The 72089-nt window shown below is 39.0% G+C and overlaps 1 protein-coding gene across 1 annotated transcript; it reads right to left on the reverse strand.

Annotated features, from left to right (window-relative positions):
- Positions 1 to 55596: 55596 nt before the first annotated feature.
- HTR1B (5-hydroxytryptamine receptor 1B) lies at positions 55597 to 59741 on the reverse strand. Its single transcript, XM_005896951.3, has one exon. The coding sequence runs from the start codon at positions 59739 to 59741 to the stop codon at positions 58530 to 58532; it is 1212 nt and encodes a 403-aa protein (XP_005897013.1). The 3' UTR covers positions 55597 to 58529.
- Positions 59742 to 72089: the final 12348 nt, after the last annotated feature.

Raw genomic sequence — 72089 nt, forward strand, 5'->3', positions numbered from 1 at the left:
TAAATTTTGTAAATGGCTGACATGTTTCATTTGGCAGACAATACAATATTTGGCCCATGGAATGTTTTCCTTTTCATATTTAGAATTATTTTTCAATGTATAAAAATAGATGGCACAAACCAATTGCAATTTCCAGCTTTTATTGAAAATGTGAAATATCTGGTCATTTTAGGCCCACGTGTGTGCTTAGTCACTCAGTCGGGCCCAACTCTTTGCAACCCCACGGACTCCAGGCAAGAATACTGGAGTGGGTTGCCATTTCCTCCTCCAGGGATCTTCCGAACTCAGGGATCAAAATCGGTCTCTTGCATTGCAGGTGGACTCTGTGTCCTCTGAGCCACCGGGGGAGCCCAATATTAGGCCTACCAACACAGATGGCAACCATCAGGCTTAAGATGGAACTGTTCTTTTCAGCAGAGGTTCTCAAGTTTGGCATGGTTTTCACTTTTATTATCTTCACAACAATGAAAACACAATGAATACAATTTATAATTTTGCCTCAGAAAATTGTCCACCATTATTATTATCTTTCTTAGACTTTTTTCTGTAGGGTTTGCAAATCTGGTCGAACTCTCCATTTAACTGAACTACCCAGGTAAGTAAAATAAGTGGCTCTATTTTTATTTTTTTGGTAACTTCCATACTGTTTTCCAAAGTGACTAAACCAATTTACATTCCCACCAACGGTGCGTAAATTTCCCCTTTTCTCCACATCCTCACCAGTGTTGTTATTTCTTGTCTTCTTGGTAGTAGCCATTCTAAGAGGTATGGTGTGGTAACTCATTGTGATTTCCCTGTTGAACACCTTTTCCTACTTGCTGAGCACCTTTTCACACCTATATTTCCCTGTTGGCACTTTTTTGTACCTGTTTGGATGTCTTCTTTTGAAAAATGGCTATTCTGTTCCTCTGTCCATTTTTCACTTGGATTGTTTCTTTTTATTGTTGGTGTTAAATTATATGATTTCTTTATATATTTTATATACTAACCCTTTTCAGATATATATTTTGCAAATATTTTCTCCCATTAAATAGGTTTATGCATTTCTTTTAATATTTTTTTATTGTGCAGAATGTTTTTCTTTAATATAGTCCCACTATTTGATTTTTGCTTTTATTGCTTGTGCTTTTGGTGTCATATTAAAAAAAATCATTGACAAGACCAACATCATAAAGCATTTTCCTTACTTTTTTTCCTATTTGTATGTCTTATTCGTTTTCTTTCATCAAAGTCTTGTAGTTTTCCGTTTTCAGACTTTTCATTTTTTGCTTAAATTTATTCCTAAGTATTGTATTGATTTTGATGTTTTTATGAATTGTATTGTTTTTATTTTTTCTGATATTTTGTTGCTTGATATGTACTGATTTCAGTTTGTTGATTTTATATCTTGCAGTTTTACTAAATTCCTTGAATAATTTCAATAGTTTTTTAGTGAAATCCTTAGGATTTTAAATAAAAGATCATATCGTATGTATATAAAGATAATTTTACTGTTCCTTTCTGATTTTGATGCCTTTTATTTCTTCTTTTTTGCCAGATTATTCTGGCTAGGAATTCCAGGACTGTATTGAATATAAGTTTGTCAGGAATTCCAGGACTGTATTGAATATAAGTTTGTCTTGTTCCTGATCTTAGAGGAAGAGCTTTAAAACTTTCATGCTGAATATGATGTAGACTATAGGTTTTTCATATGGGCTTTATTATGTTGAGGTATGTTCCTTCTGTGGGCTTCCTGGTAGCTCCGATGGTAAAGAATATACCTGCAATGCAGGAAACTCTGGTTCAATTCCTGGGTCGGGAAGATCTCCTGAAGAAGGGATAGGCTACCCACTCCAATATTCTTTGGCTTTCCTGGTGGCTCAGACAGTAAAGAATCCACCTGCAATATGGAAGATCTGGGTTCCATCCCTGGGTTGGACAGATCCCATGGAAGAGGGCATGGCAACCCACTCCAGTATTCTTACCTGAAGAATCCCCATGGACAGAGAAGCCTGGCAGGATACAGTCCATGGGAACACAAAAAGTCAGACACGATTGAGTGATTAAGCACAGCACATGTTCCTTCTGCAACCAGTTTGTTGAGGGTTTTTATTATAAAAAGATGTTGTATTTTGTTAAATGCTTTTGTGTACCTATTGATAATTATACGGTTTTTACTTTTATTTTTTAATGTGGTATATCACATTTATTGATTTGTAAATGTTGAACCATGCTTGCATTTCAGAGATAAATCCCACTTGATCATGCTGTATGATCCTTTTAATGTCCTCATGAATTTGGTTTGGGTAATATTTTACTAGGAGCTTTGTATCAATAACCTCAGATATGCAGATGACACTACCCTTATGGCAGAAAGTAAAGAGGAACTCAAAAGCCTCTTGATGAAAGTGACAGTGGAGAGTGAAAAAATTGGTTTAAAGCTCAACATTCAGAAAATGAAGATCATGGCATCTGCTCCCATCACTTCATGGGAAATAGATGGGGAAACAGTGGAAACAGTGTCAGACTTTATTTTGGGGGGCTCCAAAATCACTGCAGATGGTGACTGCAGCCATGAAATCAAAAGACGCTTACTCCTTGGAAGGAAAAGTTATGACTAACCTAGATAGCATACTCAAAAGCAGAGACATTACTTTGCCAACAAAGGTTCGTCTGGTCAAGGCTATGGTTTTTCCAGTGGTCATGTATGGATGTGAGAGTTGGACTGTTGAAGAAAGCTGAACACTGAAGAATTGATGCTTTTGAACTGTGGTGTTGGAGAAGACTCTTGAGAGTCCCTTGGACTGCAAGGAGATCCAACCAGTCCATCCTGAAGGAGATCAGCCCTGGGATTTCTTTGGAAGGAATGATGCTAAAGCTGAAACTCCAGTACTTTGGCCACCTCATGCGAAGATTTGACTCATTGGAAAAGACTCTGATGCTGGGAGGGATTGGGGGCAGGAGGAGAAGGGGACAACAGAGGATGAGATGGCAAGATGGCATCACCGACTCAATGCACATTAGTTTGGGTGAACTCCGGGAGTTGGTGATGGACAGGGAGGCCTGGCATGCTGCAATTCATGGGGTCGCAAAGAGTCGGACACGACTGAGCAACTGAACTGAACTGAACTTTGTACCTATATTTATGAGAAACTTCAGTCCTTAATATTCTTTTCTTTTAGTGTCCTTATCTGGCTTTGGTATCATGATACTATTGGCCTTGTAAAATGAGTTTATGGGTGTTCCCTCTTCAGTTTTTTTTGGAAGAATTTGAGAAGAATTGGCATTAATTCTTTAAATATTTGGTAAAACTCACTGCTTCTGGGCTTTTCTTTTGGGGGAGCTTATGATTCTGATTAAATCTGCTTACTAGTAATTGGTCTATTCATATTTTTATATTTCTTTCTGATTCACCCTTGGTAATTTGTACATTTCTAGAAATGTATCTATTTCTTCTAGATTATACAACACTTTGGCCTGTAAGTATTCAGGGTAGAATCTTATGATCCAATATATTTATGTGATATTAGTTGTAATATCTCATCTTTAATTTCTGATTTTCTTTATTAAGGCTTTTTTCCTAGGCTAACTAAATTGTTGTCAATTTTGTATATCTTTTTACAAAAGTTGCTTTTTGTTTCACTGATCTTTATTGTTTTCTTAGCATTTATTTTTTAATTTCATCTCATCTTTATTGTCTTACTTTCATTAACTTTGAGCTTAGATTTTTATTTTTTTTCTCATTCTTTGCATTGTAAATTAGGGTTGTTTGTTTAAGATCTATTCTTTTAATATATGTATTTATAAACTTGTAAACTTTCATCTAAGAATTACTTTTGTAGAATTTCATAGATTTTGATATGTTGTATTTGCATATTAAATTATTTCCAGATATTATTATTTCTTTTTTTATTTCTTCTTTGACTCATTGGTTGTCAGGAACATGTTGTTTAATCCCCATATTTTTTTAAGTTTTCCAGATTTTCTCCTATTGAGTTCTAGTTTCATGCCATGTGGTCAGAAAAAAAAATACTTTGTATGATTTTAATCTTATTAAATTTATTAAGACCTTTTTTGTGACCCATAATATGATCTGTCCCGGAGAATGCTCTGTGTGGACTGGGGGAGATATGTGTTCTGCTGCTATTGGACGGAATGTTCTATATATCTGGTAGGTCCGTTTGCCCTAAAGAATGGTTCGAGTGCAGTTTCTTTGTGACTTTTCTGTCTGGATTATCTATCTATTGCTTCTAAGTGGGATATTGAAATTCCCTACTATTTCTGTGTTTTTATGTCTTCTTTTAGACCTATCAGCATTTGCTTAATATATTATGTGCTCTGATGTTAGGTGCATATGTATTGCGAATTGTATCTTCTTAATGAATTGATCCTTTTATCGTCATATAAAGGCCTTCTTGTCACCTGTTACCTTTCTCAGGTTAAAGTCTACTTTTGTTTGAAATAAGTATAGCTATTTCACTTTTCTGGGTTTCCAGTTGCATGGAATATGTTTTTTATTACTTCACTTTGAACCTATGTGTGTCCTTAAAACTGGAGTGAGTCTCTTATAAGTAGCATGTATTTGAGTCTTATTTTTTTATTCTACATAGCCATTTGCATTTTTTGATTGAAGAATTCAGTCCTTTACATTTCAATTAATTATTGATATGTAAGAACTTAATAACATCAAATTGCTTTCTGGCTGTTTTATAGTTTCATCGTTCCTTTTTTTCTTGACTGCCATATACAGTGATGGAATGGTGATTTTATGGGATAATATGCTCTGATTCCTTTCTCTTTTTTTTCCAAATTTTAAACTTTTTATTTTGTATCGTGGTAAAGCTGACTAACAATATTGGGGTGGTTTCAGGTGAACAGTGAAGGGATTCAGCCATACATACACATGTGTGTGCATGCTCAGTCGCTTCAGTCATGTCCAACTCTTTGTGACTCTATGGACTACAGCCCACCAGTCTTCTCCATCCCTGGAATTCTCCAGGCAAGAATACTGGAGTGGGTTGCCGGCGTGCTGGGTTGCCAGCGTGCCCTCCTCCAGGGGATCTTCCCAGCAGAGGGATCAAACCCCAGCATCTCCTACACTGCAGGCAGATTCTTTACCACTGAGCCACTGGGGAAGCCCACATACACATGTATCCCTTCTCTTTCTCTTTTGTAAATATATTTTAGGCTTTTGCCTTATGGCTACCATGAGGCACACATAAAAAAAAATTTAGGCATAACAGTCTATTTTATGCTTTATAGAAACTTAACCATGATCATATATAAAAACTCAGCCATATTATAACCCCTTTCATGTTGTTATTGACACAATTTTCCTCATTTTATATTTTGTATTTATTAGCAAATTATAGAAGCTATAGTTAACTTTAATATCCTTTTCTTTTAGTCTCCATACTTCAGTTAAGAGGTTAGCACATTATCATATTACAAATCACAGTTTTCTACGACATACTTTATATTTACCCTTAGAGTGTGTTGAATACTTCCATATGTTTTAATCTTATTAATGAGGATCTTTCTATATCAGCTTGAAGAACTTCTTTAAGAGTTTCTCATAAGATAGCTTTCAGTTCAGTCAGTTCAGTCGCTCAGTCGTGTCCGACTCTTTGTGACCCCATGAATCGCCACACACCAGGCCTCCCTGTCCATCACCAACTCCCGGAGTTCACTCAAATGCACATCCGTCCAGTCAGTGATGCCATCCAGCCATCTCATCCTCTGTCGTCCCCTTCTCCTCCTGCCCCCAATCCCTCCCAGCATCAGAGTCTTTTCCAATGAGTCAACTCTTCGCATGAGGTGGCCAAAGTACTGGAGTTTCAGCCTCAGCATCATTCCTTCCAAAGAAATCCCAGGACTGATCTCCTTCAGAATGGACTGGTTGGATCTCCTTGCAGTCCAAGGGACTCTCAAGAGTCTTCTCCAACACCACACTTCAAAAGCATCAGTTCTTCAGTGCTCAGCCTTCTTCACAGTCCAACTCTCACATCCATACATGACCACTGGAAAAACCATAGCCTTGACTAGACAGACCTTTGTTGACAAAGTAATGTCTCTGCTTTTTAGCATGCTATCTAGGTTGGTCATAACTTTCCTTCCAAGGAGTAAGCGTCTTTTAATTTCATGGCTGCAGTCACCATCTGCAGTGATTTTGGAGCCCCCCCAAAATAAAGTCTGACACTGTTTCCACTGTTTCCCCATCTATTTCCCATGAAATGATGGGACCGGATGCCATGATCTTTGTTTTCTGAATGTTGAGCTTTAAGCCAACTTTTTCACTCTTCTCTTTCACTTTCATCAAGAGGCTTTTTAGTTCCTCTTCACTTTCTGCCATAAGGGTGGTGTCATCTGCATATCTGAGGTTATTGATATTTCTCCTGGCAATCTTGATTCCAGCTTGTGCTTCTTCCAGCCCAGCATTTCTCATGATGTACTTTGCATATAAGTTAAATAAGCAGGGTGACAATATACAGTCTTGACGTACTCCTTTTCCTGTTTGGAACCAGTCTGTTATTTCATGTCCAGTTCTAACTGTTGCTTCCTGAACTGCATACAGATTTCTCAAGAGGCAGGTCAGGTGGTCTGGTATTCCCATCTCTTTCAGAATTTAGTGGTAAAGAATTCCCTCAGTTTTTATATGTTTAAATAAGATTTGTTTTCTCCTTTCTATCTGGAGAATAACCTTGCCAGATAGAATTATCCTTGGCTGGTTTTTTTTTTTTCTTTTTTCATTTCAGCAATTTGAATATACCATTCTATTCTCTCAACTAGTAAGGTTTCTGCTGAGAAATTTGCCAAGAGGCTAATAGAGGTGGCTTTGTAGCTTATAAACTGTTATTCTTTTGCTGCTTTTAGGATTTTTTCAGTCTTTGAATTTTGATACTTTCATTACGATATGTCTTGGAGAAGATTATTTTGGTTTGAAACAATGAGATAATCCATTACTTTCATGAACTTCAACATTTCACTATTGATGCTCTCTGTTGTATTCTTTACTTCATTCACTGAATTCTTTAGCTTCAGAATTTCTATTTGGTTATTTCTATTTCTGTCTCTTTATTAAATTTCTCATTTGGTTCTTGTAGTGTTTTCCTGATGTTTCTGAGTTGTGTTTCTGTGTTTTCCTTTACATAGTTGAGTTTGCAAAAAGAAGCTATTTTAAATTCCTTATGGGTTAAATGACAGATCTCCATGTCCTTGGGTTTGGTTACTGGAGGAATATTATGATCTTTTGATGACATCGTATTTCCTTGAATTTTCATGCTCCTTGGAGTTTGGCTTTGATGATGTCATGTGAGAAGCAGCAGTCACCTCCTTTAATCCTTACCAGTTGCTTTCAAGTAAGAGTTACTCTCCATTACTCCTGATATATAGTCCCTGACTTTCTTCTGCAACCTCATACGGATACACCTGCTCCATGCTTCTTGCTCCCTCTTGTGGCATAAACCTTAAACTTGTATGCCTTCTAATGCACCAGGATGGCTGCTGGAAACTTATTTTCTTTTCCTGAAGGTGGTACTACAACTCAAGATTGGGGGCCAGTTTCTCTCGTCCACAGACTTTGTCCTATTTTATGCACGTGTCCCCTGTCCACTTGAGCTCACTCCTACTGCAGCACTGAGGAGTATGCACGAGGGGCTGCTCCTTCTTCTCATTTCCATTTTCATAAAATATAATTTTCCATCCTCTCACTTTCAGTCTTTGTGTGTCTTTAGCTCTGCAGTGGGTCTTCTTCTAAGCAGAATATAGATGGGCTTTTTTAATCAAATGATCCACCCTATGTCTTTTGATTTGAGCATTTATTCCATTGATGTTTAAATGATTATTAATAGGTGTGTACTTATTGCCTTCTGTTTTTTTTTTTCTTTTTTATAGTTCTCTGTAATTTTTTCTTTTAGTTTCTTCCCTTGTGGTTTGATCATTTTTTTCAGTGGTATGCTTGTGTTCCTTTCTTTCTAGGTCTTGTGTACCTACTGAACATTTTTGATTTGTAGTTACCATGGAATTCATATATGTTAACCTATATCTACTTGTTTTAAGCTGGTAGTCATTTAACTTCAAACACATTCTAAAAGATCTACATTTTTTTTAACTTTCTTATATCACATTGTGTGTTTTGATGTTGTATTTTGCAACTTTAGGTTTATCCCTTCAGTGCTTATTTTAGCAATAATTGATTTTAAAGTTTTTGTTTATTAATCTTTGTAGTAGCTTATTTAACCATTTGTTCCTCAGCCCTTAGTATATATTTGTCTTTCCTAGAGGAACTTTTACTTTCCTATAGCTTTTTATCTCCCATTTAAAGAATAATTTTTAACATTTCTTTTATGGTAGGTTTACTATTGATGAACTCTTAGCTTTTGCATGTCTGAGAAGCTTTTTAGCTCTTTAAATTCTAAATGATAATTTTGTTTGGTAAGATATCCTAGGATGCATGATTTTCTATTTCACCACTTTAATTATATGTCACTCTCTTCTGGCCAACAAAGTTTCTACAGAAAAATAACCTTTATTTATTTATTTTTTTATATAATGCTCTGCTTTGCTTTTGCTGCCTTTAGGATTCTTTCTTATCTTTAACTTTTGCCATTTTATGTCTTGGTCTGATGATACCCTCTTTTGGACTCTCCATCCCATAGATATGATATAAAGATAGATAGATAGATATAGAGAAATAAATTTATGTTGTTTAAACCACCTATTTTATGGTATTCTGTTATAGCAACAGGATCTTACTAAGAAATTGTACTATAGAGACATATGTGTTTATTTCACTTCTATATTGATTTATTCTACTTCCCATCTTTATTTGGCTAAAATATTCTCTTTTCATGAGTCTTACATACTTTTCCTGGTCCTAATGACAGAAAGACATCCTGGAATGTGAAGTCAAGTGGGCCTTAGGAAATATCACTATGAACAAAGCTAGTGGAGGTGATGGAATTCCAGTTGAGCTATTTCAAATCCCAAAAGATGATGTTGTGAAAGTGCTGCACTCAATATGCCAGAAAATTTGGAAAACTCAGCAGTGGCCACAGGACTGGAAAAGGTCAGTTTTCATTCCAATCCCAAAGAAAGGCAATGCCAAAGAATGTTCAAACTACTGTACAATTGCACATGCTGGCAAAGTAATGCTCAAAATTCTTCAAGCCAGGTTATGTGAACTGTTAACCTACAGATGTCCAAGTTGGATTTAGAAAAGGCAAAGGAACCAGAAATCAAATTGTCAACATCTGTTGGACCATAGAAAAAGCAAGAGAGTTCCAGAAAAACATCTACTTCTTCTTTATTGACTATGCCAAAGCTTTTGACTGTGTGGACCACAACAAATTCTGGAAAATTCTTCAAGAAATGAGAATACCAGACAACCTTACCTACCTCCTGAGAAATCTATTTGCAGGTCAGGAAGCAACAGTTAGAACTGGACATAGAACAACATACTGGTTCCAAATAGGGAAAGAGTACATCAAGGCTGTATATTGTCACCCTGCCTATTTAACTTATATACAGATTACATCATGAGAAACGTTGGGCTGGAGGAAGCACAAGCTGGAATCAAGATTGCTGAGAGAAATATCAATAATGTCAAATGTGCAGAGAACACTACACTTATGGCAGAAAGTGAATAAGAACTAAAGAGCCTCTTGATGAAAGTGAAAAAGGAGAGTGAAAAAAACTAGCTTAAAACTCAACATTCAGAAAACTAAGATTGTGGCAGCTGGTCCCATCACTTCATGGCAAATAGATGGGGAAGCAATGCAAACAGTGACAGACTTTATTTTGGGGGGCTCCAAAATCATTGCAGATGGTGACTGCAGCCATGAAATTAAAAGACACTTGCTCCTTGGAAGAAAACTTATGCCCAACCTAGACACCTTATTAAAAAAGCGGAGACCTTACTTGCCAACAAACCTCCCTATAGTCAAAGTTATGGTTTTTCCAGTCATCATGTATGGATGTGAGAGTTGGACTGTGAAGAAAGCTGAGCGCCGAAGAATTGATGCTTTTGAACTGTGGTGTTGGAAAAGACTCTTGAGAGTCCCTTGGACAGCAAGGAGATCCAACCAGTTCATCCTAAAGGAAATCAGTCCTGGTTATTCATCGGAAGGACTGATGCTAAAGCTGAAGCTCCAATACTTTGGCCACCTGATGTGAAGAACTGACTCATTTGAAAAGACCCTGATGCTCGAAAGGATTGAAGGTGGGAGGAGAAGGGAGTGACAGAGAATGAAATGGTTGGATGGCATCACTTACTCAATGGAGATGAGTTTGAGTAAACTCCGGGAGTTGATGATGGACAGGGAGGCCTGGCGTGCTGCAGTCCATGGGGTCACAAAGAGTCAGACAGGACTGAGAAACTGAACTGAACTGAACTGAACATGGCAGAAAACATGGTTTTATATACATCTTGAGTATTCTTGCCTTAGTTCAGTTCAGTCGCTCAGACGTGTCCGACTCTTTGTGACCCCATGAACCTTAGCACGCTAGGCCTCTCTGTCCATCGCCAGCTCCCAGAGTTTACCCAAACCCATGTCCATCAAGTCGGTGATGCCATCTAACTATCTCATCCTCTTGCCTTATTACCTGACTCTTTTACTTTCATGTTCAAAATAAAAAAAAACTCACTGCCCCAGTTTTTGGTGCCCACCTCCCGAATGAATCAAAAGTGACCAGAATTTGGGTCAGTTGATAACATGGTAGCAACAGTTACAATATATGTATAAATTTTTTCCAGAGGGAGAAAGGAGAAAGGAGATCTGAAAGGAGGATAAGGACCACTTCCAAAAGAGAAAGTTCAGATAGAGAAAGCAATAGATCATCTATGCATTCATATTACAAGCACTTTTCACTGAGACCAATACGTAAAAGTATTCAATTAATGCTGGTTTTCTTCATTCTTTATTCAGAGATTTTCAGTGATGTCAGATTACCTTAGCAGCTTTCCATATTTTTAAGTGTTTTTGTAAGTTTGTCGATTAAGGATTGCACTCTTAATCCCTCAAACGAATTTAACTTTTGTTGTCCCTTATGTTCCATTCCTCACTTTCTCCAACTGAGAAACTGCAGGTAGTTTCTTTGGCAAAAGTTATACAGGGATTTTCCTCGAAGAATCTGCATAGTGTGCTGGAATTGAGTGTAGTATCTGAGGTCCATATGATTTGTAATCAAGTTCTATTAATTTTCTAACCAGGTAAGTCAGGTTTCTCTATAGTTCAATAGTATCCATTTCACACACTCTTTCAAATATAAAGAGATGACTATGAAAGGACACTGTCCATGGTCAAGTCAAGTGGTATTCAGATGTTTGCAAGAAGCAGCAGGTCCCTAAGGTGAAATACAGCATGGCAGGAAAAACTTGAAAAGTGTACTACAGAAGAAAAGGACAAAGAACTCTATATGCAATACAAACTTTCTTTTGAGGAAATAAATGGGATTTCAAAAATAAACATAACTCCTCCTCTGTTTTTGTCCAATGTAAAGAAATATGAATATAGGCCAAAATTGCCTTGAGAAGACCAAACGGTTGAAATAAAATTATGCTGACTCATCAGCTTCCTTCCCATTTAACTAAGCAAGAATGAGAGACATTGTCAGTGAGGAAAATTTGCTAGTTCTATTATTCTGAAGTTTTATTGTGGTTATCCCATAGAGAAGTCATAGCACTAACAGCTGGAGAATTCAGGACAAGTCACTTATTCTCTTGGGGTCTTATTAAGTCACTAGCCACCGTGGTTGCTGATTTTCAGCACACTCTGAAAGGAGTTCAGGGTGGAGATCAAGAATGAGATATCCTGTTCTCTGGAAAAAAACTAGCAGAACAAGTTTTCAGATAATTAGCTATTTTCAGGAGAAGATTTTCTGTGTCCAAATTACTGCATCTTCTCATATCTAGAAAAGCACTAAATTTATTAACAGAGACATCTAGATGATCCTCATAATTACCAGTGAAATTCTGCAAATATATGTGTTTAATTGCATGTATCCCCCCTTCACCAAAATCACATATATACTGACTTTCCCTGCTAGCTCTTCAGATCAGTTTCTCAGAGTTATCTGAGATGCTGTCCCTTGGGCTTTAGTCCTTATTTTGTCCCAAATAAAACCTAACTCACAATGAGGTTGTGAGTTTTTTGTGCTGTGTTTTTTCTTTTTATTTTTGGTCAACAAGGTAAAGGCAGGAAATCAATATCTATATTATGGTAGTAACGTCCGTAGTATGCATACTTAACAATTGAATTTTAAAATAATTTAAAAATATATAAGAGTTGGGATAAAATTTCTATTTGAATAATCTGTGTTGGTCCCAACAAAACCCAAGTGTTTCAGAAAAGCAAAATATATTTTAAAGATATATAATGTAAAATATATCACTAGACTTCAAATGTTAATTTTTAAAAATAAACATATAAATTGAATTTAATTTATATTTAAAGTCCACTTTGAATTAGAATTATTTTCAAAATTTTTCTTTTGGAATTATCATCTAATAGGTCTTTACATTCAAGACATTTTCACTTTAAATTCTATGTTTTCTTTCTACATGATAAATGAGGTGATTACAGAAGAAAAGAAGTATTTTCATAAAACTCTTTAGAAAATATACCTTTACAAAAACCAAACATCACCTTGATAATGATTCATAGCTTAAATGTATCCACTTAATCTCCATGAAATTAAGGTTCTCATATTTTCATGTTTTGATACTTATCGTTTCTAAACAGAGATGTGGTTTAATTTTGAAGTGAAATAATGTGGTCCATGAATTTTTTAAGTTGTACCAAAGTGAAAATGAAGTTAAGAGTGACCTGAAGTTGCTCAGTTGTGTCCGATTCTTTGTGTCTCCACGGACTGTAGCCTACTACGCTCCTCTGCCCACAGGATTTTCCAGGCAAGAGTACTGGAGTGGGTTGCCATTGCCTTCTCCAGAGGATCTTCCTGACCCAGGGATCGAACCCAGGTCTCCCACACTATAGGCAAATGCTTTACTGTCTGAGCCACCAAGGATGGCAAATAAAAATATTTGCTTCACCTTGCACTGAATTACCAGTGGACAAGCAATGTATGTATTTAGAACACAAGGAAAACAAGCAATATATTATACATATAATGAATTTAATATTTCACAGATGGGAAAATACACCTCTATTTTCCTTTTAAGCACGTATGTTAGTGTACAGTATTAAATGTGTGTGTATATGGATGTGATGAAAAGGGAAATGAGACAGATATGTATTCTGTGCAAGGTTCCAGGAAACTGCTGACCTTATTCTCAACCATCCTTCCTCTAAGCTTTCTTGCTTCTCATCTCATTCATTTTCTTTAAACCCTGCCTTGAAATATGAAAACTATAGTTTTGTAAAATAAATTGTCATAAAAATATGTATTTTATACTTTACGATCTCAGAAACCATTGAGCACCACACAAATACAATACATAAAGTTATAAACATCTAGAAGCAGAAGAATATCTTCTCAGCAATCTGTGAATACCACTTGTATTTTTCACAAATAAAAGAGAAGATGATAGTGATATTTTTACCTGATTTCATGTTTACTATTAGCTAAAGGCAGTGCAATCTTAATCATGCTTTTGAAAGGCAGGTAGACAGTTTATTTTTTAAACTATAAATTTTTACTTTGGTGATTTTTTTAAATTTATTTTTTAATTGAAGGATAATTGCTTTACAGAATTTTGTTATTTGCTGTCAAACCTCAGGATGAATCAGCCATAGGTGTACATATATCCCCTCCCTTTGGAAACTCCCTCTCATCTCCCTCCCCATCTCACCTCTCTAGGTTGATACAGAGCCCCTGTTTGAGTTTCCTGAGACATATAGCAAATTCCTGTTGGCTATCTATTTTACATATGGTAATGTAAGTATCCATATTACTCTTTCCATACATCTCACCCTCTCCTCCCCTCTCCCCATGTCCATAAGTCTGTTCTCTATATCTGTTTCTCCATTGCTGCCCTGTAAGTAAATTCTTCAGAACCATTTTTCTAGATTCTGTATATGTGCATTAGAATACAATATATATCTCTCTTTCTGACTCACTTCACTCTGCATAATAGGTTCTAGGTTCATCCACCTCATTAGAACTGACTCAAAAATGCTCCTTTTAGTGGCTCAGTAATATTCCATTGTGCTTATGTACCACCACTTCTTTATCCATTCATCTGTCGATGGACATCTAGGCTGCTTTCATGTTCTAGCTATTGTAAATAGTGCTGCAATGAACAATGGGATACAATGTGTCTTCTTCAATTTTGGTTTCTTCAAGGTATATGCCTAGGAGTGGGATTGCTGAGTCAGATGGTGGCTTTATTCCTAGTTTTTTAAAGAATCTCCATACTGTCTTCCATAGTAGCTGTATCAATTTACACTCCCACCAACAGAGCAAGAGCTTTCCTTTTTCTCCACACCTTCTCCAGCATTTATTGTTTGCAGACATTTTCATGATGGCCATTCTGACCGGTGTGAGGTAATATCTCATTGTGGGTTTGATTTGTATTTCTCTAATAATGAGAGATGTTGGGCTCATTTCATCTGTTTGTTAGCCATCTGTATGTCCTCTTTGGAGAAATGTCTGTTTAGGTCTTTTCCCCACTTTTTGACTGAGTTGTTTTTTTTTTCTGGTATTGAGTTGTATGAGCTGCTTGTATATTTTGGAAATTAATCCTTTGTCACTTGTTTCATTTACTATTATTTTCCTCATTCTGAGGGTTGTCTTTGCACCTTGCTTATAGTTTCCTTTGCTGTGCAAAAGCTTTTAGGTTTAATCAAGTCCCACATGTTTACTTTTGTTTTGATTTCCGTTACTCTAGGAGGTGGGTCATAGAGGATATTGCTTTGATTTATGCCATTGAGTGTTCTGCCTATATTTTCCTCTAAGAGTTTTATAGTTTCTGGTCTTATGTTTAGGTATTTAATCCATTTTGAGTTTATCTTTGTGCATGGTGTTAGGAAGTGTTCTAATTTCATTCTTTTACATGTAGCTGTCCAGTTTTCCCAGCACCATTTATTGAAGAGGCTGTCTTTGCCCCACTGTATATTCTTACCTCATTTGTCAAAAATTAGGTACCCATAGGTGCATGTTTTTTTGTTTTTGTTTTTTTTTTCTGGGATTTATATCTTGTTCCATTGGTCTATATTTCTGTTTTTGTGCCAGTACCATACTGTCTTGATAACTGTAGCTTTGTACTATAATCTGAAGTCAGGAAGGTTGATTCCTCCAATTCCATTCTTCTTTCTCAAGACTGCTTTGGCTATTCAGGTTCTTTTGTGTTTCCATTTGAATTGTGAAATTCTTTGCTCTAGTTCTGTGAAAAATGCCATTGGTAATTTGATAGGGATCTCACTGAATCTGTAGATTGTGTTTGGTAGTATAGATATTTTCACAATATAGATTCTTCCTTACCCAGGAACATGAAATAGGGCTCCATCTGTTTGTGTCATCTTTCATTTCTTTCATTAGTGTCTTATAATCTTCTGTGTACAGTTCTTTTGTGCCCTTAGGTAAGTTTATTCCTAGATATTTTATTTTTTTGTTGCAATGCTGAATGCAATTGATTCCTTAATTTCTCTTTCTGATTCTTCATTGTTAGCATATAGAAATGCAAGTGATTTCTGTGTATTGATTTTGTATCCTACATCTTTGCTAAATTCGCTGATTAGCTCTAGTAATTTTCTGATACTATCTTTAGGGTTTTGTATGTCATGTCATCTGCAAACAGAGATTTAATTCTTCTTTTCCAATCTGGATTCCTTTTATTTCTTTTTCTTCTCTGATTGCTGTAGCTAGGACGTCCAGAACTATGTTGAATAATAGTGGGGAAAGTGGGCACCCTTTTCTTGATCCTGATCTTAGGGGAAATGCGTTCAGTTTTTCAACATTGAGAATGTTTGCTATAGGCTTATCATATATAGCCTTTACTATGCTGAGGTAGGGTCCTTCTATGACCATTTCTAAAAATTTTTAATCATAAACAGGAGCTGAATTTGTCAAAGGCTTTTCCTGCATCTATTATCATATGGTTTTAATCTTGCAATTTGTTAATATGGTGTATCACACTGATTGATTGCATATATTGAAGAATCCTTGCCTTCCTGGAATAATCCAAACTTTATCATGGTGTATGAGCTTTTTGATTTGCTGCTGAATTCTGTTTGCTAAAATTTTGTTGAGGTGTTTTGCATGTATGTTCATCAGTGATATTGGCCTATAGTTTTCTTTTTTTGAGTTGTCTTTGTCTGGTTTTGGTATCAGAGTGATGGTGGCCTTGTAGAATGAGTTTGGAAGTATTTCTTCCTCTGCAATTTTTTGAAAGAGTTTTAGAAGGATAGTCATTAGCTCTTCTATAAGTATTTGATAGAATTCTCCTGCAAAGCTATCAGGTCCTGGGCTTTTGTTTTTGGGGGCATTTTTGATCACAGCTTCAATTTCAGTGCTTGTAATTGAGTTGTTAATAATTTCTACTTCTTCCTGGTTCAGTCTTGGAAGATTGAACTTTTCTAAGAATCTGTCTATTTCTTCAAGGTTATCCATTATATTGCCATATAGTTGTTCATAATAGTCTCTTATACTCCTTGGTATTTCTGCATTGTCTGTTGTAACCTTTATTTTTTCATTTCTAATTTTGTTGATTTGATTTTTCTCTCTTTTTTTCTTGATGAGTCTGACTAAAAGTTTGCCAATTTTGTTTATCAACTCAAAAAAACAGCTTTTAGTTTTATTAATCTTATACTATTGTTTCTTTCATTTCTTTTTCATTTATTTCTGCTTGAATCTTTATGATTTCTTTACTTCTACTAATTTTGGGGTCTTTTTATTCTTTTTCCAGTTGTTTTAGGTGTAAAGTTTTATTGTCTATTTGATGTTTTTCTTCTTTCTTCAGGTAGGATTGTATTGCTATAAACTTCCCTCTTAGAACTGCTTTTGCTGCATCCCATAGGTTTTGAGTTGTGTTTTCATTGTCATTTGTTTCTAGATTTTCTTTTTATTTCCTTCTTGAGTTTTTCAGTAACCTGTTATTATTTGGAAATGTGTTGTTTAATCTCCATGTGTTTGTGTTTCTTAGAGTTTTTTTTCTTCTTGTAATTGATATCTAGTCTCATAGTGTTGTGGTCAGAGAAGATGCTTCATACAATCTCAATTTTCTTAAATTTACTGAGATTTGATTTGTAACCCAAGATGTGGTCTATCCTGGAGAATGTCCCATGTGCACATGAGAAGGTGTATTCTGCATTTGGATGGAATGTCCTGAAGATATCAATGAGATCCATCTCATCTAATATATCATTTAAAACTTGTCTTTCCTTATTTTCTGTTTTGATGATCTGTCCATTGGTGTGAGTGGGGTGTTAAAGTCTCCTACTATTATTGTGTTACTGTCAATTTCTCCTTTTATGTCTGTTAGTCTTTGTCTTATGTATTGAGGTGCTCCTGTGTTGGGTGCATAGATATTTACAATTGTTATGTCTCCCTCTTGGATTGATCCCTTGATCATTATGTCTTCCTCTTGGATTGATCCCTTGATCATTTGTTATCTCTTGTAATCTTCTTTATTTTAATGTCTATTTTGTCTGATATAAGGATTGCTACTCCAGCTTTCTTTTGCTTCCCATTTGCATGGAATATATTTTTCCATCCTCTCACTTTCAGTCTATATGTGTCTTTAGGTCTGAAGTGGGTTTCTTGTAGACAGCATAAATATGGGTCTTGTTTTTGTATCCATTCAGCCAGTCTGTGTCTTTTGGTTGGAGCCTTTAATCCATTTACATTTAAAGCAATTATTGATATATATGTTTCTATTGCCACTTTCTTAATTGTTTGGGGTTTATTTTGTAGACCTTTTTCCTTCTCTTGTATTTCTTGACTATGCTGCTGCTGCTGCTAAGTTGCTTCAGTCATGTCCGACTCTGTGTGACCCCAGAGACGGCAGCCCACCCATCCCTGTGATTCTCCAGGCAAGAACACTGGAGTGGGTTGCCATTTCCTTCTCCAATGCATGAAAGTGAAAAGTGAAAGTGAAGTCATGCAGTCGTGTCTGACCCTTAGCGACCCCATGGACTGCAGCCTACCAGGCTCCTCCGTCCATGGGATTTTCCAGGCAGGAGTACTGGAGTGGGGTGCCATTAAGTCCATTTAACATTTGTTGTAAAGCTGGTTTGGTGGTACTGAATTCTCTTAACTTTTGCTTGTCTGAAAAGTTTTTTCTTTCTCCATCAGTTTTGAATGAGATCCTTTCTGGGTATAGTAATCTTGGTTGTAGATTTTTCCCTTTCAGTACTTTAAATATATCCTACCATTCCCTTCTGGCCTGCAGAGTTTCTGCTGAAAGATCAGCTGTTAAGTGTATGGGGTTTCCCTTGTATGTTACTTGTTGCTTCTCCCTTGCTGCTTTTTAATATTCTTTCCTTGTGTTTAGTCTTTGTTAGTTTGATTAGTATGTGTCTTCATGTGTTTCTCCTTGGGTTTATCCTATATGGGATTCTTTGTGCCTCTTGGACTGATTGACTCTTTCCTTTTCCATGTTGGGGAAATTTTCAACTATAATCTCTTCAAAAATTTTCTCATGTCCTTTCTTTTTCTCTTCTTCTTCTGGGAACCCTATAATTTGAATGTTGGTGTGTTTGATATTCTCCCAGATGTCTCTGAGACTATCCTCAGTCCTTGTCATTCTTTTCACTTTATTCTGCTCTTTAAAAGTTATTTCCACCACTTTATCTTCCAGCTCACTGATTTGTTCTTCTGCCTCAGACATTCTGCTATTGATTTATTCTAAAGTAGTTTTAATTTCGGTAATTGTGTTGTTTGTCTCTGCATGTTTATTCTTTAATTCTTCTAGGCGTTTGTTAACCAATCCTTGCATTTTCTCCATTTTGTTTTCAAGGTTTTTCATCATCTTTACTATCATTATTCTGAATTTTTTTTGGATAATTTGCCTATTTACTCTTCATTTATTTAGACGTCTGTGTTTCTAGTTTGTTCTTTCGTTAATGTAGTATTTCTCTGCCTTTTCATTATTTTTTTTTCTAGTTATTGTGTTTGAGGTCTCTTTTTCCCAGGCTTCAAGTTTGAATTCTTTCCTCATTTTGGTTTCTGCCCTCCTAAAGTTTGCCCAGTGGTTTGTGTAAACTTCATATAGGGTGAGATTTGTGCTGAGGTTTTGTTTGTTTGTTTTTCCTCTGATATTCAATGCTGAGTGAGGTGGTAATCCTGTCTGCTGATGACTGGGTTTGTATTTTTGTTTTGTTTGTTGTTTAGATGAGGCGTCCTGCACAGGGTGCTACTGGTGGTTGGGTGACGCTGGGTCTTGTATTCAAGTGGTTTCCTTTGTGTGAGTTCTAACTGTTTGGTACCCCTTAGGGTTATTTCTCTGGTAGTTTTAGGGCCTTGGAGACAATGCTCCCACTCCAAATGCTCAGCGCTTGATCTCTGGTCAGGAACGAAGATTCCACACGTGGTTTGTTATGGCATTGGGATGAAAACAAATATACAAAAATGAGAAACCAATGAGAAACCAATGATAAACCCCAGACAAATGGCAGTTACAAAATCAGGCAAATAATAATTAAAATAATGGAATATACACATATATGTATACACCCATAAGCAAAGTCAAAACAGTCCAACAAAAATAAAGTACAATAGATTGACCCAGCAACATAGGAAATCAAAAATTATATTTGTCACTTAAGAACAAAACTAACTAAAGCACAAACTGGAAAACAAAACTAAAGCAAGGTGCCAAGTGGGAAATAAAGCAATGAAAACAAAACTAACAAATATATTGAGGGAAAGGAAAGAAAGAATAGACATGAAAAGTTAAATAGAGGTAGATGAAGATTTATATACATTAAAGATTAACTGCAAGGGGAAAAGGACAATAGGAAAGGCAAACAAAGGAAAAAATATAATTGGTTTTAAAATTAAATGTTAAATTATTTAAGAAAGGAAAAAAAAAAAAGGAAAACTCCCCAGAACTGCAAAAGCCCAACGTAGAGGCAGAGGTTTATAACAACAAAAATGTGACTGAAAAAAAAAAAGAAAAAAAAAAACTCAAAAGCTTAATTAGATTTCATAGTGCCATTAAAATCAACAACTACAACAGGGGCTGGGGGGTGAGAAGGAAAAAAGTCCAAAAGAATCTATAGAACAAGTCAAAACATAAGAATAATAAATGTTTTTCTTGAGTCACTGCTGTTAGAGTCCTTTCCCTCACTGGGACACAGCCCACCTCATCTCCCTAGGATGCCCTCTAACACTGTGCTGACCTCTGGAGCTGCTGTGGGGGCAGCTCAGATTCTAATCTGGTCCTGCTCCTCTGTGTCTTGCCTCCAATGTCCACAGCTTTCAGAACTAGCATGTTTTCTTTTGTGGGAGCTGTCAGTGACCTTTTATATAGTTCATATATATGTATATATTCCATAATACAGAGTCTGCCTAGTTGATCATGTGGATTTAATCTGCAGCTCATACAGCTGGTGGGAGGGTTTTGGGTGTTATTACTTAGCCACACTGTCCCTGGGTTTCAACTGTGGTTTTATTTCCACCTCTGCATGTGGATCATCCACTGGGGTTTGCTCCTGAGGCTGCCGTGGAGGCGGTGCAGCTGATTGGGTCGCAGGGGTTCTGGCAGCACCAGGTACTCAGGGGAGTTGGCGGCTAGGGCAGCAGGAAATATAGTGCTCTAAAAGGGTATGGCAACCAGTATTGACCAGTTTTCTTGCTTGGAGAGTGCCCCCTCCCTGACAGAGAAGCCTAGCAGGCCACAGTCTACAGGGTTGCAAAGAGTTGGACAGTATCAATGCGACCCTGCGTGGGTGCATAGGTGCAAGACTTTTTGCCTGTGGCAGTTCTGCCCCAGTGAGAATTGAGTGTGAAGGTGGGGCAGCTGCTTGGCTTTTGGGGACCCTGGTAGCGCCAACTGTGCAGGGACACAGACTGCCTCCACCCCAGGAGTTATGGCCCTGTCTTGGTTCCAGGGGCAGGGGACCTGTGTCCCTGTCTTGGTTATGTATGGCTGTGGCAAGGACTGTCTGATTCTCATTCCATTTAGGCTGCCACAGATCAGCTGTTTCACTCTCAGCCTTAAATGTTTCTCCTCTGACTCAGACAATTGCCCTGATGTGGGGATCAGACCTCTGCTTCAATCCCCCACCTGCCAAGGGCAGGTCCAGTCACACTAACACTCCTGTTTTCCCCCCTAGTTCCTCAGTCCTACAGTTTTCCATCATTCTATATATTATTTTCCACTGGTCAGGTACTCCTGTCTGCTCTCAGATGGAGTTCTGCATGCACTTCTGTGTCTGAAGCTGTATTCCTGATGTATCCGTGGAGAGAGATGTACCCCACATCCACCTACTCCTCCACCATCTTGTCCTCCCCTCTTGGTGTGACTTATGACACAAGAATAATAGTTTCAGATTCATGTTTATGTTTCCCTTAAAAATCAGAATATCTACTTTTCCAAAGATCATAACAATTTACATTCTGATCTCCCCCATACCAAGAGGCACAACTCTTTACGACGTGAAAATCAATTACATGGATGAATTAAGTTCTTTTAAAAATAGATTTTTTTATACTACTTAAGCACTTGCTAAAAAGTTCAGCAGGGTCCTTGACAGCGTGCATGTTAAGCACTTCAGTGATGTTCCTACTCTGTGTGGGCCTGTGGACTGCAGTCTGCCAGGGTCCTTTGTCCATGGGATTCTCCAGGCAAAAATACTGGAGTGAATTGCCATTTCCTCCTCCAGGGAATCTTCCTGACCCAAGGATCAAACCCACCTCTCTTACATCTCCTTTATTGGCAGGCAAGTGCTTTACCTCTAGTGCCATCTGGGAAGCCCTCCTTGACAGCAGGAGAATATTAAGAAACTTTGACCATCTGAGAGGGCAAATACTGGGCACAACTTTCCTTATGAGCTCTTTGTAACTATCCCATAAAATGTTGTTGTGGTCCATATTTTATATCTGAGGATGCTGTGACAAGTAATAATAATTTGAGCAGTACAGTAAGTGGCACAAACAGTAAGTAATAAACCAGGATTCAATTCAGATTTCTGTTTCTACAAAATTTGCATTTGTTCACAACACAACTGGTTCTCCAGTCTTCACATTTCTATTATTCTGTTTAGAAAGACAGAAAGAGAGCGAACCAGAGAGGGAAGTAGCAATATAAGATTGCCAAATTTTTCATTTGTTGAGTATGGACATTAAAAATAAAATGAGCAATTATCTTCTCTATTTATGCTGAAAATTGTTAGAAAAGCTGCAGGGAAGTAGCAATATAAGATTGCCAAATTTTTCATTTGTTGAATATGGACATTAAAAGTAAAATGAGCAATTATCTTCTCTATTTATGCTGAAAATTGTTAGAAAAACCCAAACTTTGTTTTCTGCAAAATAAAGAGATAAATATAATCTCCTATGGGCTTCCCAAGTGGCTCAGTGGTAAAGAATCCACCTGCCAATGCAGGAGATACAAGTTCAATCGCTGGGTCAGGAGGATCCTCTGGAGAAGGAAATGGTAATCCACTCCAAAATTTTGCCCTGGAAAATCCCATGGACAAAGGCGGTTGGCAGGCTAATAGTCCGTGGGGTTGCAAAAGATTTGGACATAACTTAGAGACTGAACAACAATATAATCACCTGTAATATGCATCAGATCAGATCAGATCAGTCGCTCAGTCATGTCCAACTCTTTGCGACCCCATGAATTGCAGCACGCCAGGCCTCCCTGTCCATCACCAACTCCCGGAGTTCACTCAGACTCACGTCCATCGAGTCAGTGATGCCATCCAGCCATCTCATCCTCTGTCGTCCCCTTCTCCTCCTGCCCCCAATCCCTCCCAGCATCAGTCTTTTCCAATGAGTCAACTCTTCGCATGAGGTGGCCAAAGTACTGGAGTTTCAGCTTTAGCATCATTCCTTCCAAGGAAATCCCAGGGCTGATCTCCTTCAGAATGGACTGGTTGGATCTCCTTGCAGTCCAAGGGACTCTCAAGAGTCTTCTCCAACACCACAGTTCAAAAGCATCAATTCTTCAGCGCTCAGCCTTCTTCACAGTCCAACTCTCCCATCCATACATGACCACAGGAAAAACCATAGCCTTGACTAGACGAACCTTTGTTGACAAAGTAATGTCTCTGCTTTTGAATATGGCTATCTAGGTTGGTCATAACTTTCCTTCCAAGGGGTAAGCATATGCCAAGCTAATTATACCTTCTGATGATAAACAGAAAGGGGAAAGAAGAATGAAAATACATGAAGATGAAGTAGCATTAAAACTTTGAAAGTGAAAGGTGAAAGTGGAAATCACCCAGTTGTGTCCAACTCTTTGCGACCCCATGGACTTTAGAGTCCACAGAACTCTCCAGGCCAGAATACTGGAGTGGGTAGTCATTCCCTTCTCCAGAGGATCTTCCCAACCCAGGGATCAAACTCAGGTCTCCTGCCTTATAGGTGGATTCTTTACCAGCTGAGCCACCACTAACATCAACAAAAGTTCATTTCCTGTAGGTAAGAGGCTTACCTTGAAATAGTACGTTGTTTTCATATAGCACATATAGGAATCAGAGCTAGCAGAACTGTTGGCAGAAGCCCTTCTTCACACAAATTAGTTCAGAAAAACAAAAACTGAGACGTTCCATAAAAACTGCATGGTTTGGTCAGAGGGATTTGCAGGGCCATGTTTGTCATCTCTGTTACAACAAAAATATTTTTAGACTGTAAAGTATTAAAAAGTGTCCTAGCCATTCCCTCCCTTTTAATTACTACAAAATGTGTACTCCTGACTATTCCAATGTCTTATAATAGTAAATAGTTCTTTACATTAAAATTTCCCTATTTTATTTACTGTATGGTTTATGTCTCCTGACTGGGCTCTGGGAGCAAATGAACTATGGTCTAGATGGAACCAGATTGGTTATGAACTGATAGTTTTTGGGACTGGTTAGTAGATGTATGTGGGTTTATTACATTATTATACGTCTGTGTATATTCAAAATTCTTCATAGTTAAAAGATAGTTAAAATCAGCTTTAAAAAATATGTCTGTAATGAAACATATGACTATTCATCCTAACTCATAGAAAAAAAAAAAAAAGAGTGTAAAGAGTTTTCCTCACGTTTTGCCAAGAAGCAAATTAGTGACAAATTTAAAAAAAAAAAAAAATTGCTCTTTAGAATTTCTTACATATCAGAATTGCAGATGAGATATGGTAGATCTAAATACACATAAGTAATAGTTGAATTATTCAGGGACTCAGCATGAAACAAGCTGCACATTCAAATTAGAGTCTTTCAAGAAAATCTTATAAAGAGAATATGTTCAAAGGTGTATGCACTGTGACGATATTAATAGCAGAGCAGTTAACATTGGAGGACCCAAAAATATGAGGACAAATAGATGTTCTTAGAACCTAAAGAAGACAGTTCTATAAAGAAGGCTACCTTGAAAAATCACAGAGCACAGCAGTCTGGGGCAACCTTTCAAAAGAGACCTGACTTCACTCTTCTCCCTCTTTTGAGTCTCCTGCCGAGTCAAACTGGAGACCAGGCAGCAAGGGATCTATTGGCCCATACATGTCAACATCCTCCAGGACAGAGATCAGAGTGGACTAGGGTGGAAAGTAAATATAAGGAGGTCAAGGAGAAGCTATGACAGAGGTACAAAGGTAGATACTCAAAAATACTTACAGTGAATAACACTGCATTACAGAGGAAAAAGAAAGGGTGAGGGAAGGGGAAGAATAAACCACATAAGATAGATTAGGGTGCACAGTAGCAGACTTATAGATTTGAGTACAAAGTATGCATTAGAATAGGTAGACAATATTGTAAATGCATAATCACTAAAACAAAGCAAAATCCTTGTCAAAGACCAGAAATACCCACTTCCAGAAGGAAGAAATATTGTCAAAGGGTCTTTCACAGATGTTGTATTTGCCTAGACACCTACCAGCAATGTAGTAGGATCTCTTTTCCTACACCTTACAGAACTATAGAACTTTTGAACTTGGCTAAGCTAGTAAAGTAATGCTCAGAATCCTCCAAGCCAGGCTTCAGCAATACGTGAACCATGAACTTCCAGATGTTCAAGCTGGTTTTAGAAAAGGCAGAGGAACCAGAGATCAAATTGCCAACATCCGCTGGATCATGGAAAAAGCAAGAGAGTTCCAGAAAAACATCTATTTCTGCTTTATTGACTATGCCAAAGCCTTTGACTGTGTGGATCACAATAAACTGTGGAAAATTCTGAAAGAGATGGGAATACCAGACCACCTGACCTGCCTCTTGAGAAACCTATATGCAGGTCAGGAAGCAACAGTTAAAACTGGACATGGAACAACAGACTGGTTCCAAAAAGGAAAAGGAGTACGTCAGGGCTGTATATTGTCACCCTGCTTATTTGACTTCTATGCAGAGTACATCATGAGAAATGCTGGGCTGGAAGAAGCACAAGTTGGAATCAAGATTGCCAGGAGAAATATCAATAACCTCAGATATGCAGATGACACCACCCTTATGGTAGAAAGTGAAGGGGAACTAAAAAGCCTCTTGATGAAAGTGAAAGAGAAGAGTGGAAAAGTTGGCTTAAAGCTCAACATTCAGAAAACGAAGATCATGGCATCCGGTCCCATCACTTCATGGGAAATAGATGGGGAAACAATGGAAACAGTGTCAAACTTTATTTTGGGGGGCTCCAAAATCACTGTAGATGGTGACTGCAGCCATGAAATTAAAAGACGCTTACTCCTTGGAAGGAAAGTTATGACCAACCTAGATAGCATATTCAAAAGTGGAGACGTTACTTTGCTAACAAAGGTCCATCTAGTCAAGGCTATGGTTTTTCCTGTGGTCATGTATGGATGTGCAAGTTGGACTGTGAAGAAAGCTGAGCGCCAAAGAATTGATGCTTTTAAACTGTGTTGTTGAAGACTCTTGAGAGTCCCTTGGCCTGCAAGGAAGTACAACCAGTCCATTCTAAAGGAGATCAGTCCTGGGTGTTCTTTGGAAGGAATGATGCTAAAGCTGAAACTCCAGTACTTTGGCCACCTCATGCAAAAAGTTGACTCATTGGAAAAGACTGATGCTGGGAGGGATTGGAGGCAGGAGGAGAAGGGGACGACAGAGGATGAGATGGCTGGATGGCATCACCAACTCTATGGAGGTTAGTTTGAGTGAACTCTGGGAGTTGGTGACGGACAGGGAGGCCTGGCATGTTGCAATTCATGGGGTCACAAAGAGTTGGACACAGCTGAGTGACTGAACTGAACTGAACTGAAGATGATAAGTAAAAAATGATATCTTAGTACAGCTGACCCTGTTTTCTTCACTAAATTAAGGTTCAGCTATCTGTTCAGTTCAGTCACTCAGTCATGTCTGACTCTTTGCAACCCATATACTGAAGCCCACTAGGCTTCCCTGTCCATCACCAGCTCCTGGAGCTTGCTCAAACTCATGTCCATCGAGTCAGTGATGCCATCCAATTATCTCATCCCCTGTTGTCCCCTTCTCCTTCCTTCAGTCTTTCCCAGCATCAGGGTCTTTGTCAATGAGTCAGCTCTTTGCATCAGGTGGCCAAAGTATTGGAGTTTCAGCTTCAGCATCAGTCCTTCCAATGAATATTCAGGACTGATTTCCTTAAGGATTGACTGGTTTAGTCTCTTGCAGTCCATGGGACTCTCAAGTCTTCTCCAACACCACAGTTTAAAAGCATCAATTCTTTGGTGCTCAACTTTCTTTATGTTCCAACTCTCACATCCATACATGACTACTGGAAAAACCATAGCTTTGACTAGACGGACCTTTGTCAGCAAAGTAATGTCTCTGCTTTTTTAATATGCTGTCTAGGTTTATCATAGCTTTTCTACCAAGGAGCAAGCGTCTTTTAATTTCATGGCTACAGTCATCATCTGCAATGATTTCAGAGCACAAGAAGATAAATGCTGTAACTGTTTCCATTGTTTCCCCATCTATTTGGCATGAAGTGATGGGACCAGATGCCATGATCTTAGTTTTCTGAATGTTGAGTTTTAAGCCAGCTTTTTCACTCTCTCCTTTCACTTTCTCCAAAAGGCTCTTCAGTTCCTCTTTGTTTTCTTCCATAAGGGTGGTATCATCTGCATATCTGAGGTTATTGATTCCAGCTTGTGCTTCATCCAGTCTGGAATTTTGCATTATGTACTCTTCATATAAGTTAAATGAACAGGGTGACTACATAGAGCCTTGACATAGTCCTTCCCCAATTTGCAACCAGTCTGTTGTTACATGTCCAGTTCTAACTGTTGCTTCTTGACCTGCCTACAGATTTGTCAGGAGGCAGGTAAGGTGGACTGGTATTCACATCTCTTTAAGAATGTTCCACAGTTTGTTGTGATCCATCAAAGTGGATCCACACTACTGATTGGCATAGTCAATAAAGCAGAAGTAGATGTTTTTCTGGAACACTTTTGCTTTTTCTATGATTCAGCAGATGTTGGAGATTTGATCTCTGGTTCCTCTGCCTTTTCTAAACCCAGTTTCAACACTTGGAAGTTCTTGATTCACATACTGTTGAAGCCTGGCTTGGAGAATTTTGAGCACTACTTTGCTAGCATGTAAGATGGATGCAATTGTCCAGTAGTTTGAACATTCTTTGGCATTGCCTTTCTTTGGGATTGGAATGAAAACTGACCTTTTTCATTCCTGAAGCCACTGCTGAGTTCTCCAAATTTTCTAGCATATTGAGTGCAGTATTTTAACAGCATCATCTTTTAGGATTTGAAATAGCTCAGCTTGAATTCCATCACCTCCACTAGCTTTGTTCATATTGATGCTTCCTAAGGCCCACTTGACTTCAGACTCCAAGATATCTGGCTCTAAGTGAGTGATCACAACATCGTGGTTATCTGGGTCATGAAGATCTTTTTTTGTATAGTTCTTCTGTGAATTCTTGCCACCTCTTCTTAAATCTTCTGCTTCTGTTAGGTCCATACCATTTCTATCCTTTATTGTGGTCATCTTTGCATGAAATGTTCCCTTGATAACTCTAATTTTCTTGAAGAACTCAAAAATAACATACACATGGCAAAAAATTATATACTAACATCATTAGCCAGTAAAGAAATTCAAATTAGAAATACAAGATATTACTACATATCTATTAGAATAACTAAAAGTGATAACACCAAATGCTGGCACTCATACATTGTGATAGGGATGTGAAATTGTACATCCATTCTAGAAAACAGTTTGGCAGTTTCTCATAAACCTAAACATGCACCTGTCACTTGACCTATTGATATACTCTTGGGTATTAGCCCAGAGAAATGAAAACGTACATTAATATAAATGTTCATGATGTCGATAGCACATTTACATTTGTAACAGCCAAACATTAAAAACCATAGATGAATGGTTAAAAGAAAAAACCATGGGACATCTTTACTGTGGAAAACAAAGCAGTCAGAAGGAATTAACTGTTGGTGCCTGCATATCTTGGATAAATCTGAAGGTGATAATGCTGAGTGGAAAAGCCTATCTCAAAAGGTATATATGACTTACATATATAACACATATATAACATTTCCGCATATATAACATTTTCAAAATAATATTTTACAGATGGAGAACCAATTAATGATTTCCATATTTCATTAATTTTACACAAATACATATAAAACTGATGAAATCTAAACAGGTCCTGTAAATTATACCAATGTCATTCTCTTGGCTTTGATATTATATTGTATTAAAAGCTATGCAACATGTTAATGGGGCTTCCCTGGTAGCTCAGCTGGTAAAGAATCTGCCTGCAATGCAGGAGACCCAGATCCCTGGGTCAGGAAGATCCCCTGGAGGAGGATGCAGCAACCCACTCCAGTATTCTTGCCTGGAGAATCCACATGGACAGAGGTACCAGGTGGGCTACAGTTCAAGTCAGATATGACTGAGAGAGTAAGCACGGCACAGAACAGCACAGGTTACCACTGGGTAAACTGGATGGATGGAACAAGGGACCTTCCTATACATTTTTTGTTACTTTCAGTGCATTAATAATTGTTTATATATTGTCATATAAATACAAATGTATTTAATTATTATTTTATATATACTTATCAAAATCAACTTCAAAATGACAATATGAAGAATTATGTATATACCATGATACTTTTGTATCCTCAACCTTTGTGGAAAAGGTTGAGGGAAAATGATATATATTTGCTTTTGCTTGCATGTGCATAAAGGAGCTCCAGAAATATAACAGTGACAGCAAGCCCTTTTCCCCTAGGGTGGGAAAACTGTAGCAAATAGGAGGTTATAGAAAGGTGTATATTTGTTTTTTACACTTTGAACTATGTTACTCTATTTCTTATTTTAAAAAATAAGTGATCATTATTCTAGACATAAAATTAATTACAATGACCATGGACGATCTCCAATCATTCATGAAAGAACACAACACCAAAAAAATTTAGATTACATAACCTTGGATTTAGGGCAAGTATTCAAATTTAATGACTTTTACTTTATTAAAATTTTACTTTAATGTTATTTCTCTTATCTGTGGATTTAGGGAAACTGGACCACTGTGAAGTGCTGGGCTTGAAAATAACACTCAGAAAAACAATCCACTTGTTCACACCAATTTTACACAGGTGGCAAAACGAATCTCTTTCGGATTTGCAGTCCTGTGGTTTCAGCATATGCAAAGCATTGTTCTTTAGGACTTCAGAAACAGGAAAAACAAAGAGATCCCTTAAATAACCTCCGCAAATTGAAATAGAATATGCTTTTCTGTGCTTTAGTGTTCCTTGGGAAATAGACTTGGGTGGTACTAGTTGTACATTTCCCAAAAAAAGAAAACAAAGAACAAGAGAAATGCAAATTGCAAAACTCAAAAGAATTTTTGGAATCAGTCAAGAGCAAATGAGGGGCCTCAATAAAAATGCACATGCAGCATCTAAGCGCAATTTATTAATGGAGTAAAAGTAAAATGCCAGCCGCCAGAAACTAATAGAAATCAATGTGTCAATGTGCATAGTACTACTATGATGGAAACTATCCATTTTTATTCATCTGCTACAACAGAGAAAAGTAAAAGTTGGTAACTTAGGCCAGTGAAATAGTAAACATACTCTGAGGTTATTCACCTTCAAAACTGCAATTATCTGCTATGTTAAAGGGCCATTTTTCTATGTATCTAAACTTTATGCATCAAGTTCAGTTCAGTTCAGTTGCTCAGTTGTGTCCAGCTCTTTGTGACACCATGGACTGCAGCACGCCAGGCTTCCCTATCTATCACCAACTCCCAGAGTTTGCTCAAACTCATGTCCATTGACTTGGGGATGCCACCCAACCATCTTATGTTCTGTCATCCCCTTCTCCTGCCTTCAATCTTTCCCAGCATCAGGGTCTTTTCAAACGAGTCCGTTCTTCACATCAGGTGGCCAGAGTATTGGGGCTTCAGCTTCAGCATCAGTCCTTCCAATGAATATTCAGGACTGATTTCCTTTAGAATTGACTGGGTGGCTCTCCTTACCGTGCAAGGGACTCTCAAGAGTTTTCTCCAACACTGCAGTTCAAAAGTATCAGTTCTTCGGCCCTCAGCTTTCTTTATGGTCCAACTCTCACATCCACACATGACCACTGGAAAAACCATAGCCTTGACTAGAAAGACCTTTGTCAGCAAAATAATGTCTCTGCTTTTTAATATGCTGTCTAACTTTGTCATAGCTTTTCTTTCAAGGAGCAAATATCTTTTAATTTCATGGCTGCAGTCACCATCTACAGTGATTTTGGAGCCCAAGAAAATAAACTTTTTCACTGTTCCATTGTTTCTCCATCTATTTGCCATGAAGTGATGAGACTGAGTGCCATCATCTTAATTTTTTTAACATTGAGCTTTATGCTAGCCTTTTCCACTCTCCTCTTTCACTTTCTTCAAGCAGCTCTTTAGTTCCTCTTCACTTTCTGATGTTAGGGTGGTGTCATCTGTGTATCTAAGCTTATTAATATTTCTCCCAGAAATCTTGATTCCAGCTTGTGCTTCATCCAGTCTGGGATTTCTCATGATGTACTCTGCATATAAGTTAAATGAGCAGGGCAACAATATACAGCCTTGACATACTCCTTTCCTAATTTGGAAGCAGTCTGTTGTTCCATGTCCAGTTATAACTGTTGCTTCTTGACCTGCATACAGATTTCTGAGGAGGTAGGTAAAATGGTCTTGTATTCCCATCTGTTAAAGAATTTTCCACAGTTTGTTGTGATCCACATAGTCCAAGGCTTTGTTTTGGCATAATCAATAAAGCACAAGTAGATGTTTTTCTGGAACTTTTTGCTTTTTGTATACTCCCACAGATGTTGGCAATTTGGTCTCTGGTTCCTCTGCCTTTTCTAAATCCAGCTTGAACATCTGGAAGTTTTTCGGTCATGTACTGTTGAAACCTAACCTGGAGAATTTTGAGCATTACGTTGATAGCATGTGAGATGAGTGCAATGGTGCAGTAGTTTGAACATTCTTTGGCATTGCCTTTGTTTGGGATTGGAATGAAAACTGACCTTTTCCAGTCCTGTGGCCACTGCCAAGTGTTCCAAATATGCTGGCATATTGAGTGTAGCATTTACATAGCATCATCTTATAGGTATTGAAATAGCTCAGTTGGAATTCCATTACCTCCACTAGCTTTCTTCGCAGTGACACTTCCTAAGGCCCACTTGACTTCATATTCCAGGATATCTGGCTCTAGGTGAGGGATCACACCATCCTGGTTGTCTGGGTCATTAAAATCTTTCTTGTATAGTTCTTCTGTGTATTCCTGCCATCTCTTCTTAGTATCTCTTGCTTCAGTTTACATCTGTACTGTTTCAGTCCTTTATTGCACGAAATGTTTCCTTGGTATTTCCAATTTTCTTAAAGAGATCTATAGTCTCTACTGTTTGCCTCTATTTCTTTCCACAGATCATGGAGGAAGGCTTCCTTTCTCTTCTTTCTAGTCTTTGGAACTCTGCATTCAGATAGATATATCTTTCCTTTTCTCCTTTGCCTTTCACTTCTCTTCTTTTCTCAGTTATTTGTAACGCCTCCTCAGACAACCATTTGCCTTTTTGCGTTTCTTTTTCATGGGAAGCTGACTCCTGTACAATGTCACAAACCTCAGTTCATAGTTACTCAGGCACTCTGTCTATCAGATCTAATCCCTTGAATCTATTTGTCAGTTCCACTGCATAATCATAAGGGATTTGATTTAGGTCATATCTGAATGTTCTAGTGGTTGTCCCTACTTTCTTCAATTTAAGTCCTAATTTTGCAATAAGGAGTTCATGATCTGAGCCACAGTCAGTTCCCCGTCTTGTTTTTGCTGACTGTATAGAGCTTCTCCATCTTTGGCTACAAATAATATAATCAATCTAATTTCTGTATTGACCATCTGGTAATGCCCATGTGTAGAGGTGCCTCTTGTTTTGTTGGAAGAGGGTGTTTGCTATGAACCATATGTTTTCTTGGCAAAACTCTGTTATCCTTTGCCTTACTACATTCTGTACTCCAAGGCCAAATTTGCCTGTTACTCCAGGTATCTCTTGACTTCCTACTTTTGCATTCCAGCCCCCTATGACAAAAAGGACATCTTTTTTGGTGTTAGATCTAGAAAGTTTTGTAGGTCTTCATAGAACCATTCAACTTCAGCTTCTTTGGCATTACTGGTTGGGGCATAGACTTGGATTACTGTGATATTGAACTGTTTGCCTCAGAAACAAACAGAGATCATTGTGTCATTTTGAGATTGCACCCAAGTACTGCATTTTGGACTCTTGCTGACTATGAGGGCTAATCCATTTCTTCTTAGGGAATCTTCCCGCAATAATAGATATAATAGTCATCTGAATTAAATTTGTCCATTCCAGCCCATTTTAGTTCACTAATTCCTAAAATGTCAGTGTTCACTCTTGCCATCTCCTGTTTGACTACTTCCAATTTGCCTTGATTCATGGACCTAATATTCCAGGTTCTTATGCAATATTGTTCTTTACAGCATCGGACTTTGCTTCCATCACCAGTCACATCCACAACTGGGTGTTGTTTTTGCTTTGGCTCCAACCCTTCATTCTTTCTGGAGTATTTCTCCACTCTTTTCCAATAGCATATTGGGCACCAACTAACCTGGGGAGTTCATCTTTCAGTGTCCTATCTTTTTTGCCTTTTTGTACTGTTCATGGGATTCTCAAGGCAAGACTACTGAAGTGGTTTGCCATTCCCTTCTCCAGTGAACCATGTTTTGTCAGAACCCTCCACCATGACCTGTCTGTCTTGGGTGGCCCTACAGGGCATGGCTCATAGTTTCATTGATTTAGGCAAGGCTGTGATCCATGTGATCAGTTTGGCTAGTTTTCTGTGATTGTGGTTTTCATTCTGTCTGTCCCCTAATGGATAAACATAAGAGGCTTGTGGAAGCTTCTTAATGGGAGGGACTGGCTGTGGGGGAATCTGGGTCTTGTTCTGATGGGAGGAGTCTTGTTCAGTAGATCTTTAGTCCAATTTCCTGTTGATGGGTGTGGCTGTGTTCCCTCCCTGTTGTTTGGCTTGAGGCTGAACTATGGTAGGGATAACGGCAGTAATGGTGACCTCCTTCAAAGGAACTTATGCTGGCACTACTGTATTCAGTGCCCCTGTCCCCATGATAAGCCACTGTCAACCCACACCTCAGCTGGAGACTCCTGGACACTCCAGGCAAGTCTTGCTCAGTCTCTTATGGGGACACTGCTCCTTCCTCCTGACTCCTGGTGTACACAAGGCTTTGTGCCCTCCAAGAGTCTGTTTCCCTACTCCTGTGGAAGTTCTGTAATCATATCCCACTAACCTCTGAAGTCAAATCCCCTGGGGAATGTGCCAGATCAGTCAGTTGCTGGATCCCCAAGTTGGGAAATCTGCTGTGGATCCTAGAACTTTCATAACAGTGCAAGAACTTCTTTGGTATAATTGTTCTTCAGTTTTATGAGTCGTCTGCCCAGTGGTTCTATGATATGGCTAATGGTGATCTCCTCCAAGAAGTTTTATGCCACACGTGGTGGCTCCCAGGTCTGCTGTAGCCAGAACCCCTGTCCCTGTGGCTGGCCACTGATGACCCGTGCCTCCACAGGAGACGCTGAAGCACTCAATGGCAGATCTGGCTCAGTCTCTGTGGGATCCCTGGGTCCTGGTGCACACAAGGTTTTGTTTGAGCCCTCTGAGGGTCTGGTGGGTATGAGGTTTGATTCTAAACACGATTTTCCCCCTCCTACTATCTTGTTGAAGCTATCCTTTGCCCTTGGAAATGGAGTATCTTTTTGTGGTGGGATCCAACATTCTCCCGTTGATGGTTATACAGCAGCGAGTAGCAATTTTTTAGTTCTTGTAGGAGAAAATGAGAGCATGTCCTTCTACTCCACCATCTTATAAGATTAAAGATAATTTTATTTATCTGACTGCATTAGAAGGCTTGTGGGATCTTACCTTCCCAGGGATTAAACCCATGTCCTAGGCAATAAAGGTTTGCAGTCCTAACCCTTGCACTGCTAGGGAGTTCTCACAGCTAATTTTTAGTATTAACTGTCTATGCATTTACTTTTCTCATTGCTTCTCTCAATATATATACAAAGCATTCATCAGTTTAGCCAATATTTATAGGAAAAAGGCACAGACTTCAAGAAACTATGAAAGTAAATTTGAGCTCTAAGTTAATTTCTTTTAAGTACAAATAATGTGTGTGTGTGCTCAATTGTGTCTCTTTGCAACCCAGAGACTGTAGCTTGCCAAGCTCCTTTGTCCATGGAATTTTCCAAGCAAAGATACTGGAGTGGATTGCCATTTCCTACTCCAAAAGTACACATGGGGACATATAAATGAATTTGCAATTGGACAATCTAACATTACTGGGAAAAGGCAAGTGTCTTGAATTTCAGTGGCAGCAACCCAGTAAGACCAGCAGGTCTATTGGAAGGGTGCTTTGAAGTGGGAAAATGTCTGGAAATAGTTTCCTTTTTTTGTGCACACTTTCTTCCATTGAGATCATTGTAATTACTAATATGTCTTCCAAGTTTGGGGACATTCAAAGCAAATATTCAAAGAATGATAACAGCTGACCTCACTGGCCTGAGCTCTCATCCCCATACACACCAGTTTGGCCCACACTCTCATTTCCCTACAGTTTCTTTTCAAATGTCCCCTTATTAAAGAGGATTTCCTTGGCAGGCCTCACTAAAAGAGCACACTGCTGTGTACCATTCCATTTTCTTCCCAGTACTACTACTACTTCCTGCTTTATATTTACTTGACTATTGTCTCAATGCCCCTCCAGAATGTCAACTCCATGATGACAGGGATTGGGCAGTTTGATTCACTTCTGTGTACCCAGAAACTGGAAAAGCAATGACACAGTAAATACATCTTCTTAAACCTTATAAGGATTCTGTAAGTAAATATAGATGCTAAACAAAATTGAGTTCCCCAAAGTCACTCATTTACTCAAGGGAAATTTTATGACTCAAAGCCATGTCTCTGAGTTCTAAATTCTGTTTTCCCTCCATGCCACACAGCTTCTCTTGTTGATATTGTGAATTTCTTTAAATCTGGGAATTTTCATCAAGGCTTTGTGGAAATGGGACGATGTGAAGAGTAAGCGTCCACCTAACAGAAGCATGTGACTTTTTAATTAGTTTGTTAAAGAATTCCCCTTTAAGGGGAAAAAATAAAACCTTTTTTCTCCCAGAAACGTACAAAATATTTAAGCATACTTATAATGAGGAATGCTTCCCAGGTGGCTCAGTGGTAAAGTATCTTCTTGCCAATGCAGGAGGCATAGCAGAGGCGTGTTCAATCTCTGGGTCAGGAAGATCCCCTGGAGTAGGAAATGGCAACCCATTTCAAGATTCTTGCCAGGAAAATCCCATGGACAGAAGAGTGTCAGGCCACAGTCCATAGTGTTGCAAAGAGTCGAAACAACTTGACAACTAAACAACAAATAATAAGGAATAATACAGATACAAAAAACGTGTCACTTCTCAGGATAAACCTAGATGTTAACGCAGAAACATTAGTAAATCTATGAAATTAACCATAACCATTTAACAAGTTAGTGAACATTTATAGTTTCTTTTATAGCTTAGAACCTCTGCTAAGGCCATGGAGTTACAAAGATGAATAAATAATAATTAATGTCCTTAAAAATGTTAAATCCACTTAAAGATATAGACATGTTAGTAAAAATACAATATAATGGAATCAGAGGCCTTTTGTAAGTTGGTATGAGAGCAAAGGGAATCAGTAATCAGTTCTGCATAAGAGCACAAGGCAGAAAAATTGCTGTTTGAGCTGCATCTTAGAAGATGAGTAGACATTCCCAGGTCCAATACCAATAGAGGGAGTAGCAGATATGTGGACCAGGAAAATGGCATCTGTATTCCAAGGGCTAGGACATTTACTATACCTGGGCATCAGGTAAATGAGGAGGTACAGCTGGAAATGGGACTGTCAATAACCATAGCAATACCATTTCAGTGTTCTTGAGATTCAGTGAGATGATGTATATAAAACCATCACCATAGTGCCTCAGTACTGAAGAAATTCTGGCACTTGTCTTGGAATAGAGGAATTGAGATTTTTATATATCCACAATTCCAAAAAAAACACGTCGCTTGGTACCAAAATAAATCCATTGTTTATCAGGATACCCATGTATATTGTTTACACAGAGCAGTATTCAAAACCAGAGACTCCAAACAGCAATCTCTTCTGTTGTTTTCAGGGAGAACCGATACATGTGACAGGAAGCTTAAGAAGTAATGAAACAATCCTGTATTTAATTAGAAGCAGCCAAGATATAGACTTCACTTGCTTAGATAGCAGGTTGATTTTACAGAGAAGAGGGTATGAGTTTGGTTTCTTTTTCCATTACTCATAACTTCAGTCCTTAGGGAAATGACAAGATAATTTAATTCTTAAACACTCATTTGGGAGTGTCAATGATAAATGATCGGAAATATTGCTGCTCCCAACACACTGCTTTTCTTATTGGTTCTCACCTCTGTGCTCTCTTTTCTTCTCCTCGCTCAGCCCCAAGAAACGAACTTGATATTGGAGTGATAAAGCTTGTCACAATAAACGTAATCTTCTGTCAAAATCATTTTCTTTCCCCCTGCTCATTGTTTCCCCTTAAGAAAAAAAAAAACAACAACAAAACTTGAGCTTGATACTTGCACAGCAACTTCATACTTCTGTGTAATTGAGAGTCAACTAATTAATTGCATTGTTTGTGCCAGTCAGCACAAGAAACTTGTAATTTTCCTTGTCACTGCATCTTACAGTCACATAATAAGCAGCTGTAACGCAGGGCTATTGAATTACACAATAAACAAAAATTTCCCATCATTTAACATTTGTTCAAAGACTGTGCGGTGGGTCCACGAGAGCAGAAAGAAGAGAAATGTGCACTTATCCCATGAACTCAATCAATGCAAACCACAAATTTTAATTAATTATTTAGGCTACCAAAATCTGTTGTTGTTGTTATTGTATTAATGCCTAAATCATTTGAAAAGAATATCCTAATCTTGCATGAAAGCTTGGCCTTTGTTGACATCAATGTGCCTAACAAATGGCGATTTTGTATTCTAATTTAGAAATTGTTTATTTTGCAGATGAGTAAAGAAAGATGCTTGGGCTACTTATGTTTGTCACTCAGACCTGAAAAAATGTAAAGACTATATTATGAAGAACAGGGATTAGGAATCTCTATCTTTTGTGCCAGAATGAGGCCGTATGCCTGTAAAATTTTACTGTTTCTACCTCTGGACCCGTGAACTTCCAATCCCCATGGCTGTAGCCAAGATTCCCACCAGGTCCTTCCTCACCACAATTCCCATTGAATGTCAGGGACTCAGCGGGAAGCACTGAGCAGCCAAGAGCCAGAATAATGCCTTCCTTCTAGGAGGACCGGCTCTCCCACCCTGGCTCCTGCCAACCGTCCCTCCTGACCGCCTTAGGCTTCCTTCCCTGTAGGCTATTTTAGTTCATCATAACCTCATACCTTCAGAAAAATCTTCCTTCACCATCCTGTGCAAAACTGCAGTAGGCATTTCAAGATGGAAAACAATGATCCCATGAAGGACCAATGTGTGGAAATTTGTATTTAAAACATTTAATGACAATGGAAGTGCAATGGTGCAGAAAGAGGAGAAATGAGGTTAACTTTGCTTCCTGGTGCTAAATATTGGGCTCTTAAAGTACCATGACTTTTCATTGTGACCTTTGATGCCGAAAATCTTCTTAGAATGTATTAGTACATTTTTCTTCTTGAGTAAGTAATATCATGTAGTCATTTTTGATGATTCAGAATCTCACAGTATCTTATTAAGAACAGATAGGCAGATTCTCTTTTAAAGTAACACATTTATTTTTCAATTGTATGCTTTTAACTAAAAGACTTTTAGGAAACCATGTGGTTGAAAAAATATTTTTCAAAGAATTACCCTGCAAGGTGACATATTAATTCATTTATTCATTCTTCACACATTCACTTACTGATCGTTTAAGTAGTTCCTGCAAAGTGTGAAGCTCAGTGCCAGGCCCTAGAATTCATGATGAACACTGAAACCTCCAAAAAAGGAAGAGTGTACAGATCAAGTTCACATTATACTCTCCTTAGATGCTGTTGAACACTCCTAAAGACCCATCTGTAGACATGCAGCAGCAGCATCTTCACGGCATGCTGTAGAAATTCTACAAACACAGCATGCTGCTGCTGCTGCTGCTAAGTCGCTTCAGTCGTGTCCGACTCTGTGCGACCCCATAGACGGCAGCCCACCAGGCTCCCCATCCTGGGATTCTCCAGGCAAGAACACTGGAGTGGGTTGCCATTTCCTTCTCCAATGCATGAAAGTGAAAATGAAAGTGAAGTCGCTCAGTTGTGTCCCACTCTTCGTGACCCCATGGACTGCAGCCCACCAGGTTCCTCCGTCCATGGGATTTTCCAGGCAAAGTACTGGAGTGGGGTGCCATTGCCTTCTCCACAAACAGCATAAATGCAAGAAAAATATCTCCACCTGGAAGAATCAAAAGCAGTTTCTCAAAGGTAAAGGCCAGTGAACTGGGACTTAAAGGATGAGGAGAAGGGGATTGGCATTTCAATCACATTTTTCAATAACCCTATATTGTCTTGCTCTTCATTAACAATTATTCTTAACTTTCTAAGGGGCCTCATAAAGACTCTAATAAAAATGTTAATATATGTGTATCTACACACACATAAAACCTTTTTATCAGTGGACATAGGTTGCTTTCATATTTTGGCTATTATAAGTAATATTGTAAAAACAATTCTATTGTTTTTACAATATAATACAATACAATTGTGGTTCTAATTGCGCAGGAGTATGTCAAGGCTGAATATTGTCACCCTGCTTATTTAGCTTATATGCAGAGTACATCATACAAAATGCCAGGCTGGATGAAGTACAAGCTAGAATCAAGATTGCTGGGAGAAAACAAAATAAGCTCAGATATGCAGATGACACCACCCTTATGGCAGAAATTGAAGAGGAATTAGAGAGCCTCTTGATGAAAGTGAAAGAGGAGAGTGAAAAAGTTGGCTTAAAACTCAACATTCAAAAAACTGAGTTTTTTGATCATGGCATCCTGTCCCATCATTTCATGGCAAACAGATGGAGAAACAATGGAAACAGTGACAGATTTTGTTTTCTTATGCTCCAAAATCACTGCAGATGGTGACTGCAGCCGTGAAATTAAAAGATGCTTGATCCCTGGAAGAAAAGCTATGACCAACCTAGACAGCGTATTAAAAAGCAGAGACATTACTTTGCCAACAAAGGTGCATCTAGTCAACGCTATGGTTTTTCCAGTAGTCATGTATTGTTGTGAGAGTTGGACCATAAAGAAAGCTGAGTGGCAAAGAACTGATGCTTTTGAACTGTGGTGTTGGAGAAGACTCTTGAGAGTCCCTTGGACTGCAAAGAGATTAAACCAGTCAATCATAGTCATTGGAAGGACTGATGCTGAAGCTGAAACTCCAGTAGTTTGGCCACCTGATGCAAAGAGTTGACTCATTTGAAAAGGCCCTGATGCTGGGAAAGATTGAAGGCAGGAGAAAGGGACGACAGAGGGTGAAATGGTTGGAAGGCATCACAGACTCGGACATGAGTTTGAGCAAGCTCTGGGAGTTGGTGATGGACAGCGAAGCCTGGCATGCTGCAGTCCATGGGGTTGCAAAGAGTTGGATACAACTAGGCAGTGACTGAACTGAACTAACTGAACTGAAGTAATACCTCAATGAACATAAGGGTGAATTATTATTGTTCACTTGTTAAGTCCTGTCCAACTCTTTTGAGACCCCATTGACTTTAGCCTGCCATACTTCTCTGTCAATGGGATTTCCCAGGCAAAAATACTAGAGTGCATTGCTGTTTCCTTCTCCAGGAGATCTTTCCAACCCAGGGATCAGACTCCTGCTTAGCAGGTGAATTCTTTACCACTGAACCACCTTGAAAGCCCTGAAAATAAGGGTGAATATATTTTCTCGATTTAGTGTTTTTGTTTTCTTCAGAAAGATACCCAAAAATGGAATTGCTGAATTATATGATAGTTTTACTTTTTTGAGTAACCTCTATACTGTTTTCCATTGTGGTCCTACCAATTTACATTTTGACTAACAGTATACAAGGTCACCCTTTTCTCCATATCTCTGCCAACACTTGTTATTTCTTGTCTTTTTGTTGATAACCATCTAATGTCTTTTTTGTGAGGTTGTAGTTCATTGTGACTTTGATTTGCATTTCCCTGATTGATGAGTGATGTTGAGCATCTTTTCATGTGGCTGTTGGCAAGTTGTATGTCTTCTTTATAAAAAATGTCTATTTAGGTCCACAACCCATTTTTAATAGGGTTGTTTGACTTTTTGATATTGAGTTGTATTACCTCTTTATATATTTGGATATCAATTCCTTATCAGCTATTTCAGTTGTTGATAACTTCTCCCATTCAGTCAGTGGCCTTGTTGTTTCATTGATAGTTTTCTTTACTGTACAAATATTTTTAGCTTAGTGAAGTCTTATTTATGTATTTTTGTTTTTTTCCTTACCAGAAGAGACATATCCAAAAAAAGTATTGCTAACACAATTATCAAATCACATACTGCCCATGTTTTCTTCTGGGAGTTTTATGGATTTAGGCCTTACATTTAAGTTGTTAATCCATTTTCAGTTTGTTTCTATATGTAGTATGAGAAAGTAGTCCAGTTTGATTCTTTTGCATGCAGCTTTTCAGCTTTCCCAACACCATTTATGTAAAAATCTGTCTTTTCTCCAATGTGTATTATTGCATTCTTTGTCATAAATTAATTACTTATACATGTGTGGGTTCATTTCTAGTCTCTTCAATATGTCCTGTTGACTTATGCGTTTGTTTTATGCCAGCACCATACTGTTTCAATTTACTATAGCTTTGGAGTATTGTTTTAAATCAGGGAGCATGATACCTCTGGCTTTGTTCTTTCTCAAGATTGCTTTGGCTATTTGGGGTCTTTTGTGTTCCCATAAAAATTTTAGAAGTGTTTGTTCTACTTCTTTGGTATTTTAATAGGAATTGTATTGAATCTGTAGATTGCCTATGATCATTTTAATAATACTAATTCTTCCAATCCATAACACAGTATATGCATCCATTTGTGTCCATTTTCATTTGTTTTGACAATGTCTTATAGTTTTCAAAGCACAGGTCTCTCACCTCCTTGCTTAAATTTACTCTTAAGTATTTTATTCTTTTGATGCTATTATAAATGGGATTGTTTTCTAAACTTCTCTATCTAATCATTGTTAGTGTAAAGAAATACAATCAATTTCTATATATTAATCTTGTATCTTGCAACTTTACTGAAATTTTTATTGTTTCTAATAGCTTTTTGGTGGTGTCTTTAAGATTTTCTACATACAGTATCATGTTATCTGCAAACAGTGATGTTTTATGTATTCTTTTCCAATTTGGATTTTTTATCATATTTTTTGTGTCTGATTACTGTGGCTAGAACAAACATTCAGTACTATGTTGAAAACAAGTGATGAGAATGGACATCCTTATTTTCTTCCTGATCTTACAGAAAATGCTTTCATCTTTTCAACATTGAACATGATGTTAGCTGTGGGTTCATTATAAGTGGCCTTTATTATGTTGAGATATGTTCCTTCATTACCCACTTTTTTGATATTTTATCATAAATGGATGTGGAATTCTGTCAAAAGCTTTTGCTGCATCTATTGAGATTATTATGTGACTTTTATCCTTCCTTTGGTTATTCCAGTGTATTGAATTAATTGATTTGTGGATACTGAATCATCCTTGGACCTCTGGAATAGATTCCACCTGATCATAGAGTATGAGCCTTTTCATGTGTTGCTAAATTTGGTTTGCTAATATTATGTTGATTTTTGCATCAATATTCATCAGTGATATTGGTCTGTTTTTGCTTGCTTGCTTGTTTGTTTTTTTGGTGTCTTTATCTGTTTCAGTATCAGGGTGATGATGCCTTTGTAGAATTAGTTTGGAGGCAATTTTTCTCTAATTTTCAAGAACAATTTAAAAAGAAGAATTCTAAACTCTTCTTTAAGTGTTTGGGTAGAATTCACTTGTGATGCCCTCTGTCCCTGGATTTTGTTTGTTAGCAAACACTTGATTATTTATTCAATGTAATTCCTGGTAATCATTCTATTTATATTCTTCATTTCTTCTTTATTCAGTCTTGGAAAATTGTGTGTTTCTAGGAATCCATCCATTTTCCTAGGTTGTTCAACTTATAGGCATTAAGTAGTAGTATCTTTTATCCTTTTATCCTTTGTATTTCTGTAGCGTCAGTTATAAGTTCTCTTTCGTTTCTGATTTTATTTATTTGGGTCCTCCCTTTTCTTGATGACTCTATCTAAAGCTTTATTAATTGTGTTCATATTTTCAAAGAATCAATTCTTAATTTCAATGGTTCTTTCTTCTGTTTATTTAGTCTCTTTATTTCCACTCTGAACAATTTAACTTTCTTTCTTCTGCTAACTTTAGGTTTTTGCTTTATTCATTCTTCTCTTGTTTATTTTAGGTATAAATTTAAATATTTATCTAAGATTTTTCTTGTTTCCTGAGGTAGGCTTATTTCACTATAGTTTTCCTCTTAGAGTTGCTTTTGATAGCTCTATAGATTTTTGAACATTGTGTTTCCATTTTTATTTATCTCAAGGCATTTTTTTTTAATTTCTTTTTGATTCTTCAGTGATGCATGGTTGTTTAGTAGCACATTGTTTTGATTCCACGTGTTTGCTTTTTCCACTTTGTTCTTGTTGCTATCTGGTCTTATGCTGTTGCGGTCAGAAAGGATGATTGCTATGACTTCAGTCTTCTTAAATTTACTGAGACATGCTTTGTGGCCTAGCATGTGATCTATCCTGGAGAATGTTCCAGATGCCCTTGAAAAGAATGTGTATTATGTTGCTTTGGGATGGAACGTAGCATATATGTTTGTGTGTGCATGTGTGTGTGTGTATATATATATGTATACACATACATGTGTATTTTATATAGATAACAGGCCAAGCCATAGGACAATATCATGACAGTGGACTTCAAAGGAGAGGAGTGCATAGTGGTCAGACACCACTGGAGAGAGGCCCATGAGTGTCAGCAGGGTGGCAAAAAGGCCAAGCCAAGGTATTTCTTTACATCCACCAAAGATGGGAAATAAGCAGAAGAAAATCACTGCTCCTGAGATGGATTGCAAACAAGTTGTTTTCCTCAGAAAAATTTGAGCTTTTATGACATCCTTTTATGACAATGTTCATACAATTATTCAAAATGCTAAAATAATTTAAAAGAAAATGTTTCTTAAATGCTGCTATAATTTTATATTCATATTTTACATGTTTGTTTTATAGAGCTAAATAAGATATCTTTTAACTAATTATCTATAATTTGCCAATGTTTTCTTGTAACTATCTATATAACTTATACTACATTTGTACAAGAATATGAGTATTAATCATACCAATTTATAAGGTAAAAATAAGAAGGCTTCAGAGATTGTTTTTCCCAGATGGAATGGACTGAGTCTATTAAGCACTAAAGACGAGGATATCAGTAAAAAATTGTTAGAGACATTACTTTGCCAATAAAGGTCCGTCTAGTCAAGGCTTTGGTTTTTCCAGTGGTCATGTATGGATGTGAGAGTTGGAACATAAAGAAAGCTGAGCGCCAAAGAATCGATGCTTAGGAACTGTGGTGTTGGAGAGGGCTCTTGAGAGTCCCTTGGACAACAAGGAGATCTAAACAGTCCATCCTAAGGGAGATCAGTCCTGGGTGTTCATTGGAAGGACTGATGTTGAAGCTGAAACTTCAATACTTTAGCCACCTGATGTGAAGAGCTGACTCATTTGAAAAGACCCTGGTGCTGGGAAAGATTGAGGGCAGGAGGAGAAGGGGACACCAGAGGATAAGATGGTTGGATGGCATCACTGACTCAATGGACATGGGTTTAGGTGGACTCCGGGAGTTGGTGATGGACAGGGAGGCCTGGCATGCTGCAGTTCATGGGGTTGCAGAGTCGGCATGACTGAGTGACTGAACTAAACTGAACTGATGCTAAAAGAAGTGAAAAGAATAAATATTTTTCAAACCTCCAGCCATTTAAAGAAGCATAATTATTTCTTTAATATGCATTATTTATGAGTTTCTAATTAATAACATTAATAATTGATTCTTTTTCTGATCATGTTAAGTTGATATGGCATTGAGAAGAGTATATTTTTCATGACCAAAGCCTATTGCAAAATATTAAGGCCACCTTAAGTAGTAAAACTTTAAGATAAGGTTTTCTTTGAAAGTGGTTTATAGAGTTGGGATGAGGGAAAATTATATACTAATAAATCAGTACTGTTTTATATATATGAGATCGAAAGATGGACTGGTCTAATTCATCTTGACTGATTGGTACGATAAGATTGTTCAGTAAAGCATTAGTGCCTGGTTTTATCACAAAAATTATATCAAAATAGACTAAAGAGAAGAAATGCCTTGAATTTTTCATCTTAGTTTTGACTAGGCTCTATAGACACAGCTTCTGATAGAGTGCAACTGTAAGCATAAACTTAGTTAAAAACCAGGGCCTCCTTGGCAAAGAGATGTCTTAAATCTAATGTGAGACATGCCACAGGAGAAGTCAGGAATGTGAAATTTATCTGAATGGCAAATATATGGATGTTTTTGCCATCTGTACTTACATAATAATTTGATATATAAAACCAATTCATTTTATATACCAAAATATTATTTTTATAAGTTATACAAATGAGGAGCTGCAGTTTTCAATATGAACTTTTCCCAATAAACTGTGTTGACATCTTGAAAATAGCCTATTTTGTCTGATATAAGTATCACTCTGCTAGTTTTTTGTTTTTGTTTTTTCATTTCTATTTACATGAATACTTTTTCATACTCTCACTTTTGGTCTGTGTGGGTCTTTAGATCTGAAGTGAGTCTCTTGTAAGCAGCATATATATTAGGCTCGTTGTTGTTGTTTAATCAACTCAGCCATTCTATCTTTTGAGTAGAGCATTAGTCCATTTATATTTAAAATAATTATTGATAGGTATGTGCTTTTTTCACTTTCATGCATTGGAGAAGGAAATGGCAACCCACTCCAGTGTTCTTGCCTGGAGAATCCCAGGGACAGGGGAGCCTGGTGGGCTGCCGTCTCTGGGGTCACACAGAGTCGGACACGACTGAAGTGACTTAGCATGTACTTATTGCCATTTTGTTCATTGATTTTTGCTTGACCTTATAGTTCTTTTCTGTTCCTTTCTTCTTATTTTGCTTTCTGCCCTAATGACTTGATGTGTGTTTTGTCTTATGTTTGGATTGTTTTCTTTGTATTATGTATATCTGTTAAATAGTTTTGATTGATGGTTGCCATGAGGTTCATGTATAATAACATATATATATATATATATATATGATTATTTTAAGTTGATGAACTCTTAAGTTCGTAAACATTCTAAGTACCCTTCATTTTTATCATCTCCCTGCTTAATGTTTTGACATCATTATTTCACATTTTTTGTTTGGTGTATCCCTTTACTTACTGTGGATATAGATGATTTTATTATTTTTGTCTTATAACTTCCATCTGATTAACAGCTTTATGAGTGGTTGATCTACTACTTTACTATATGCTTGCCTTTATTTATGAGGGTTTTTTGGTGTGTGTAATTTTCATATTTCTAGTTGTGGGCTTCTCAGCTTAGAAAAATTATTTGAACATTTCTTATAATGCTAGCTTAGTGGTACTGAACTCTTGTATGTTTTTCTTGCCTGTAAAATCCTTTATCTGTCCTTTCAGTCTGAATAATAGCCTTGCTGGATAGAAGATTCTTGTTTGTAAATTTGTTTTCTTTTTCACCACTTAGAATGCTTTGTGCTACACCATGCTGGCATGCAGATTTCTCCTTAAAATTGACTAACTGTCTTTTGGGAATTCCCTTGTATGTAACTAGTTACTTTTCTCTTAGTCCTTTTAAGATTTCCCCTTTATATTTAATTTTTGTCATTTTGATTATAGGTTCATCTTGCTTGAGACTCTCTGTGCTTCTCAGGCATAGATAACTGTTTCCTTTCTCAGATGAAGTATGTTTTCAATCATTATTTCCTCAAATAAGTTTGCCACCTCTTTCTCTTTCTTCTATTGGGACCTCTAGAATGTGAATGTTAATATGCTTGATTTTGTGCTAGAAGTCTCTTAAATTATCTTTATTTTTTAAAATTATTTTTTCTTTTCAAACTTGGGTAGTTTTCACTACTCTGTCTTTAATGATCATTTCTTGGCATCATCTGATTTACTACTGCTTCCTTCTAGTGCATTTTTAATTTTGGTTAATGTATTCTTCAGCTGTTTAATTCTTCTTTATAGTTTCTAAATATTTGTTAAACTTCACATTGTATTCATCAATTCTTCCCTGAGTTCACTGTGCATCTTTATGATCATTACCTTAAGAGATCATAAAGAGGGATCATAAAGAAATCATAAAGATCATAGAGAGATCATCCATCTCTTTATTGGATAGATTGCTTATCCATCTCTTTATTGGATAGATTGCTTATCTCTATTTTGCTCAGTTCTTCATCTGGAGTTTTGTCCTATTCTTCTGTTCAGAACATATTCCTCTGTCACCCCATTTGGTATAATTCTCTTTGTTTATTTCAGTGTATTTGGTAGATAAGTTACATTTCCTAATCTTGGAGAAGTGGCCATATGTAGAAGCTGTTCTTTAGGGCCCAGAACTTCACTTCCTGTCAGTCACTAGAGTTATATCCTCTAGGGGTGCCCTCTATCCGGACTGCAGGCACCTTTCTATAGTGGCAGAGCCATCTACTGTGCATCTGCTAGCCACTGGCTAGCCGGCTCTCAGGACCTGCCTCATTCAATGGCTGCTAGCCAATTGGTAGGTGGGTAGATAGGTAGCTGGATCCTGGGACAGCTTCCTGAGGGACTGGTGGGTCCTGGAGCTGATGCCAGCAAGCTGAAAGGTGGGCCCAGGCTCAAGTATGACTGGCTGCTGGCCCAGGGGTCCCAGGACAGTTGTTGGCTTGCTGGTAGGTAGGTAATCTCCTGGTACTAACTAGCTAGAGGAAAGACACTAAAATGGAATGTCTTTGTGTTAGAATGAGCATCCTAAATTTGCTGCTGCCAGCTTCTCTGTCACCAACAGGTATCCCATTGGCCTCCTTCCTCTCTGAGATCAACAAATGTGTCTGACTCAGGTCCCTGGAACTCGGGGCATGTGAGATTCCACGTGTGCCCTTCTAAGAGCTGACTCTCTGTGTCCTACAGCCTCTGGATTCCCACATGCAAGTCTGCTGGCCTTCAAAGCCAGGCATTCTGGGGTTTTGTCTTCCTGGATGCCATACCCCTGGTCTGGAGAGCTGATATTAGACTCCTAACCCTCACTCCTTGGGGATAATCTGTGCACTTATGACTATCTTCTTGTTTGTGGGTCAGCTACCTGGGAGAGTCTTGATTATATTTTCTCACTGCCCTTCCTACCTGCCTTGTCTGGGTCCTTCTTTTGATCTAAAATAGGTCATTTCATAAAGGCAGGGGAGGGATCTCCTTCGTGAATGAAAATAATCTGGCCAGTCCATCCGCCCTGCAGTGTTAGCTTGTGGCTGTTGCTATAGCAAATATCTGTGTTTTATGAATACCACTGAGTAACACGAGCAGTCAAAGATGAAAACAGACTTGATTAAATGCAGACTAAGTGACCTTTAAAATTATTTCATTGTCTCTGGACAGTGGTTTGGGTTATTGTGGACAAACAGCTACTCAGTATATATTTGTGGTGCTTGGAACTGCACCTATAGGAGGTCAGGAAAGCACACTCTATGTGTCTACTAGAGTATTTTCTCTTAGAAATATACACTGGCCAGCCACCTTTAATGTGGAGAAACCCACAGTGAACATTAAAACGCACAGCAAGTTAGCTTGTCTGAGCTCAGCTGCATTTTTCTAGCTGAGTACAGTGACTTATTTACCATCCCAAATTATTTTTTCTTCCAGCAAGCTTGAATGCTTGTGGTATTTAAAATAATCAAAAATCTTACAGAAATATACAGTATAAAATGTAAGCATGCTGTTAAACTATTTTAAAAAGATAAGTTTTATTTTAAATAATCTCTTAAATTTCACTCTTCCCCTGGGGCTCTTACATGACTACTTGTGACATGTTGCTGCTCATTTTTGTCTATCTAGAAATATTTGAGTCACAGTTCAAAATTAGTCTTTTCTTATCCTGTAATATTCAAAAGTCACATTATTTTAATGTTCTGGGCTCCAACTATCCATATCCATGACACTAAGAAACTTATTTACATTAAGGTGTAAAGGACTCATGGCTAATAGAATATGACAAAACTTCAAGAAGTATTTATATTTTAAAATACAGGAAGTGGGTTCTTGGGCAGGAAACAGGGTATGTTTTCTAGAATCTCTTGAATCTCAGCATACAATTGATTTTGAGATAGTGTCAATAAAACAGGTTCCAAACCAAAAATCTGTCCAGACCTCACTTTTAACAATAAAAGGGATTTGGCTAACTTGGAAGAATAGCAAATAATATCAGATCCTAGCTCCTAAAGACAGAAAAGGCAGCAAACAGAGTAGAATACTGAATTCCCCTGGCAATCACATTGCTCCAAGAACTGTCTCAGATGTCTGCATTATTATGTAATACCATCGTCTTAAGATCTTTTCAAGAGGGACATATTAGTCCTATTTTAGGTATAGAAAAACTGCCATTTACAGAAACTGAATAGCATGATCCAAATTTCATACTAATAAGGAACAAAAACAGAAGTTTAAACAGTTTTTCTGCCTCCAAATTCCAGGGTCTCTGGATAGACACCTGGTTCATTTTGTCTGAACAGAGGGAATCTAGTCAACAACTACCACGTTTTAAGCACTCTCTGGACTGAGCACTGCCATATGGCAGCTTGTTTAATCCTCATCACTAAGCTGTGGAGAAAATACCATTCAGCCTACGTTAATACTTGAAGACATGATTGGTCAGTTCGGTAAAGGTTAGAGAACTGGCCAGTAATAAACCTGAAATTTGAACCAAGGTCAGCCTGGATCTGGATTCTAATTCCAAGTTTACCAAAGTTTCTATGTCAGATATCTTTGTCTCAACTAAAAATGGATGTGTGTGTGTATGTGTGAGTCACTCAGTCGTGTCTGACTCTTTGTGACCCCATGGACTGTAGCCCATCGGGCTTCTCTGTCCAAGGAATTTTCCAGGAAAAATACTGGAGTGGATAGCCATTCCCTTCTCCAGGGGATCTTCCCAACCCAGGTATTGAACCTGGGTCTCTTGCACTGCAGGCAGCTTCTTTACCATATGAGCCATCAGGGATAATCAAGTTGCTAATTGTTAAGTCACTTCAGTTGTGTCCAACTCTGTGCAACCCCATAGATGGCAGCCCACCAGGCTCCCCCATCCCTGGGATTCTCTAGGCAAGAACACTGGAGTGGGTTGCCATTTCCTTCTCCAGGATAATCAAGCACAGAAGGCAAAAACTATTTTGAGCAGAATTTTCTCCAATTTATATGTATATTTTTTATCCAAAACAGAGGAGATTCTACAGCCCTACACACTCACTATTGTAGCTACTTGCTGCTGCTGTTGCTGCTGCTAAGTCACTTCAGTCGTGTCTGACTCTGTGCAACCTCATAGACAGCATCACACCAGGCTCCCCTGTCCCTGGGATTCTCCAGGCAAGAGCACTGGAGTGGGTTGCCATTTCCTTCTCCAATGCATAAAAGTGAAAAGTGAAAGTGAAGTTGCTCAGTCGTGTCCGACTCTTCGAGACCTCATGGACTGCAGCCCACCAGGCTCCTCCATTCTTGGGATTTTCCAGGCAAGAGCACTGGAGTGGGCTGCCATTGCCTTCTCTGGTAGCTACTTGATGAAAGGAAGTTTTTCTTTTATATTTAGTCTAAGTGTTTTGATTTTAAGACAGTTTTGTGACTACCAAGTTTCTGTTCTCCAATACTTACTGGGCTTTGTTGTTTGTGGTAATGTTTTAGAATTCTGGGGGTGGGAGGAAGGTGGAGATAGAGACAGGAGAGGAAAAGAATGGAAACTCCTGGTAAAGAAGGACTTTGCTAATAGTACATCCAATTAAAAAACAGAGAAAATATAGTATTAATTTAGAAGTTTTATCTATATAATGAGAAAAAACTCTAATACCTGAAACATCCTCTTACTTGCCTGAATTTACTTTTCACTCAGAAATTTGACTCCATGTAGAAATAGGCATATGTTTCAGTACCCAAGTTTTTGACATATGTATTTCTCAGTAACTTTCCATAAAAGGGAAATACCTCCTGCCATGCATTACTCATCACAGTCAAAGCATTTATATTTAATATTTCCAAATCCAACAGTTTAAATGTACATTTTTATCCATACCAATTCGCTTGGAAGAGGTCAGGGGGCATGGTGTGTTTCCTGGCTGTAAGTGTGTGTGTGTGTGTGTTTGTGTGTATTAACAGATGGAATCCAAGTGGGTTTACTAAGTGAAACAGATTACAAGGAAATTGTGCTGCCTTCCACATGCTCACAATTGTTATTTCTTTATTTTAATTGTTGTTTTATCATTTGCCTTATATTTTTAACTAACTTTTTTTAAAACAAAAGACAAAGCCTTTATTTGGAAGTGAAGTAAAAACAAAGGACTGAATCTGAGAGTCATGCTTTGCCGATTCAGATGCAGAAATAAGCTGTTTGTTTTAGGGTAGACAGGATTTGAAGCATCTGGGAGATAGCATGTAAAAGGAAGTATTTCACAACTTCTGAAGCTGAGACATGAATACAATGTAAACAAGTCAAGAAAACATAATGCATTGTACTTTAAAAAAAATACATTTTCTCATCTGTAAGTTTTACATTAATATATATATGTGTGTGTGTGTGTGTGTGTGTGCACACATATATATATCCATCTTTAGGAAACAGTAGATACTCTGTCACTAAGCTCTTGTACTCAAAGTGTGGTCCATTGATGAGCATCATTGGTGTTTCCTGACCACTTGTTGGAAATGCATCATCTCAGGCTGCTCCATAGACCTGCTGAATCAGAATCTGCATTTTAACCCAGTCCCCACGTAATTCATATGAGCATTAAATTTCAAGAAGCACAATTGTGAAAGGCCAAATCTACTTGACTTTCCATATTATTCAGGGTCCCCCTTCACACCCAAAGATCCTGCGTGTGCAAACACGGCTCTAAGAGCTGTGTATACATATCCTCAGTGGATCTCACCCTGGTCACATGTTAGAATTACCCAGAGAAAATGTTTTAAATAAAACTATCAGGCCTTACTCCAGATAACATAATTTAATTAGTCTGAGACAGGATCTGAACAAAGTTCTTTTTAAAGCTCTCCTGATAAATGAAATATGGAGCAAAGGGTGAAAACAATTGCATTATCCCATTCAACTTTTACCTGCAAACATAAAGGTGTGTAAGATTACATTTATAGAGGAACTTGCTCATGGTTGCCAAAAATGCATTTAAACTCGTTTTTCTGATTTCAAACACTTGCTCTTGCATTTTAAATCAACCAAGTGTTAGGGGCTTCAGGCCAACCAGTTCTAAACTCCCCGTGTGTGATTATCCCAACATGCTATACTCTGTGAGAAAGCCTCTGAGAAAAAGGAGAAAGGACAGTGGACTCCAGGACCTTAAAGCTGGGCAAGATTGGGTTAAAAACAAGTGCTTCTCCACGAAAGTAGACCAGCCTAGTGTTGAACTCATTGAGAATATTCAATGAGCCAAGAATGGGCTGGCAAGTCACAGGGCGAGCTGTGAATCCATACTCACTTTCCCAAACTGGATTAGCACATGAGGAGACTCAAGAGACACGGGTTCGATCCTTGGGTCAGGAAGATCCCTTGGTAGAGGAAATGACAACCCAGTCCAGTACTCTTGCCTGAAGAATCCCATGGAAAGAAGAGCCTGGCAGGCTACAGTCCATAGGGTTGCAAAGAGTCAGACACGACTGAGAGTAAGCACAAGCGTGTAAGTGTTACAAGAGACAATCAGGTGTGTTGACAAAAGTACCCTGGGCACCGCCTCCAGACCAAGTAACCTACCCTTTGGGGGCTGTTTTATCACTGTAGCCCATCACCACATTTGTGAGCAAGAGATCTCCTGAAATTTCAATCGGTTATCCCAACGTGAGATGACCAGTCGGAGGCTAATGTGTGGAATGTTCCCACAGCGTCGGGAGGATGTGAGTCATGCCTTTGTGCATCATTTAAACAAGCCATGTGTAGATTCTTTTAAGCATTTGCCATAAATGGCTCCCTATATCGCCATCTGTTCACTTTAGGTACAAGAAATATTATAAGATCATTCTTGTTAAATAGATTTCCAGTTTGCTGTTTGGAAAGAGTTTCTGTTTTTGTTTTTTCCTTCCTCCTATCTTTGGAAATATGTGCAAATTAAGAAGAAATGGACATTTTCTTTCACACACTCTACTAGGAATAGTGTTAAGACGATCTCTCTGTCAGCTGGCCCAATTCTAGGGACTAGGTCTCTCTCAGGGAGCACTGGAAATCCTAGTTTAATCCTAAGATGTGAATGTTGACTTTGAAAGTCTTATTTAACTGACGGATGTGTGAAATCACACACAGAAAACTCCCCACTGGGGACAGTGAAAATGTAGAGAGTAACAGTTAAGGAAAATGGCAATGCTATAACCTCACTGGCTTTCTCATTATATATGATCAGTTTTCTGACACGGAAATTTATTTTGTGATACATAAGATTGTACTCACATTTATATATGCCTGTTTTTAAAGTAAATGCCAAAATTACACAGACTTGAAAGTCTGCCTCCTGGAAAAAACTGACATATATAAATATACCTTATTTCTGTGCAAAAAAAAAAAAAAAAAAAGCAATATTCTCTTTAAATGGTAAATGGTAGTGTTCTACCTTTGAACTATGGATCTATTAACTTCAAGCCAATGACATTTTGAAAGGAAAAAAGAAAACTATGATGTGAAAAATCATGACAAAAGGTAAGTTTAAGTAAGTAAGTAGCCCTATTTTGTATGTAAATTCTTTATATTCTAATCTCTGACTTCACTCGATGGCACAATAATCAAAGGTCACAATGTTTTAAAATACTAATTTTGTAGCATTTTTTTTAGGACAAGTGAAGAATAAGAAAATAAGTTTGTAAATATGAAGAAAACCTTTAGTTTTATTATAAGGATCTTCTGCCTGAATTTGCAGCTCTGAAAAAGCTTCTATTTTAAAATAAATGATAAACCCCACCTTCCGTGGTTCATGGATCTCCATGTTCTCGAAGCCTAGGAAGGCTGATACCCTTTGCAGTGTCCAGGAAGAGGGAGTCCGATTGTGAGTACTGAGCACCTGCGGCCTCCGCACAACTCAGAGGCGCTCTGCCCCCTGGTGGACGGTTCAAGCACAGGTTTTTGAGAAAAGATTTGGAGCCATCATTTCTCACATCCTTTTCCTACCAGGCTCTTCTCACCTGAAAACTCAAGTAGATGCCCCACGTTGAAAGCTTTTTTTTTTTCTCATTCATTTAGTCCAAAAATTTCCTTTGGTTATAATATAAAAACCCAGGAATGCCCAATCAGTCCATCACAGCTAAGATAAGAACCGTATGAGATCAACCCTTTATCATTGGTTATCACGGCTTTGCACAGGTAAGAAAAAAGCAGAGAAGTGGAAAATGAGACGCTAAGAGAAGACATGAATGTGGTGAGGGCCTTTGGATACTAGAAAACAATTGGAAATCTCTAGACAAGAAAGAGGAAAGAGGGTTTAAAAATCAATGAGAGGATGCTACAGGAAATGAAATATTTTGCAATTTCCTCTTGGCCAGGAGAGCCACCACAAACCATCTCTCCTGCTCTCTTTTGGCCTCTTGGCTGCGCGTTGCCAGCCCAGAGCATAAGCGTGAAAAGTTTCAAGCCTCAGTTGCTTCTAGTTTAGCCATGTTTCTTCCATTTGGGCTAGCTTGATTTTCTTCAGTCCAACCTCTCTCAGAAAGCCTTCAAGTTTTTCTCTGCTGCAGGTGTCCTGCATCCACAAAAAGGGCAATGACAAAATAACTGCTGGAGAGGAAGTACCATCTGCTGAGCGATAAAAAGTGTCAGGGATCTTGATAAATGCTCTATGTGTATAGGCTCTAAGCCTTTGCAACAAATCGCAAGTAGGCTGCATTTGAGGAGAACCACACAGCAATAACATGCTCTATTTGCAACTCGAACCTGGAGCTTTCTGATTCCAAAAGCTTTATTTTCTACCTGTAAGGCAATGGCACCCCACTCCAGTACTCTCGCCTGGAAAATCCCATGGACGGAGGAGCCTGGTAGGCTGCAGTCCATGGGGTCGCTGAGTCGGACACGACTGAGCGACTTCACTTTGACTTTTCACTTTCATGCATTGGAGGAGGAAATGGCAACCCACTCCAGTGTTCTTGCCTGGAGAATCCCAGGGATGGGGGAGCCTGGTGGGCTGCTGTCTGTGGGGTTGCACAGAGTCGGACACGACTGAAGTGACTTAGCAGCACTCTGATGCTTGGTCTCCTCCTCTTAGGTCTCTGCCTGCCCCCGCCCCAAGCCTGCTTCTAATTCAGCTTCTCCTTTTCTGTTTTCTGTATTTGAAGTACCATGTATTGCCTTGGAATCTCATTCTCTAGCCTGAAGTCTAAACATTCCTTCTAAGAATGCTGATTTGGAAAATTCCTGGGATCACAGAATTGACTAAACTCTTTGCAGACTGTGTCTAATTCCTTTTAAATTCTTCCTACAGGTATACACTAAATCCCACATATTGTGGCCATACTTGCCAGTCCACCACAGTATCATTAGTCATCAATTAGTCTCTCTTGAAGGCTCAAGCTCCTAAATGCAACCCAGAATCCAATGAAGCAATCTTTCCATAATTATAGAATTACTCCCCAATGCATTGTAGAACACAAAAGGACTTTTATTTCATTATTTTCCTAAATTTCACTTTCAATTACACATTTTTGAAAGGTGGAAACGGCAATTTGCAGTCACAGTAACTCCATCAAATGCACATAATCTGAGCTTTTGCTGCTTGAGTAAATTATAGTCCACTCAGTGTTTCCTATATTGTTCTGTAGGAAATTTCTTGAAGTCAATAACCATTCATTCATAAGTACAGTGTCCATTTTTTAAAAGGAAACTCTAAAATTCCTAGAAACACAAGACAATATTGGCATTTAGGGATGAGTATACATTCATATATTTTTGTGAAAATTTGTGCAATTCAACAATATGGAAAATGTTATTTGCTACCACAGCCAATGAAAATATATTTTCATTTCTATGTAAGTTAAATATTTCCATCTCCCATATAAGGTTCTGCAAAAAGTCGTATGTTTAGTTTATGAAACAATCTATGCAATAGGCAGCAGTAACTGAAAAGAAGCTTAACAGTCTTAACTACATACCCCTGGGATGAATAATATACTTTGCATAACCATGTGCAATGCTGGATGAGGAGTCTAGATTTCTTATAACTACAAGGGTTTGCAAGCTTCTACTTCATACAGTATGCCCCCAATCCAGTTGATTCAGCAAAGGAGTCAAGCAAAAATTTAGGTAGGTCATCTATAAATGGAAAACAACCCGTTTGACTAAATTGACCACATTTTGTTAATATGAGGACAAAATCATTGCAGATGCCCTATAAAGAAATCATTTGTAAGTGGCTATTGGTTTCAATTAATTTTGCTCTCTCAGGCTCCTAGAAGTTGGCTTAATTGCTTCTTAGGCCCAAGAAAATGCCTAACCAAAAGACCAACAGTACATAAAAATAAATTATGTGCTCTATGCACAGTCCTCTCGGTAGTAAGCTAGATCTCTCCATAGGAGAAATGTCACACAAAACAAACAAGAGATGTTGGGGATACAGCAAAAATATACGATTATCTAACGCCTACAATTTTCTCTTATTCCAGTGACAGGTGTCAGTGTTGATCAAAATTTTCTTTTGTACTTAGTTTACATGTAAACCTTTGAATAGGATATTTTCAAGAGTCTTTATGCCAGAGTAAAGGTCTGCACAGCAGGGAAGCAGTGTACTTCAGCTCAATACATCTATTGTCTGACAGTCTGGACTGGGAAGCTTCAAGCAGGGAGTGAATCCATTTTACAAAGACAACTTGCTTCTGCAGACAAAAGGTATCAACTGCAGAAAGCTCTCTAAAGAACAAAGTGTGAATCTTCTTTGGCATAATGAATGTTCCACAGAGACGTTCATTTTCCATGCAGGTAGTCCTTTGGGGCTACTCCATTTTATTTAGAGCATGCATTTTTCATCTTTTAGTGTGTAACTTGCCCTGTACTAGGGAGTCCTCAGAGTGAATTTGAGATAACAACTAAGTATTTTTGAAATTTGAAACAGAGATAAATTTAAAGCACTATTGATACTATATCCATAGAAGTATCAGGTCAATGACAAATTTCCAAGATTCAAAAGCTTGTTAGTTTCTGGGTTCCCGGGAAGTCTGAGGGTTGGTTCCATGAGTCACAAGGAACCAGGTTCAATTTTAGCTTCTCTAAGCTTTTTGAAAACCCTTACTTGTCTTTCTAATAATTTTGTTCCTACTCAGACTTCAATAGCAAGGGAAAAGAAACAGGTTTTTATCTTTAACATAGGTTTTAGGAGTTTTACTATTTTGAAGACTTTTGGAGAAAGGAGCTAGTTCTCTTGGTTACTTTTCATGTTAGCACACAAAGGAATTACAGATGGGAAGGAGAGTGCAAATGACTAGCAGAAAAAAGTCTCATGCATTTAAGATTTTTTTACAAGTCAAAATATACATCCTCCTGTTGCCACCCATTCCTTAATTGTATAAGAACTATTCCTATCTCATCTCACTCAATTCCATGGCTCACTCGATTGGGATTAAAAATACTTACCTTGCAAATTATATCATACTCATCAGTTTCATCAGTGGCATTAATAAGAAATATAGCAGCAGCTTGCGCTGAGTCACCCATTATATCCCCCATTTCTGGGGATTTAAATGTGTAAAATGACAAGTACATGAAATTAGGAGGAAAAAGAAAGCAATCTGAAGACTTTGGCACTAGCACACATAACATTTTGTCTGAGTTGTTAGTGTGGTTTGACAATCACTACATACAAATTAAAAAATTATAAATCTGCAGAAAACAAACAATCCATAGGTGTTGGTTTTCCATTTAATACTCCCCATCTCCCATTTTCACCCACCCATCCCATATAGTTTCATTTATAATAAAAATAGAGATCTTAACATCAGAATTTTGCTGTTAACTCTTCAAGATTTCTCTGTGCTATCCAAGTCACACCGGAATCCGCAAGTTTCTCCAACCAAGTTTAAATACACAAAAACTGAATGAAGATTGTGGGATGCCAAAGTAACTGTTAAAGGAAGCTGTAACACAGAGTTCTCCCCAAAAGACAGGGTGTTGGTGTCTAGTTCAAGTATTGTCAGGCTGTATGTAGCTCTGTCTCAGACAGGCTCCAGACAAGAACTACAAGTACCTCTAGTTCTAGAGGGCCTCATCCATGGTATCAAAGCAGTGCAGGGCTCCCTTTTCCATCGTTGGTTTTCTAAAAGTTGCAGCCCCCTTGCAATGTGCTGCTGAAGGGTCAGTGCTGAAACGGGTTTGCAAGGAGGAAGTGAGCCTTTTCCTCAGCCAGGCAGCTCTGTCCTTAGTTTGAACAATTCTCCTTTAGAGCTCTCTTAGGGCTGTCCTGGTTTTCTCAGGATCCACAGCCCTTGCTCAAAAGAGACAGCCTCGTTCAGACCCAGTAACAGTGAAAGAAGAGTCGACCTACCTGTGGAACCAGACACAGCATGGTCCCCTGAAGGGCGCTTAGGCGACCCCATTGTAATTAACAAGTCAGTTCGTGCACTTGAAGCCTATCAGTTTATGGAAAGCTTGTTTGAAGTCCTCGTTGGACATGGTGTAGATGATAGGGTTGATGAGGGAGTTGAGATAGCCCAGCCACGTGAAGAAATCAAAAATGGCCTGGTGGAACCAGCAGGATGTGCAGATCGGGATGGCCAGGGAGATGATGAAGAAGGGCAGCCAACACACGATGAACGCGCCCAAAATGATCCCCAGGGTCTTGGTGGCTTTGCGCTCCCTAGCGGCCATGAGTTTCTTCTTCTCCAGCAGGGCGTCGGAGACGCGCACTTTGACTTGGTTCACGTACACAGGAGACCCGGATTCGCTGGGTACCTCCGGAGCCCGCGAGTTAATCGAGGTGACCGAAGACGTGGACCCGGGGGAGTCGGTAATCAGCTGGGCTCGGGTCAGACGCTTGCCGGTTCTGTTGGGCGTCTGTTTCAAAATCCGGGAGCGGGCTTCCACGTAGATGCGGCCATAGAGGGCGATGAGGAGCAGGGTGGGGAAGTAGAAAGCGCCCACCGTGGAGTAGACGGTGTACAGGACGTGGTCGGTGTTCACCACGCAGTTAGACATCGCCTCAGCTTTGGCCTGCCGCCAGAAAAAGGGCGGCAGCGAGATGCAGATGGAGAAGACCCACACCAGCGCGATCATAACCGCGGCCCTCTTAGGAGTCCTTTTCGCCGAGTACTCCACGGCATCCGTGATGGCCCAGTAGCGGTCCAGGGCAATGACACAGAGGTGCAGGATGGAGGCTGTGCAACAGGTGATGTCCGACGACAGCCATAAGTCACAGACCACCTGGCCCAGCGTCCAGCGGCCCGTGACCGTGTACATGGTGCTGATGGGCATCACCAGGATGGACACGAGCAGGTCGGTGACCGCCAAGGAGGCGATCAGGTAGTTGGCCGGGGTATGCAGCTTCCGCGTCCGGTACACAGTGGCAATCACAAAGGCGTTGGAGAGCGTGGTGGCCAAGGTGAAGAGCGCCAGCAGCAGGACCACGACTACTTTCCAGGGCAGGGCGATGAAGTCCTGGTAAATGTACTCCTCGGCGGCGCTGCAGTTGTGGGAGGGACCAGCCGAAAGGTTGGCTTGAGAAAGCCCAGTCTGGGAACTCGCGGACGGTGGCTGGGGACACTGAGCGGCCACTGCCTCCATGTCTCTCCTCGCCCGTGGCCCCGGAGCGCAGCTCTGGGGCATGGAGCGCACGAAGATGAGGATGAGAGGACCGCGGAGGAGACTGCAGTCTCGTCCACCCCGGGAGATTGTCCTTTCCGTGGAGGGTTCCTTAATTACGCCTCCACCCAGGTTCTCAGATCAAGCGAGAGGTCAAGGGCGAGGTTGGCTGGCTGGCCCATTCCCCGCACCTCCAGTGCGCGCAGCGCTGCCGCCGAGTCTCCGGCCGCTCCCCGCTAAGCCCCGTCTCAGCCTCGGGCTGCCAAGGACTGGTCCAAAGAGCCACACTCCCCTCCGGCTCCCACCCGGGCGTCTAGAAAGTGGAAAGCTTGGTTTGGTTTGGGGAGGGAACATTGGCAAGGTGGGATCTCTTACCCCAACTGTTCGGGGCTGAGCGTCTCCTAACCCGGGCGCTCCAGATTCTGCAGACTCGACCCGCAGGAGTTTGCTGGCTGTCGAGACCAGAGCTTGCAGGCCAGCGAGGAGTCCGAGTCTTGCATTCCCGCCCTCCTCCCCAGGCTGGGGCAGTTTCCTGCGGCGGCCGCAGCTGCCCGAGCTGGGTGGAGTGAAATCTGGGCACCGCGCGGAGCCGCGCCTCGCGTCGGAGCTCTGCCCTCCCTTCTTTTTTCACGCTCTGGCCGCTCCTGCGAGCTGCCCCGCGGAGACGGGGTGTCGCCAGAGGAGGGACTCGGGGGCTCGGGCTGTGGCTGCTCGAACCGCGCGACTGGCGCGCCACCTCGGTCCCCCGGGCACCGCGCGGAGCCTGGCAGCCGGGCGCACGGGTCTGGGGAGCCTGGAGCCCAGGGCTCACGGGGAAGGGGCAGGTGTCTGGGGGGAGATCGAGGGACGCGCGGACGCCAGTCCAGGAGGAGCTTGTGAGTGGCGGAGCGGATAGGCTCCTTTTATAGAGTCCAGGTCCGGTCCGCCAAAGCCGCGCAACTCGTGCAGCTCGGCGAGTGCCGACGCCCGCGCCCCATCACCTTCCCTTTTTCTCTCTCCCTCGCTCCTATCCTCCGCCCGGTTCCCTCCCCGCCAAGGAAGCTCCCGCCGGGTCCTACCGCCTTCTTCTCCACTTTCCACCCCCTGGCCCCTCTCCCAATCCGAACCACCCCCCTGACACCGCAGTTCTGGCTGGAATGGGGGTGAGGGCACCCTGTGCTTGCCTCTCTCTTCTTCCCAACTTGCTGCCGGCCCCTCGGGTTAGACCCGCACCCTCAGCCGCGGGCACGCGCACCGCCTTACTAGGCTCTAATCAGATCCCTTATGAGACTCCCACCTACCGCAGCAACCCCCCCGACCCCACCAGGGCCGGCCTAGAGCAGGTAGAGCCAACCCCAGGCTCTGACCTCTCCGCTCGGGAATTTTATCCATCCTCGCGGGCCACACCCAAGTTAGAAGGAGGCGCCAGTAATATCGCCTTAGAAGGAAATGGCCCATCCTGCATTTTATACTTCGGGATTCAGGTCAGAAACCCTCGGTACAATGCAAACTAATTTTTCATATCTGATTGTAGGAATCTGTGCTTTCAGGGTAACCCCACCCCTTCAACTGTGAGTCAACAGGAAAGCAGAAAGGCGGGAAGGAAGGGGAAAAAAAAAAAAAAAACACTTCAAAAATGTAAAAGTATCACAAACAGAAGCATACTGTGAAATTAAACAGACCACTCAACCTTCCCACTCCAGCCGCGCGGCTGTTGGGTGCCTCTGGAAAACAGTTTGCAGTGCCTCGAAAGGAGGTCATCAGAATTCGAGCGAGGGAAAAAGAAAAAAAGAAAAAAACAGGCTCTGGGACCAAGACCACCAGCACTATCCCTACGTCTCCTTGAATTTCAACAAATACATCGGAGTATCAGCCACGTGTGGCGCCAAGAACTACTAGTACCTAGATCCCATGACCCCGGAGCAGGTGCTTGGTATACTGTTCCTCCTCCAGCCCTCACAGAAACCCAGGTAGAGTAGAAGTACAAGTCCGAGAACATTCAAAGAAAAGCACCAGGAAAGGGCCACCGTATTTTCAGCCGTGGGAGCTGAGTTCTCGTGAGCTATTGCGAGTTCCAAGCGCCTAGCTCCGTGTTTAGCAGTTAGAGTGCATTCAATAAAAGTGATCTTATCATTGAACTTCTCGGGATAAATTTTAGCGTATTTTAAAGAGAATTCTTCAATTTGGAGCCGAACATTATCTGGCCCATCCGTTCGGCTTAGTAGAGTCACTGAGATCCTTTGAAAGAACTTTTTTTTTTTTTTTTTTTGCCCAAGGTGATACAACACTAAGTTCCGTTGATTCACGCGTCTCTAAGAAAACAACCAGAAGGCCAAAAAAAAAAAAAAAATAGAGTCCCTGTTCTGTGCTGGGAATTCTTCTAGACATCTGGGGTATAAAGGCCAGTGGGGCAGACCCAGACCCAGTTTTCAAACAGTTTACATTCTAGAAGAGGCAGACAGGCAGTAATAACATAAATAGTGTTATTAACATACTTTCATGTAGCGTTGTTATGCGGAAAATGGAACACATGCATGTATTGAGAGCGAGGATACTTCTTTAGGTGGAAACTCTCCAAAGTCATCCTCTGGCTGCAGCCTAGGCTGCAGCAGCCAAGCTGGGCATAAAGGCACAACCTTCTCTTTCCTTTCTCCTGCTCTCTAGCACCCAGCACTGCTCGGGTAAATTTAAGCTTCATTTGCACCGCATTGCAAGGGGTCTTGCCCATCCTTCCATCCCATCCACCCATGTCCGGCCCCTACCGAGTTAAATATTTTGCAAACTGCAACGCTCTCTTAGAAACCGCAGCAAAGGAAAGAGAAGCAGGCAAGCCTAAACCACTAGGTGGGGGCGTTGGTCAGGATGGAGCAAAAGTGTGTGTGTGTGTGTGTGTGTGTGTGTGTGTGTGTGTGATGAGGCGGGGAATTGGGGGCGGGAGTATGGATACGTATTAGGGGAGCGGGCTAAGTTTAGAGAGAACTGCTTGAAGGGATTCAAGGAGGAGAAAGAAGTCAAAGAGGAATGTTAGAGGCTTGCAAGCAGTCTTTCCTTTTGCAACTTAATTGCTCTTCCTCGGGCTTGGCTTTGGCGAAGTGGGGGACCTGTGGCTTTCTCCAGCCACGCTTTCGCAATTTCGCGAGTCCCGGACCCTGAATGCAATCTGCCAGCACTGGGCGGAGTTTGTTTTTTTCCCTGTTTGGTTAAGAATTGAGTGAACACACCCAGCCATCACATAGATGGTATTTTGGCAGAGTTTAGTGCAGGACTATGTTTCATAACAGGGCTCCCTCATTTCACCCACCCGTTTTTTGCGCTTACAAACATATAATACATAGATATTTGCACATGGGTGCATGTTTGTGAAACATGCCAGAGGCCAGGATCTTTAAAAATCGCTTACGTGGGTCGCCCCTGCAGAGGAAGGTTCCCTGGCGGCCCCTCAGTCCCCAGCCGCTCTGGGCAACGTCTCTTCAAGTTTGAGGGAAATGCAGCCGACACAGCTGGAGCGCCAAGGAGGGAATCGCGTTGGGGTACAAAGAGCGCAGCAAAGGTTAGTTAGGGGGAATGGACCTTCTGTTTGGCCACCCGGCACTAAAACTGCAAATCAGCGTGCTCCCCTCATCAACTCCACGCAGGTGACTTTTCGGCAGAAGCTGGGGAGGTGGAGGATAATGCTGGAACCACGGCGACGTCCGTGATCAGACACGAAGCCAGCCTGATACTGCAGACGTGAGCTGCGGAGAGACCAGAGAAACGCCCTTCCGAGAGATCTCGCCTATGCTACTGCGAAACGCCAGGCTCCTTCCTCCAGAGTGGCGGCGTAGCGCTAAGGAGACCGAACGCGGGGAAGAGAAGCCCGCCCCACCTCCACACCCGCCGTAGAACTTGCAGCGCAGCAACTCTGGTTTGGCTGGAAGCCAGCCAGCTCGAGGGTCTGTGCGTTTCCAGCATCCCTAGACTCCTTCCGGCATTTCCCAGAAAAAGACTTTAGCTCCAGGGCGCAGGAGCAAAGAACTTGTATATTTACCTTTGCTCTGCAGAGGGGGGAAGCCGAAATTCTCAAGCTCTCCTTGCTTTGCTCCATTTGAAAACTCCACAAGCAGTCCCTAACCACAAAACGTGGGAACCTGGCAAACCACTTCTTGCAAATCTTGCTTCCTGTCTGTGGCCACTGTTTTTTTGTTTGTTTGTTTGCCTGGTTTTGATTTTGGGGGGTGGGGGGGTGGAAGGGGTTGCTGTTGTTGTTGTTTCTGCTTCCACTCAGGAAATGGGCAGCAGGAGACCAGGAGCTTTGTACAACCCATTTCTAGGTTCCTCTTGTATTTCATCGAGTAACTAACTATTCCTTAAGGAGAATACCGGTAGCAATCAAAGTACAAGTCTCCCTTATGTCTTACTTGAAACTATGGAAATGTTCTGATAAATGAACACACACACACATACAGATGTATACACACAATTTTTGCAGCCAGACCTTTTGAGGCTCCATATTATTGACACAACATTGGGATTTTGATTTGGTTTTTGTGTCATGGTCCTTATATGTTGGGTGCTCAGTAAGGGATTTTTAAGACAAAGAATAAACTGAGTGCTTTATTCTAGAAGTGCCAGGCTGGCATAAATTAATCCCTGAGAATTAGTACCTTGGTATGTGTTTGCATATGAATATAAATATTGTATAAGTTATACATATATTTAAAGAAGAATGTAGACAAAAATCAGAGTATGTATATATAACTTGTTTGTGTGGTAGTTGCTTGGTTGTGTCTGACTCTTTGTGACCCCATGGACTGTGGCCTGCCAGGCTCATTTATCCATGAAATTCTCCAGGCAAGAATATCGGAGGGGATTGCCATTCCCTTCTCCAGAGAATCTTCCTGACCGAGTGATAGACATGTTCTAATTCCTGTGTCTCTAGTAACGACTACTTTGCTAGTTCCAACAGATACCCACAACAGGTAGATTACTGCTAGTTCCAAGTTAGCCCAGTTCAAACTAGTAGAAGAACCAGTTCCCAACTTAGTTCTCAATCAGGTATTACATGGCTGAAGAGCTAGATCTTATAAGAAAATGTCCAACGCAAAGCTTAAAGTTATATAAGCATGGTTGCTTGCGGGAAAGGAGAGCTGATTTTTTTTTTGGACAAAGAATAGGTTTTAGCAATGATAAGAAATCTTTGGATAGAAGAACAATGCCAGTGAATTCACTAAATTTAGGAACAACTTGCCACCACCAGTGGGCTGTTCTGTTCAGGATGAAGTCTCTCCTAAAAAGTGAAATCAGAGATTTAACAGTGAAGCTGTCCACTGGCTTAAGGAAAGAAGCAATAGAAATTGCCTTTTGCCTTATATTCAGACTAGGAAATATTGCATCACTCTGTGATTCACTCCAGATTTGAAAAAAAAAAAAAACCAAGCTATTTTATTACTTCTTCACCTGTACTTAACAAATAACAGCTTTATACTTTATTGAGGACTATGTACCATCTAAACCTTATACTACATGGTTCATGCATTCTCTCATTTAATTCTTATAACGGCACTAGGAGCTGACATTTTCATCCTCATTTTCTGCCCAAGGAAGCTGAACTTGGAGAATTTAAGGAACTCTGCCAGTGCCAGACAGCTGCTGGTAGAACTAGTCTCTCTTCATTTCAAGGTCCACCTCTTTGCCGATTGCCTAGACCAAGTCAGCCAGGCAACTCAGCTCTGATGGCCCTTTTGACCATCTTGCCTGTGGCTTTAGCTCATCCCACCTCTGAAGTGACATCAAAGTTCATGGCTACTTAAATCTCCAAATATTGGTTAGGAACCTACATATTTTTTTCTGGGGGTGGTGATGGTGATGATAAAAATCAGGTAGAGGACTGTACACCATGGTTCTACTGAGCCAGCTGATCATCAATTCCTAAGTAGCACTAATAGGTGATCACATAGTACACATTTTGAAGTCCACAACCCAAACACTTTAACATCTTTTCTGGTTCCATTTAGTTACCTTCAGGATTCATTCCCACCCCACCCCCACCCCCGCTCCACATCTCATGTGCCTATTTTTCTCTCTTCTTCATTCTTCTTCCTGTCTCCTAATCCTTATCACTTCTTCCAAAGCCTGACACACATATGCACTAAATAAAAAACACAATAAGTTTAAATTTGTTTGGAAGAAATGTTAAATAAAGTTTTCCATTTATAATAATGTCAATGTAAATATCAGAAAAATAACCTTAAAAATTGAATTGCTTTTATTTTTCTCCTGTCCGTTGAATGCAATTGTCTTTTTTGTTTTCCACCAGTGGGTCAAGGACTTAAAAAAACAGAGGCGTTTTCCTTGAGAGAAAATTATTCAGATAAAAGTTCTTTAAAAGAGATCTTTTCAACTAGAAATCAGCAGTTTGGCAAGTTCATCTAATAAGAACTTGCCCAAATCAAATGAAATCAAAATGAATCTAGATTTCGAAGGACTAAAAATTCTGCCTTTTATCCATGGAAGAGCTCCTCCCATGAGGAGGATCTTCTTTATTTTATTTTTATTTTTAAATTTTTTTGGAGTATGGTTGATTTACAATGTTGTGTTAGTTTCTGCTATACAGCAAAGCGAATTAGTTACACATACACATATATCCACTCTTTTTTAGATTTTTTCCCACCTGGGCCATTACAAAGTTTTGAGAGGAGTTCCCTGTGCTATACTTTAGGTCTTTATTAGTTAACTATTTTATATATAGTGGTGTGTATATATCAATCCCAATCTCCCACTATATCCCTCCTTCCACCCCTTTCCCCCTGATAACCATAAGTGTGTTATCTATATCAAATCTTATTTCTTCTTGCTTTACATACACTTCAAACATGTTTAGCTATGTGAGTTCCAAGGACCCTGAATATTAGAAGCATCATATTAGAAAAGGATGAGAAATTATGTCTGGTAAGCATATTGAAAGCATTATGATGTCACAGCTATTATCATTATTGCAAAATAGGAGATCATAGGGTAAACTTTAAAAAATTGAAGCTTAAAACAATGATGATAAAAACATAATTTGTGTTAACATTTAATAGTATGAAATATAGTATTAATTCAGGCACTTCCTACAAGTGATGTAAAACCAATTTAATCGCAACTAAATCAAAAGAGAGAACATATTTCAAGGAGAGCTGGGCCCTCAAAAATCAAGAGAGGAATTGAGCCACCAGCCCCGTTGGACCAGGAAGGAACACAGCCAATCCTTAGGAAAAATCCACACTCCAGACACCATCAGGACTCTCCTTTTTCTGTTGGTTCTTGTCTGCGTTGACTTTTTTCATCTGTTTCACTGTAGACAGACTTTCTCCACAATGTTGAAAACACAATCACTAGTACTTTCTGAAGACTACATTTTACAGCTTCTATCACCTTATAGAAACTAATTTGAATTCCTTCCAAGTTCAGAAATATTGAGAAATGGATTCTGCTACTGAACAAAATGTATACCATGATAGGTTAACATTCTGAATGTAACACCTGGAAAGACTGAAATGTGGTGGAGGCAAGAAGAATTAGACAAACTAGAATCTCAGGGAAGAAAATGTATTGCCTAGAGCTATCGATGATTGCTGTTATATTTCCTTGAGGCATCTGTGGTTCTGGACACGGGCAGTAGTTTAGACTTGGTACAGGAAGAAGTATTCTACTGAGAAAGAGAAGTAAAGCTTTAGATAGTCACTGGGGCCAGTATGACAGCCTTGAGTCTAGAAGTGCCCCCAAATGTATGGCCAGTCTTCTTTGTGGACCTTGGCTATGTGTTGCAATAAAACAGGAAACCAAGGAGGTGAGTAGGAAAATTCTAACAGGCAATTTGAAATCCACCCATTTGGTGTGCTTAGAAGAAAAACTCTCTTGAGGCAGAAGAAGGCCTACAATATACATAGATTGAGGTTTCAGAAGAGACAGAGACTTTCCAGGCTCTCAAGCAGAAGGCCAGGGTGGCAAGGCTCAGGGAACAGGACACATCATAGATGGACTAAGTCTAGTTACAAATTGGCATGGACTCAGTTCGATGTCTGACTGGTCAGTGGAGTCAGTTCTCCATGCATTCTGCCTAACCTAGGAAAGAATGAATGCTCTCCGGGAAAAATCATATCATCTGAAGCCTCTAGAATCCATTTATTTAAAATATCTGATTACAATATTAAAATGATATATGCACAGTGATAATAAAAACGTGACCAGGAATAGTAAGTAGAAAATCAAAACAGTAGAAGTAAATCCATCCACAATCCAGATATTAGAGTTAGCAGGAAAGGACTTTAAAATAACTGTCATAAGAGGGTGTGCAAGAAAGAACCACACCCCCGACATTGTTGGTGGGACTGTAAATCTGTGCAGCCACTATGAAAAACAGTATGGAGGGTCTTCAGAAAACGAAAAATAGAATTAACATATGACCCAGCAATTCCACTCCTGGGCATATATCCAGAGAAAACTATACATAATTCAAAAATAAACATGCACTCCAATATTCATTGCAGCAACTATTTACAATGACCACAACCTAAAAGGCCATCAATAGATGAATGGATACAGAAGATGTGGTACAAATGCATAATGGAATACTACACAGTTATAAAAAAGAATGAAACATGCCATTTTGCAGCAACATCAATGGACCTAGAGATTTTCATACTAAGTGAAGAAAGTCAGGAAAAGACAAATATCTTACGATATCACTTACATGTGGAATCTAAACCATGATACAAAACAGATATATCTACAAAACATAGAGAACAGATTTGTGGTTACCAAGGGGAAAGGAGGATGGGGGAAGGGATGGATTGGAAGTTTGGGATTAGCATATGCTAACTACTATATTTACCTAGAATGGATACAGCAAGGTCCTGCTGTATAGCTTGGGAAACTATATTTAATATTCTGTGATAAACCATAGTGGAAAAGACTATGAAAAAGAATATATAACTGAATCAATTCGCTATAGAGCAGAAATTAACGCAACATTGTCAATTAAGTAAACTTTGATAAAATAAATTAAAAATGTGCTATAGAGTTAGGAGACAAAGAAGACATGTCACGTAATTTCTCAGTTTTGGTAAATGTTCCCTGATTGTTAGGTGTTAACATAAGGGGAAACTGGGAGAGGGAATGTAGGAATTAAATGTAATATTTTTGTAACTCTTCTCTAATTCTGAAATTGTTTCCAAAAAATGTTTAATTTTTTACCTATGAGAAGACTGAAGGATTTAGGATGATGGATCAGGGTAGCTATGAGACATCTTAATGAATATGTTTTGTGTAATTATGATCTTTGAGCCATGTGGAAGTATGAGTCATTAAGAAATAAATTTAATATTTTAAAATAAGTGCAAAAAAGAGGGAGGATTTTTTAATGAATTTTATTTAGCTTTAGATATTGTCTGAAAATGTATGTATTAGGCTGTGCATGTAATGCACTATTAGAAGGAAGAGATGATAGATAGAACGATAGATAATGAATAAAATAAAATAAAAGGAATTATGTAGGATTTAGTGCAGAAAACATTCAGTCCTTAGGATATCATATTCTAATTTAACAACAAAATGAAGTTCTCATTGCTGCTGCTTATATAGCACAAAAGTACATCACCAGCTTTGCCAGCGATAATTTAGAGATAATGTGAGTGTTTTGCTTTAATGACTCCTAGTCAATGTGCAATGAATGAATCTGTGTTGCCTTTCCCTACTTCTCCTCTGCGGACCTCAGATGGCCTTTGCCAGCAGAAAGAAAATGGAGATAGAGCAGGTTTTATGGCAGCCTCTCCTCAAATACACTTTGAGTACACAAACTAATGAACAGAAAAAAAAAAAAAAATTGATAGAGGAGCATGGTGATAAAAAAAAGTTCCTTTTTTTTTTTGCTAAAATTATAATTTTCCACGTTTACCTGAGAACCCACAGAGTTTGGATCTGCAGATTTGCAATTATTTAAATGTACAAAATGATTAAATATTTTCTTTTATTTGCATGTGCCATTGCATGCTAATTGCACTCTACTGTGAAACTAAAGGTCAGATTTTTAAATTTGACCATATTTGCTAGTGAGGTTTTGCTGTTGACAGATGGTAATGTGACTGTGTGCCTAGTATCTCTTCTATGATAACGCGCAGCTACTCTATGGCCATGCAGGCAATGATGTTTTTACATTATATTTTTCATTATTATTCTGCATATCTCAATTTACATAAATTTAAAATCAATTTGGCTACAAAATGAACTAGGACACATTTTAATTTTTAATGCAATTACTGAATTTGCTTAAGGGAAAAAAAAACATATTCATAAGAATGGCTAACTCATATTTTCTTTAATGCCAGGTACCTTATATCCATGATTTGCTTCAAGGATTTGCCAGTGGCCAAATCTCACTCTGCTGTCCTCATCAAGTTTAAGGACAAAGCTGTGTTCTATCAGCTCTTCATACAAGTTCTCCAGATTCCTCCATGGATTCATAAAGGCTGATTTCTAACACAAGGGTAATGGAAACAGCTAAACACTTTTTTTGGTTAGTACTTCCTTCACAGTAAAGATTATTTGATTGAATCAGCCCCTCCAAAATGTTCTTTTTCTCAAACTTGAATGGGAAATTCTAGATTAAAGTGATGATTTCTCTTATTGGAAGATTTTACTTTGCTATCAAATTTGTGTTCCATACTTAATTTGCTACTCTTACCAGATTATATGTTCATCATGTCTTGGTCTCTTTGTTTCCCTATGGAAGGACATACTTTTTTTCCTGGATGGTTTTGCAAGGTGTTTTCATTATTGTTGTCATATTTGCCTTTGTGTGCAAATGTGTGCATTAAAATTTTTGTTTCACTGAACAAGGACTTAAAGATTACAAACGCCTAAGTGCCTTAAATCCCTTTTGCAAACTTCTTTTCGAAGGAATATTTCATTAACTTTAAATTAATTTCAAGTTATTGAGTTTACAACAGAATGCCTGGATGAATTTTCATTTTGTTTTAAATATCTGTGGGAGAACAAGACGCTATTATTTTATTATTTTTTATCTAGTTTAATGCTTAATAGAGCATTCCATTATTTTATGCACGACTAAAAAAAAAGTTGCCACTGATTAAATTCACAATCCTTTCTCATTAATTAGAATGCCCCATTGAAAGAGCTTTTCAGACATATGAAAATTTAGATTTTTAATTATCATTTCTTTGCATACATAAAAACAATTAATTGGTTAAGGCATATTCATAATTTATTTAGGTTGAGAATCTCAGTCTTCTGGTCATTTTCAACATAGTCATCAATTTTCATGTTTTCTCACACATCATCATCTGTGTCACCCTGAGAATGGGTACAACAACATTTTTGTGAGTATATCCCACTGTGATTTCTGCTATTTTTCTACAATGGAATATTCTGTAGCTTTTTCTCAGATTTGTAAGAAAATGTAATGAGTGACAACCACATCACAACCTCCACCAGTAATTATACAATACAGCCCATTTCAGAGATGTTCAAATATGGAAGAAAATGTTCATCTTAGACTTGATCAAATACAGTGAATTCAAAATGTTTAACAGCTTGCATGACTATACAGGTCTTCAGATTATCAGCTTTACCTGAATATTTATTATAATTGGTGTTTATATAGTCCATTTTGTGTGAGAAAATCAAAATACTTCACAAATAGTAACAGTGCATATTCTAATATATACATTTAAAACCTATAAGTGATATAATCTCAGAAATTTGATATCATCTCAGATGTCCATCTCAGAAGTTTGACAGATTAAAAATGTCATTGTTAACCTGCCACAAGAGCCAGAATAAATATTACAGATTAAGAGAATTTAGATCTCATTTGTGAATTAATTTTTTGTGTCTAATTCTGCTAATCTGACTTATGAGAATCGGGAAATAACAAACTGAAGACAATTTTAATAACTATAATATGAGAAAAAAACTGTTGCTCTAAACACTCAAACTCCTACTGTATATCACAGGGAACTCTGCTCAATGTTATGTGGCAGCCTGAATGGGAGGAGATTTGGGGGAGAATGGATATATATATATGTATAGCTGAGTCCCTTTTCTGTGCACCTGAACCCATCACAACATTTTTAATTGGCGATAGTCCAATATAAAATAAAAAGTTTAAAAACTAATAAAATAGCACATAGAAAGTTTTTTAACCGGAAAAAGAAGAAAATTTGAGAGTTGCTAGATACATCCAAAATTATGTAGTAGGGCATGAAACTAAGGAGATCAATGGGAGGAACAATTTAATAGGAAGTCAGAGTTCCAACAAGCTTTTGAATGAGACAAGAATGCAAAGAAGTATTAAAATATCAGTATTCAAGTCCATTCTAGAATTAATTTTAAAAAAGAAGCAATGTTACAATG

This window comes from Bos mutus, chromosome 9 (genome assembly GCF_027580195.1).
Source record: "Bos mutus isolate GX-2022 chromosome 9, NWIPB_WYAK_1.1, whole genome shotgun sequence".
In the NCBI taxonomy this organism is placed as follows: domain Eukaryota; kingdom Metazoa; phylum Chordata; class Mammalia; order Artiodactyla; family Bovidae; genus Bos; species Bos mutus.

Coding starts and splice junctions, on each gene's coding strand:
- HTR1B (XM_005896951.3), bottom strand. CDS start 59,741: ATGCCCCAGAGCTGCGCTCCGGGGCCACGGGCGAGGAGAGACATGGAG.